At 37.8% G+C, this 72089-nt stretch overlaps 2 protein-coding genes and 2 long non-coding RNA genes across 10 annotated transcripts; 2 read left to right on the plus strand and 2 right to left on the minus strand.

The window, feature by feature from the left end:
• Window positions 1-22457: 22457 nt before the first annotated feature.
• On the minus strand, window positions 22458-28298 carry LOC137745906 (uncharacterized). 6 transcript variants are annotated; one of them, XR_015957540.1, is made up of 7 exons: window positions 27490-28298; window positions 27260-27364; window positions 26992-27031; window positions 24558-26871; window positions 23874-24419; window positions 23518-23582; window positions 22458-22821 (listed from the first exon to the last, which is right to left on the minus strand). It is a non-coding gene; the product is annotated as an uncharacterized LOC137745906 (long non-coding RNA). The 6 variants fall into 6 exon arrangements; XR_015957539.1 differs by having other exon boundaries at window positions 23874-23943; window positions 24233-26871; XR_015957536.1 differs by having other exon boundaries at window positions 23874-26871.
• Window positions 28299-45227: 16929 nt separating this feature from the next.
• Window positions 45228-45791, plus strand: LOC148690017 (uncharacterized). The gene is made up of 2 exons (XM_088687156.1): window positions 45228-45356; window positions 45447-45791. The coding sequence occupies exons 1-2, from the start codon at window positions 45228-45230 to the stop codon at window positions 45789-45791; spliced, it is 474 nt and encodes a 157-aa protein (XP_088543282.1).
• A 6185-nt stretch (window positions 45792-51976) lies between these two features.
• Window positions 51977-54673, minus strand: LOC137731978 (PRA1 family protein D). 2 transcript variants are annotated; one of them, XM_068471249.2, is made up of 2 exons: window positions 53948-54673; window positions 51977-52324 (listed from the first exon to the last, which is right to left on the minus strand). In XM_068471249.2, exon 1 carries the CDS (start codon window positions 54506-54508, stop codon window positions 53972-53974), a length of 537 nt encoding a protein of 178 aa, XP_068327350.2. In that variant the 5' UTR covers window positions 54509-54673; the 3' UTR covers window positions 51977-52324; window positions 53948-53971. The 2 variants fall into 2 exon arrangements, with proteins under 2 accessions (XP_068327350.2, XP_068327351.2); XM_068471250.2 differs by having other exon boundaries at window positions 51977-52295; window positions 53948-54654.
• Window positions 54674-67678: 13005 nt separating this feature from the next.
• LOC137741834 (uncharacterized) lies at window positions 67679-69418 on the plus strand. Its single transcript, XR_011069343.2, has 4 exons — window positions 67679-67708; window positions 68616-68706; window positions 68846-68950; window positions 69213-69418. It is a non-coding gene; the product is annotated as an uncharacterized LOC137741834 (long non-coding RNA).
• The last annotated feature ends 2671 nt before the right edge of the window (window positions 69419-72089 follow it).

Below are 72089 nucleotides of genomic sequence, written 5' to 3' on the forward strand. Positions count from 1 at the left end.
AAGCAATTTAGTAGAAACACATTTATAAATCCATGCCATATCCACCAAGTATACTAGCATGGGGATTTTCAGGGTAATAACTATACCACATATATTAAAGTCACTCACCTAGAATCTGCACTAATGCACCCTCGACCAATGATCAAGCGCGCACGTATAATAGTTGACTAGAACAAATCACAAGTCCCGTCTCAGAATTCTATCAATAAAACACATAACTTTACATAGTACATGTCCTCTAGGACATTCTAGATGGATTCATAACACCATGACCAAAAGTTAACTGCCAGTCAAAGGTCAACGTAGGGTCAACAAACCTACATAACTTGATCCAGAAGATCTGCACATCGAATTTTTTATCCATGACTTCCAAAGGCTCTCATTATGATTCTAGAACAACATACTAAAATTTCGTGCTAATATGACTGTCGAATCTTCGCCAATCGCAAGTTTTAGTGGCGGCAACCTACGAAACTAGGTTCAAACAGTGGAATTTTTCTAAACGGATGTAAAAAAACGGAATCAAGGTTTTGAAATCAGCTGCAATTGCCATTTTAGATTCTTCGGCCTCGGGTTGGTGCCATGCGCTGTCGAGGGACAGCCATGCAACTCCATGAGTGGGCTTGGGTTCGCTGGAAAATTCCGTTAATAGTAACAAAATATTCAAGAATATACCTTAACGGCGTTGGGAATATTCCAAGGCTTAACGAAATATTCCTTCATCCCTTTCCTCAGCTCTGGTTACTGCACCGTGGCCATCTAAACCTGCCAGAATCTGCAGAAATTGGTCGGAATTCCAGAATTTTTTTTTAATTGTCATATCTTCTTCATTTTTCAACCAAAATTGACAATCTTTATATGGAAATGAATCTAGGGAAGAGGAGAACACATTCGTACTTATTTGGAAGCCAAAAGATGGCTAGAGATGGTCTGAATTTTGTCGAGAAAACTCGGCCTAGTTGGATCTCGTGATTTGTCGGTTTTTCCTTGATTTTTCACGAAACCAAAGCCATCACTGGGTTCGTGGGGACGAGATGAACACAATGGTGAGGTTTGTTGGTCGAGTTTGGTTGGAAAATTTTATGGTTAATGATGGTGTGACTCGACAAAGTGAGAAGGCGAGAGAGATGAAAGGAAATGAGAGGGAAACCGGAGGAAAAAAAAGAGGGGAAATGCTTCTAGATTTTCTGGAAGTGAGACCCACACAGGCACACAAAACAAGGCAAGTAAAGTGTGTCCAAATAAATGTAAAATTACTAAAATACCCTTGACGTTCCAAGCTTCATAGAATCTTCGTTATAACTCTAACTTACTTTCTGTTTGCTCCCATGTGCTTGTATCGATATGTACCATACAAAATGCCAAGAATTGAGGCAAAACACAAAAGGATCAAATACGCCCACATAGAACTTCGCGTCACCATCAGGGACATTTTCGTCCTTTTACTTATCAAAAAAAATTTACGCCGCAAATATAAGTCGTTGTAACAATTACGAAATATAGTATTTAAATAGTGAAATTCCTGAGATATGATTTCACATACTAAATAGAAATCTAGTAGTTTAACTAACTTTCATCCTAAAAATGTAGCATCAAGGAAGTTCAGCAGAGTGAAGTTAATGCCACAATTCAGAGATCACTCAAACATACGTAATTGAAATTGAAAGACTTGTCCGCAATTCAATTAATCAAATTTTTGTGTACTTTCGAATAGCCGAGATTTTTATATGTTTTCAATCAAAGTTCTTCTACATCACCTCATCATTCCTTTTTGACGTATTCCCAAGCACCCATTCACTGCAAACGCCAGACCACACAACGTAGGGAATATACCTTTTTTTTTAATTCTATTTTATTATCGTTATTTTATAAGGAAACAAGCTCCAACAAAAAACTTATGGGCAATAGAAGGAGCCCAAAAATATTACATATATATATTCATGTTTTATAATGTAAAATAAATTTATTAATAAAATAAATTGCACGGGTCCTAAGCACTAAGCTCTTTCCCGCTTCCCGACTTCCACCTAACGATTTTTTTTTTTTTGAGAAAGTACGATATTCATTGAATAGAGAAATACGTACATAAACGAGAATAGGATGCTAACAATGGGCCTCAATAAAAATATTACCGGGGCTTTCAACACGATCGAAGGAAAAAAGAGTGTCCCGCACCAATTAAATACGAAGACTATCCTCAATTAACAAATCATTATAACATCAGGAGGTTCTTCGAACTAAGAAAGTGGATGATCCATCGTAAGACTCCACCTTGCAAGACAATGTGCCACTTTATTCGACTCTCTAGGTCCGAAGGAAACCTTCCAATGCTCAAATCCCTGAAGAATCCGTCTTGTGTTTGCAAACAGGTGCCCCAGATGACCATGTAATGCCGAACCTGCATTATGAATAGCAGTAACAACCAATAAAGCACCACCTTCGAACTGGACCTGTTTCGTACTCCATTGCTGCACAAACATGCAGCGGCTTCAGCATGCATAACCGAGCCAATCCCGTACTCCCTGCACGCCAGTGCAACCATGAATCCCCCTGTGGCGTTTCGAACTACAACCTCAAAACCTCCTTATGCACCATTCTCCTCCCAAGCCGCATCGAAATTACACTTTATCCAACCAAAATCTGGGCGTTTCCATTTAAGATCATGAACCGATGCTGCAGGCATTTTAGCTACATTCCATTTCTTGAATTCTGATAGCCATGTTTGAGCTTTAAGTTGGACATCTATTGGAGAAATATCAACTCCATTCCATAACACATCATTGCGAACCTTCCATACACTCCACACTAACACGAGAATCAATTAAAAACTATCCAAAGTTACTTGTTTTGCCATGTTGGTGAACCACACACTGAAACCTTCTTCAATCTTATGAAATGTACGAATACCCAAAGGACTACCAAACCAAATAGCAGCTGAACGTGGGCACTGTAACAAAGCATGCTCAACTGTTTCGGCCTCTTTATTGCAAAAACCACAAATGTCCTCCGGAAGAGCTCGTCGAATCTTCAAATTCACCTTCGAAGGCAAAGCGTTCATACACCCACACCAGACACAAATTTTAACTTTCCCCGGGACCTTGTCACCCCACAAGGCTTTCCATAAAAATTTCATGTCTGCATTTGGTGTGGAACCAACTAGCTCCTCTCCACCCAGACCATGACAAGTACGTTCCACAAAATAAGCTCTCTTCGTTGTGAAATCACCCTTCGACTCTTTAGTCCAGATCATGGAATCCACCGGGCTAAACATACTCAACGGGATACTTAAAATCAGGCTCACTTCCTCCTCCATAAACTAGCTTTGGATAAGACTTGAATTCCACCGTAAACCACCGTTATCCACCATCAAGGATCGCACGGTAAGGGATGGGTGGACTCCAGCCGGTCTTGGACTTAAAACCTTAAAGAAATTCTCCCTTGGTAACTAGCTATCCCCCCCATATTTATGTACTTAACCCGTCACCAACCCTCCACCAAGCACCCCTCTGAATAATCATCCTTGAAGCCGCCACACTTCTCTAACAATGAGAAGAGTTTGAAGAAACATGAGCCTACAGAAATTCGGTGGAGGGGTAATATTTAGCTTTAAAAATGGGAGCTACCAAAGAGTTAGGAAATTGAATTAATCTCCACCCTTGCTTAGCCAGTAACGCCAAATTAAAAGCATATAAATCCTTGAACCCAAGACCACCCACACTCTTTGGTTTACACAATTTTTGCCACTTCATCCAATGATTATGACACTTTCCCGCTTCTCTACCCCACCAAAACTGAGCTACCATTTGATTAAGCTCATCACAAAAAGTTTTGGGTAACAAGAACGTCTGCATCGTATACAAAGGGATTGCTTGAGCTACTGATTTTATCAAAATTTCTTTACCCGCACTACTCAACAATAAGCCCCGCCATCCATTCAACTTCTTCCAAAGCCGGTCCTTAATATAGGTAAAGGTCGCTTTCTTAGACCGACCTACCAATACTGGGAGACCAAGGTACCTTTCATGATAATCCACCCTTTCCATTCCAAGGCAATCAGTAAGCAACTGCGCATCAAACACTGTAAGGTTGTTACTAAAAGCCACACTGCTTTTTGTAAGATTCACAGCCTGTCCAGACGCCTGTTCATAAGAGCATAACAACTCCTTTACCTGTATGCATTCCTGGAGAGAACTCTTAACAAATATAAAACTGTCATCCGCAAAAAGAAGATGATGAACACTAGGGGCCTCCTTACAAACCTCAATACCTTGAATACGACCTTTAGCTTCCCATGAATCAAACAATGCCGACAATCCCTCTGCACATAAAACGAACAAAAATGAAGACAACGGATCACCCTGACGTGTGCCACGTTTTGGTTGAACAAAACCCACCGTCTCCCCATTAAGCTTAAAAGAGTACGAAACTGTAGTAATACACATCATGATCCAATGAATCCATTCCTCTGCAAATCCTAGCCTCTGTAACATTTGCTCCAAAAAACTCCACTCAATACGATTATAGGCTTTGTTGATAGCCAATTTCAAAGCCATCACCCCGTTCCACCCATTATTCTTCCTATGCATATAATGAGCAATCTCTGAAGCTACCAAACAATTATCATAAATTAAACTACCAGGTATAAAGGCACTTTGCGAAGGCGAAACAACTTCCAGCAAGATGATTTTCATTATGTTAGTGAGGACCTTTGAACAAATCTTGTAAATCACATTGCATAGGCTCATCGGACGGAGATGAGACATTGAAGTGTGATCACTTTTCTTCGGGATCAACATAACATGCGTATAATTAATTTTCCGGAGCATATTCCCGGATGATAAAAGATACCTAACCCCATCACAAACATCATTGTTGACTACCTCCCAATGCCTTTGATAAAACCCAGGTGACATCCCATCAGGGCTTGGCGCCTTAGATGGATGCATTTGGAAAAGGGCCTCCTTAATTTCATCGTTAGAAATCGGCCTAAGAAGTTCTTGATTCATTTCTGCCGACATCTTAGGCTTAACTACAGCCAAAATATCCGATGCATTCGTTTCCCCTGAAGAATCAAATAACTTTGTAAAGTAGTCAACAATAATCCTCTCCATGCCATTCTTATCGTCATGCCAAACCCCCTCCTCATCGAACAACCCATGTAACTCATTTCTCCTTCGTCTGCGATTTGCCTTCTAATGGAAATACCTAGTATTTTGGTCCTCAAGCTGTAACCAATTTTCCTTTGACTGCTGACACCAAAAAGCTTATTCCTGTGCTAAGAGAAAATGTAACCTGGTATATAGTTCATGTCGTTGAGCGGTGGTTGTCTCTGTGAATGGCTGCCCAAATGAAGAGTTCAACTTATCTTCCATTTCGGTAATCTCTCCAGGAATAGTACGCTTTGTAGTATTCGCCCAGTTAGTTAACTGAATCCTTGTTGCTTTAATTTTTTTCGTTACACGGAACATAAGTGAACCTTAGAACTCCATCTACAACCCCAGCTTAACCGCATCCCCACAACCATCCTTTACCGCCCATCTGTCTTCATATCGAAACGTTTTTTTAAACCTGACTCTTTTCAGATGGGTGACTTTGTAGCAAGAAAACAAATCCACCCAACTTTGCGTTGCTAACACCCTATCCAACCGAACTTTAATACCTCCGCACTTGGTAGTAACCTAAGTGAATTTATGCCCTACAAACCCCAAATCATTAAGTTGGCAACTAGACAGTGCGTGTCGAAAGCCCTCCATTTGGCGTTCACTCCGCAAATCACCCCCTTATTGCTCCTCCGCACGCAAAACCTCATTAAAATCCCCCATGCAACACCACGGCAAGCTAGAATTATCCATCAGTCTCTGAAGTAGACTTTATGATTTGTGTGTGTCTATCTCAGCCAAATACCCATAAAAGAAAGTAAATCTCCAATGATAGTCGTCTCCAACCCCTCCCACCTCAAAAATCAATATGGTTAGAAGAGTAAGACCGTAACGAAAGATTCGTATTGGACTTCCACATGGCACACAAACCTCCTGATCTTCCTAAACTCGGAACTGTAAACATAACATTGAACTTTAACTGTGATTTTAACCTTTCCATATACTCCTTGGAGCTTTTAGTTTCGCACAAAAAAATCTCCATGAGATCTTGAAAGAGAACGAGTCTCTTAAGTGCCCGAATTGTCCGGAGGTTCCCAAGCCCCTGGCAATTCCAGCCGATGCAACTCATAAGGCTCGGTGGGGCTGAACTCCGTCAACCTCTGCCGCTGTAGCATTAAAAAATCCCAAAACAGCACGTCGCTTCAACCCCGGTAACTCCCCCAACTTCTCTATCCCCCGCGAGGCTCTCTTACCAAGCTCTGGTAGGACAAACACTTTCTGTTGTGGCATCCTATTTCTTTTCCTTCGAACACTACTGCCTCGTAAAAAATAACCATGCTCACCCCGCAACCCAAATGTAAAGGGTGCAAGAGTAAAAGAATCAGAACCCATAGAAGGGGAAAAAAAATCCCTTCACCAGCACTGCCATCGGCACTCACCCTCATTCCATACCCATCACCCGAGAGCATCAGCTCCAAACCCCCAGAAATAACCTCCAAGGCAGATGGCCCTGTCAACACAGTCCCCACCTGCTGTGAAATCTCCGTACCAAACAACAAGAAAGACTTTGATGTATTAATCTCCATATCACCAACTGGGCAGTCAGTAGCTTCCTTAAGAGCAACTCCAGCGTTGGAGCCCTCCCCCTGGCAATACACTATTCAATCCACCTAATGAGCAGTAACTGCCCTTAATAAACAGTAAGTAGCCCTGGCAATAGAATTTGCATCTCCACCGTTACACTTCAATAGCCCTGGTAATAGGCAATAAAATATTAGTATTTTTTTTATTTATAAAATAATACAAAATAATTTTAATTGTAATATCGGATAAGATTTTTAATCGTTCTCGTTGCGCCACATGTCATTATCCGAAGTATTATTAAATAATACAAAATAATACAATTATTGGTGATGGATACATATATAATGAAAATAAGTAACTAGCAAATATATACATATATATATATATATATATATATATATATATATAAGTAACAAATATAATGAAAATAAGTAAGAAGGCTTCAAGTTTAGTAAATAGTGAAAATAAGTAACTAGCAAATATATACATATATATATAAGTAACAAATATAATGAAAATAAGTAAGAAGGCTTCAAGTTTAGTAAATAATGAAAATAAGTAACTAGCAAATATATATATATATATATATATATATGTCATGTTAATCATAACATGGGGCTAGAGTTCCAAGTTTAGTAAATAAATAATACAAACAAACAAATAAATAAATAATACAAACAACATAATTATAATGTAACAAATAAGTAACAATAAATAATAAATTTTGTACGTAACAAATAAATAATACAAACAAATAATTATAATGTAAGTATGTAACAAATAAATAATACAAACAAATAATTATAATGTAAATTTGGGTAAATTTGGGCACCAGTGGTCATTTTGTTGAAAAAAAATGGATTCAAACTTTGAGACAAAGAAAGGAATGTGATTGAAAGTAGTTGAGAAAATATGAAATTGTTGTGTAAGGTAAATGATAATGAGAAGGTATTTATGGAAAAGTAAAAACAATTTTTTTTTACAATTTTTTTCAGATTTTTCAGATATTTTTTTGAATTTTTTTGAATTTTTTACAATTTTTTTTTAAATTTTTATTCAATTAATTAATCTCTGCCGTTGGATATAAAAAAATTTGAATTCCAACACTCCAGATTGTGCCACGTGTCACAACGGTAACTTTTCAGATTTTTAAAACTATTTTTTCATTTATTTTTTAATTTATAAAGAATTTTAATATCCACCGTTGATCTCAGATCGAACGGTGGATATTAAATCTGACTTTTTTTTTTTTTTTTACCGTTGAGATCTAACGGTCCACATTAAGTGACCGTTAAGATCTAACGCACCGTGGGAAGCCACGTGGCTTCCCAACGGTAACTGACACTTGCTTTTTTAAATTTTTTTTGTGTCGGCGACGCGCCCTCACGCGCGGGTGGGGTGCACGCGCCTAACACAAAAAAAATTAAATAATGCGTTGACGCCACCCTGGCGTCAGCCTTGCGTCACCTCCACCTCGGGCTCAAGGCCTGGTAATCCCTCACAGGCCTGGCCCTCGGGCCTCCCCTTGCCTTCGGCCTCCCCCACGCTGGAGCGACGCCACCGGCCCTCGGGCCATTGTTTTGGACCCCTTCCCCCGAGCAAAACCCCACGCTGGGGATGCTCTAATAGGTCCCAGTACATCCTGCGGCATACAAGGAACAAGTGCCCTATCATCCACACAACCCTGGTCATCATGGATGATGTTCAGATCAAGTAGCAAAGGTCAAGTTGGACCCCTCTCCCGGTCATCCCACTCCTCCTCCTGCGATACCGACATCACCCAGCCTCCTAGAGAATCAAGCCCAAACCTTCTCCTTGCAGGTCGAAAATAGTCTTTCTCTAATACGTCATTTTGGAACCACCTACCATTAGGTTTAGCTCTATCATCTACCTGTGTACCGGTAAAGCGTTCACAATGATCTTCCACGTGGTCCATCATACCGCATAGGAAACAGGTTAACGGTAATTTCTCGTACCGAGTATTGATATTCAATAACTTGCCTTCCAGTTGTACTGTTAAAAACCTTCGTAATCACATCCATTCGCACCCTAACCCACAAAATACTTCCAAACTGCTCCTCCTTTCTACTTTGATCCGTAACCACATATTCCCCCAACAGGTTTCCTAAGAACTTTCCCATTGGACGTGTCATATAACAAAGAGGAAGACCCTTAAATTGGATCCAAAATTCTTGGAAAAACAGTGGAACCCTAGCAGGGAACGCCAAATTGTCCACCTCGCCAAGAACCAATAGATACTGCTTGTTATATAGCCATGGTCCCCTCGTAAAATCGTAGTACACTCATGTATGGAATTAAACCCAAAAGCAAACCGATTATCTTCCAAATCAGTCACCACCACGTTCACTTTTGGGCGCCATAAGTTTCTCATCTGTCTCTTGAATCTTTCTTTGTTCACTGGTTTAACTGAAAGAACCCTTCCCACTAAAAACACGCGGGACGACTTAAAAGCCAAAGCCTCCCTCCTATGCACCACCACGACTTCCTTCTTTTCCTTTGTAATAGCAAACCTTGCTGCGAACCTGGTCGCCATGTCCTCCATTGACAACAAACCTAGCACAACCCAATCCCAAATTCGAGCGCACGCTTGTAAACAAAGCACAGAGAACCACATAAGACTTCCCCACACCATGAATCAAATAAAACTGTCGAGTCTCAAGTCCCCACCCCCAACACTGCTATGCAGTAAATAGCAAGCCTTTAAACCCTAGCCTTTACGAAAGTTCGCCGCACTGCTGGATTAGAGTTCCGCTGAAACAACCGTCCCAAGCTCGAAAAAACAACCCTTCGACCGCTGCCTAAACGAGATTAGCAGCCAGATTACCACGAAATCCTCGATTTCCAGTAGCCGCCGATCGCCCTCCTAGGGTTCGCGAGAAACCTAGAGAGCCTTGGTATGACTAATTAGATGATACCACCTAAGGATTTTTAGAACATTAGGTCATTAATAAGTATAGAATGCGAGATAATGGAAATGATAACCACTCTTTATCTTTTCCTACACATTCTGATTTAATTCATTACTTGTTTACATAGACTAGGCTCATTTTACATTCAGACTATTCTGTCATACAAGACTAGGCTCTAGCACATGTAGAAGGAATGGTTGTGCTATATTTAGTACCCATGCCTAAATTCACCACACCAAAAATATAGTTTATAAACGAATAGTGTAGGGCTATAATTTTTCATCTCCAGTGGTGCAGAAGCTATATTTTTCATCTCTCTTTAAACTCAAGTTTACTATCTAAATTACCATTATAAACTTAATTTTTTTTCAAAATGTAAATTTATCTTTACACCCATGTCCCTGTAATTTTATTTGAATAAGCATAAAGCACTATGACGTGCTTTCAGTAATGTAATACAACTGTACGCCGTAGTTGATGCAGTACAACACTATGGCGTGTAGAAATTAATATAATTTCTTGAGATGATGTGCCCCATTTCTGGAGCTACGTCAATATATGCATGGCGTTTCCTATGGCTGCTTTTGCTGATTTGTTTGTTCTTTGGTGTTTGTGTGATATGTGAACTTATTGAGAAAATAAGCTAATAATTTATGAAATTTGATAATTTGTCGTCCAGAGCAAGATAGACGCATTTATCAAATATTTTCGATAGTCGTCCAAAGGCTGCTTTGCTGCTTTGCTGCATTTTTGTCCAAATTGTCAAATATTCTCAACTTATCTAACTATCTATTAGAAACCCATCTTCTAAACTTTTAACATTGATGGTCGTGAATTGAAACTTAAAAACTCATCTTCTCAATTCTAAAAGAAATTAAAATCAAATGAAAAAAATTTGCATAAACTAATTCATGCCTTAGTTGAAGGATTCAAAACTTAAAATCATCATCCATCGATAAAAAAAAAAAAATTAAAAAAAATTAAAAAAATAAAAAATTAAAAAAAACTTGTTTTTCTCTATTGAACTCTTAGGGTTTTAGCCAAAATAAATGTAGCATAAACATTGCATGATGTCAAGATTTAATTATTTATTTTTTTTAAATATTAGAATTTAATTTTTCGGTATGGGTTTATGGATAAATTTTAGTTTTATTTTAGTTTTATTTTGTACTTGATAGTAATTATGTAATACAGTAAAAGAAACAATCCATACTTAAAGTGTCACGCCCCAATCCTGACATACATCCCAGATCGACATGCGACGTCACCAAATACTCGTATATCTAACATACCCATATTCGGAATATGGCAAATTACAACTCAAGAATCAAAACTCACAGTAATTTTTTTGTATACTTTATGGCTGCATCTAACCTCCTCGTTAGACTGCCTACGTACCCTCATAAGGGATCAAGCTATTCATAGTTCACCATTGCTATAACTCAACATATAACACAGTCTGTTTAAAGCCAAAATGCATAACATTCCTCAATCAAACATTTGGACTTGACAAGCATGAATTATTCGATTCAAACTACATAACAACCCGTAAGACAGTCAAGGTTTCTATTTCATCCATCATATAAATCATTATGTTTCAACATAAAATTGCTATTCATATCATGTAATATATCAAAGAATCAACAAAGCACAATAGTATCCTCTAGTCACATTGATCACAGATCTAATCATTTTAATAACAATCATATTCAACATCCTTCCACGATCATCTCAAGTAACCCATTCCATGATATCAAGGAGGCACGATATTAACATTTAATTATGTTAATCAGCCAATCAAATCACATCTCAATGCTCATAATTAATAAAGGACTTCTATATAATTCCCTGCCTGGATTTCAAGTAATAACTTGATAATTCTAATTTATATTCACAAGATTTATTGTGGGTAATTCTCATTCACTAGAATCCAGGGTACAAGTCTAACTTATGGAAATGAACAAGAGTAGGGATTCCGGACCACTCAACGGAATCCAAAACTATCAATCAGTTTCTCGCATGTAAAATTAGTGTCATAGATCACAATCTATAAACATCAAATATAGAATCATGCTTTATGAAATCATAATCAAGTCACTGACAACTTCGAAGGAGTCACCCAGACATCCAACGACTTTTCTAATTCAAAGCACAAGATTCTCAAAATCCATCGTTCATATGTACATTAAAAACTAGGGCTAGAGGGACGCAGTTCGGCCGAAGCCTACATCTTTGAAGCTATCTCAATCCAAACTCAATGAAACCCAAGGTGGATACAATCCCGGACCATCACTCAATGAAATTGGGGAGTAGGAGGGATTCCGGACCATCACTCAACGAAATCGCGGAGTAGGAGGGATTCCAGACCATCTCTCAACGGAATCCGAGTGGATATGATTCCAGACCATCACTCAACGGAATCGCGGAGGGCCAACAACCATATATACAACGGCTCAAAGAAATGAGACAAGCACAAGTTACTTAATTTACAAAAGTTCAACCAAGGGAAATAAGGCACAAATACTAAATTTAGAACGAATCAACAAACGGGAGATAAAACCATATCGAAGCAACAAATCCTCATCACCACGGGTTAACGGTCTACCACTAGTCCTCACATTTCATTACAACATGCCAAGTAAACCAATCAAACCATATTTCAATATATACATGTCAAATCTCATTGCATAAACTTAAATCAATGTCTCAGTATTGGAAATAACAATTCAATAGAAACATATTCATAAAACCAAATCATATCCACATAGGATAATAATTATGAAAATAGAATAATCACCAATATCACTTATATTAAAGTCACTCACAGAAATGATAAACCTATATCAAATCAAACCATCTACTATGTAACATTGCAAAACTAGAAATAACCAAATGTTGTGCACGGAGTTTGTCTTCATAAATGGTAAAATGCCACCTATTGGTAATCACAAATCTTGTTCCTTTGTGGAACAATATTTATCATGATATGAGTAATGATCCATCGGAGCTATCACTGAGATGTGAAACCATGCCAACTACACAACATTTTTCTTAAACATAAATGTTTGGACTTCATTAATAGCAACTAGATCATAAAAAAAAAATCCATATTATTTGTAGCACATTCTTGCATGGCAATTATAGGAAAGCAAGACAACCTTGGAAGGAGCATGAGAATAAAACTTGATCCCACTTTTAATCCCACATGACTTGTAGAATAGCTAGCTAACGTACCACTGTTGAAGGCATCTGGAAAACATAATCAAGACCAATATACATCTTTGAGGGTTGGAATGTAGAAGTATAGTTAAACTAAAGCTGTAAGGGACTTTCAAGCATGCACTAATGTACTATTAGATTACCACATAACACAAGTATTTACAGCTCGGTGCAAAGAATGTAGAGAAGTTATTTGACGAGGTCTTACTCCAAGGAGATAATATCAATAACCACTTCCCAATAGTGTAAAAGAGTTAATTCAATACTACCATATGTGCATCATCATGGTGCAAAGACTGTAGCTCATGTCTCACAAATTCTATAATCTACAGAGACATTGTGATCTGGTGACAACTAAATAGAGAGCACCTCCCTTGTTGCTTCACTAATCTCCCCATGACAGCACAATAATCAACCAAATGTATGTTCTCACAGTAAATTAATAATCCTAATTCTGCAATATATAGTATCTCAAGAAATACGCTTTCCAATCTTTAATTATGGGAATTCTAGTTCTTTAATTCAAAAACTACCTCTCATCCATACTGAAGCATGCCAATTTGAAATAACAAAACTCATTGAAAAAAAATCAAAATAACCGAACCAAAGCAATCCAAATCCAATGACAAGAAACCAAAGTGGAAAACCTTATCCCAATAATTTGAACTCGGAAAGCTAGAAACTATAGATACCATGCTGCTGAAACTGGATCAAGAACTCGTTTGGTTTCTCTTTGAAACCAAAAACCCAAGGCTAAGACTTGATAAATGATGGGGGTATCACTATCATTATCAGTGAACAAAACAAAGCAAATCGAAAATGATAGTGGTTGGAGAAGTTGAGCACGATATTGTTCGCTTTAGGCCCCGACCACATTCTCATGGTTTTGTTTCTGGGAACTCATGAGCAACTTCCCAATGGGTCACACATCCTGGGAATGCTTTCGCCCGAACTCGCTTAACTTCGGAGTTCCGATGGAACCCGAAGCCAGTGAGTTCCCAAAAGGCCTCGTGCTAGGTAGAGATGAGAATATACATATAAGGCTTACAAGATCCACTCCTTTGGGTGATGTGGGATGCTACAGAGTGGACCTGAAAATAAAGTTTTAATAAAAACCTTTTGAAAGCATTATAACCCCTCGCCGTAAAACCTGTATAATTTCCAGAAAATAATACCACGTAGGTACGAAAAATGAATGCACAGGTGCAGTCAAAACAAAAGCATGCCATGCCACACTATCTTAGTAATAATAAATGTAAGCCAGGTGTGAGATTAGTCTAAACTAACATGCCAGTCAGAGTCACCTTAATGTGACCTGTACGACTGGATCTATTGCTCCTCAGTCTATGCTAGCACACGAGTCGGAGTCACCTAGTGTGACCTGTACGACAGGCTGGGTGTAAATATGTCCGCTTTAGTGCTACAATCATGTGAAAGCTAGCGTTATGCGAGAGTGTCGGAGTCGCCTAACACAATCTGTACGACAGGCTAGCACCTAACTTGGATCCAAGGTGAGTGTGCGGTGCGGGAGGTAAACAATCACGCGAAGGCTGTGCCCTGGTCTGGGGCGGGAGCACTAACACCGGGGTGCAGCAATGATGAGCTCTAAATGAATATATGCATGCTCATATAATTCAACCATTTCAATCACATAATAACTCACCTAAACTTACCTGTGCCTACGTAGGATCATTTGACATAACCACAAATCTCATCACAATGCAATATTTAAATATAACACATTTAAATCATGGCATGCTATGCATAATCAATTTAAAACATTTTCTAGAAAATCGTAAGGTGTGTGTGTCTGTGTGTGTATATATATACACACACACACACACACACACACTATAAAAAGGAAAAAGACCCACTCACTTGAGGTCCGGGCTACAACTCCCTAGCACGAATATCGAGGCGTCACTAACAATCAGCGCCTAGAACAATTATCAAATCACGTCTCAGAGTTCTTATCAATAGAACATGTAAATTACATGTCCTATTCAGGAAGATCCGTATGTCTGATTCTCAATCTGTAAGTTTCTAATATCCTCAAATATTACGTACTATAACGTATCAAAGTTTGGTGACGATCCAACAGTTGGATCATTGATTGCTATAATAATCAAGCAGCAGACCTTAATGGAACTAGGTTCAAACGATGGAAATTCGTCAATCGGACTTCACGTACGGAATTGGAGAATCAAATTTATCCTAGGAAGATCAGGGGATGCCTCAGCCCACGTGCCGCCGTACACGGCAGTCGACCGCCTCGACTTGCCAAAAAAATCAACTATTTCTATAAAGTCTCAAACTTCACAGAAATAAAGATCTCAGTGAGTAGAACAAGTTTTATACCTGTGGCCAAGTCCAATTTGGCTGGAAAAAGCCTCAAATCGCCATAAACTCGTCGGGAACCTAGAATTTGGTTGTTTCCTCATTCGTCCTCAAATCGACTCCAACGCTCCAACCAATGATTAGGCATTGTTCCTGAGCTCAAGGGAATTACATTGGTGGTGGCAATTGAGAGGAATTATTTCATAAATGGTGGTTCAAAGCCGAGACCCACCCTGACCCGACGGTAGGTTTTCTCACCACATCGGGGCTAAAATTCGTCGGGTTTGGTTAGAATTAGGTGATGGGGTGTTGTGGTGAGGTTTGGTGGCAATAGAAGGTTGAAGAAGGCCGAATAATTGGACGGAAAACCATCGGAAAACTCCAAGGAAGTCGGGTCATCGCGCGAGTCAAGGAGAACCCAATCAATTCCCTCCATCTCCTTTTCCTTCCTTTCCCTTCTTGGTCTCTCTTCCTATTGGTCACTCACTTCTCTTTCTTCTTCAGATTGGGCAGCGCCCATCCTCATTCCTTTCAATTTCTTCCATCTCCACCGCCCAACTTTTCTTCCCTTTAATCTGGGCCACACACGTGGCTTTCTAGATTTTGCTCCAAAAATCTGGAGCATTCCAGAAAATAATAAATTTACAATTTTTCCCTCACTTCATTTGTTAATAACTCTTTCTTTATAACTCCAAATTACGTTCCATTTGCGCCCACACGTTCGTAGCGATGAGTACTACAAGGATACACCAAGAAAATGAACCTTACATTACATGACATGACAGTCAACAAAAGTCAACGTCTTTGCCTCGAAGGGCATTTTCGTAAATTCACATTTAAAAATTATAAAGACTATAATTTTTTGGAACGGGTCATTACAATCTACTCCTCTTAAGAAAATTTCGTCCCTAAAATTTAAAATAACTTGCTAAATGTAAGATACTCGAAAATAGGGAGAAAAGATGTATATAAATACATACACAAGGAAGAAATCGAGTTAGAGCGGTTGCATAAAAGAGAATGTCATTCCGTCGTGATCGGATTGCAATTATTCCTCTTTCATTCCTCCAAGCTCATACCTTTTTCCTTCCTCGATAATATAGTAGTATAATACCCGTATAAACCGTATGGTTGAAAACACCAATTATTACATAAAACATAAGGAAAAATATATAGATATAATAAAATATCAAAAATAGATATATATATATATATGTATATTTATATAAAAATGTATGATTCAAGTACTTGTATTGATTTTAAAACCAAGAGTGGAAATAATTCACCCAAAATTTGTAATGGCAGAAATACCCCTATAAATAAAATAACATAGTAGAAAAATATTTGCACGAAAAATCAAAACCCAAAATGAAAATGGACCTATCCAAACATTCGTCATGTCAAGAACTTCGAGAATGAGTCCGAACCATAGCTAACTAGTAAGTGTTGCCGTAGATGAGCCGTCTTGCCCACTTGATTAGTGAACTTAACAATTAAGCCATCGATATTACAGTCTACAGCCTGTAATGCCGATAACTCATCCTTGTCTCAATAAGCCAGTGAGAAGTTCCCGAGGATGCCAAAATATTGTTTTGCTCCTCATGTGCGAATATGCCTAGATCGTCTAATTCTTGCCTCGATCGCGATACCATACTATCCTAGAGCGCACTAAACCAACTACTAGAAGTGTTTCAATGTCCACGTTCCCACAACAATAAGACCCTGGAGTGAAGCAGTGGAAATATATGTAGAGACAAACACATATTGCGAAAAGCTTCCTTCATGACTAATCACTAGAGTTACTCTCCAAATCGAAGGGTATAAGATCTGGAAGCTTAAAGTAGAGAAACTACATCTCTGATTATATTCTTCGAATGACAGTTGCAGTTTCGAGCCACATTTGAAAATTAACACCACAATTGCCAAGCTCATAAGCTACGTTCATACTTTCACCAATACCATGCTGAAATACTGCTCAATCCTCAAAGCCGCTTGGAATTTTTTTTTTTGGTAAGTTTGGTAATTTGTAAGAAGATTATACTCTAATGGTTCCTATTAGCATCTATATGAAACTAGCGCACGCATCCGCTGAGTCGACCTATCGTGAATTCCTCACTGATTGAGCTAGAAACCATGTCGAGAAGGCTAAAAGAACACTCAAGAATTTGAGAGTCAAAACAAGTTCATCAAATTTAAAGTTCAAGATATCTAGATTGATTGCCTGTCATCACACTACAAAAACAACTTCTGAAATATTCAATCACCAACGGTAACAATCTATTCAACGAAGTATTTGGCGGGTGATTGAAGAATTAATGATCACAACTAGATTTCAATATCTGAGCAATTCTTCTGAACAATCTACCTATCTTTGGAACAATACTAACTGCAGTAGAGTAGACACGTACCCAAAGTTGACTAAAATGTCTTTCCAGCACAAATGGGTGAATATGGAGTCATAGTCAGAAAAGATGATGATCGAAATGCCAGAAAATCCGATAAATTTAAGAATGGGTAATTTTACCAAGTGGTCTAAAATGTAGTCCCTCTGGACCAATGAAAAATGGGTTGACTTGTCAAATCGATCTATAAACATCAAAACATCATCATAATCTCCACATGTACAAGATACCTCGTACCGGGAGCTTATGGTGATATTTCCCATTTGCATTTGGATAGAAAAAGTGATTATAACCATTCAAACGATTTCTTGATGGGTTAGACGTAACGTCATATCGATACTCGTGAACTTCAACTGGAATGGGATAAGGAAGACTGAAAATGTTTAGGGGTAGAAACAACTCTTACTACGATGCTTAATAATTACATTTTCACAACTGAGATGATCCACGATAGTGCAATCATAGACGTTGATTTAGTTCTTCCAATGCTGTTGTCAGAAACTTAGCTTTTTCCAAAAGTAAGTGAAATTGGGAAGTTCTAAGGTTAATAAAGATTTTGGACATATTTCTCCATAGAGAAGTACCATTCAGTTTTCAAACGAAAATGACAACTGTTGACTCTAGGTCATATATATGATGGTTCATTTTGAACGGTTCTACCGTTAGGAAATTTAAGTGATACTCCATTATATTGCCTCTACACAGTTGAAATATCCGAGGAACACGTCATCATGGATTTCGAAAATGATCAACCTCATCAAAAAGTGTAAAGGGATGGTGAGGTGAGAACAACAGTTCGGTTGTCAGAAACTTTATCCATAATCAACACCCCAAGCTTAACTAACTTTCCTTGGCCAATAAGTGAGGAAAAACACTATAGCCGAAAATCGCTAACCAATTGTTGATAAACTCGACAAGACTAAGGACATCTCAAATCTCACAACACTTTGTGAGAATTTCAACCTTCTTCCTCTAAACTCTTTTTGGAAAAAGGAAAGAATATCGTCTGTGAAGATCATGTCTCCTGAGATAAGTACCAATGTAAACAAAACTAATGTTTGAGAAATTTGGTCTCACTGCCGAAGTAGATGAGAAAGTTGTTGAAAAGACTACTACGAAGTCGTCGTGTTATGGAAGAAAACTCGAGTTACAAAGGGTGGGTCAGTTAGATCATTAGCTCGAAATAGAGGATAACCATTTTTAGTCGTCACCCGAGGAAGTTGCTAAAATCTAGGTATGATCCTAAGGTTCGAAGTTCCCTAACTAAGGGGCTTGGTTGAATAAATTCCTAAACGGTAAACTTTAGTAACTAAGTTCTTCCAAACGATATGAGTTGCTCGAAAAGACACAAGGAAACTAGTGTAGTATGAGAAAGTGGATTGATGATAATATCTCAGATAAGACTTTGGAATATGACGCCTAAACGTACGTCCTTAAAACGTACCATAATACTTCCTCTCACTACGCGACATGCTAATAGGTCTTCACTGCTTTCTCGATACTTAATTCACTCTAACAGTAAGAAATTAACTCGTACTTCGATTTTACGGTCTGCTTGTGGAAGTGATCAAAAATGTGGCTAGTCGAAGAGGTTATGTTTATCTAGATATGTGATAAGGTAAAAACAACTATGAGTTTATTGTCCTAATACAAAACTTGCTCCTAACTTTTCGAGATTTAATTTCTTCAGCTTCAGCAATCATTATTAATCAGTCTATTAGTTGCGCGCTAATTAACGAATTTATGACATTTTGATATTATTCGTTACCCTGAAACTGTGAACCGACATTCTAGTATAAAGGTATCACGCCTATATACCAGCACCTATGTCCGGTATCAGAAATCATGCCGCTTGAATACTAGTTGACAGTTCCTAGATATCGGACAATATCGTTAATTAGTAGCGCCATCATAGGCTGATTACAGACTAGAGCTCGCTGGATGGGTAGTTTTTGGACGACTGATAAGGAACTGGTCCTGTGAGGGGGTTCCATAATTCTAGGGGAAATACTCACTAGTTCGAAGATTTTATACTAATCATAGGTATAACAACTCGTACTTCAATGCGTATTCTCATCAAAATGATGAGTACATCACCAAAAGAAATTTGGAAACTCTTATTGGTTAAGATGTCCTAAAGCTGGAAAGAAGAATTTACTAATAATCTACTTTAAAACTGGCTTAAATGGAAGTTGATCTTTCTCCTGAAGATCTGAAATGATAACTAGAGTGTTCAAGAAGATTATTATTATCTGGGACCAAAAATGACTGTCCCCCTGATGTTTCTTTCGTCGAGTGCTACCACTTAACACCAGGTTGTCGCTCAAGACAATTTTGGAATCTTGACGAAGTAAACTTCGTAGGAATCCTAATAAATGGTATGCTAACAGGTACTGCCAAGGAATCAAAATTAGTTTTGGTTTCCTATCTCAAAAAGGTTGATAATGATAATGTGAAAATAATGATGAGATTGATTTATAGTTTCCTGGTGATACACCGTTATCGATACATTAGCCCTGCTTTAGGGCCAACAACTTGTCTCAAATCTACATCTTTCCTTGGTAGAGAAGTTCTTTGCTTTAAGTCTAAAAGCGTTCGCCAAAGTGACCTTCTAAAATGTCGACAAGTCGACAAAACTGCCCAAAACTTAGGAAAAGCTAACATATTTTTCGTATTTGATGAGGTGGCAATATTCGAACATTAGGCTCAAGAACCGAGAATGCTTACATGACGCGTGTGATGAACGCAATACTGCCCAACTTATGCTCTGATACCAAAACTGACACACCCCGACTCGGAATGTCCACTAGGACTCCAAATCAAGCTGTGTTGGCTGTCACTTATAAGGTGACGAAGCCATAAAGTGTAGTGATGTGGAATATGTGAATAAATTTAAACCTAAAAGTGCCTAAATACAAGAGTGCGCGGTGAGCAGGTATGAACCCATTTCACACGTGATGACAGAGCACAAGTACAGTACAATAAAGTAGGATGAGAATTATACCATCCATGGTAATCGTCTACACCAAGATTTGCCAATAATCCTCGTCAGTACGAAAACTCTGCTACTAGAACCTAGAAGGGCAAAAAACAAGGGTGAGTAGGCCTGAAAATAAAGTTTTAATAAAAACCTTTTGAAAGTATTATAACCCCTCACCGTAAAACCCGTATAGTTTCCAGAAAATAATACTACGTAGGTACGAAAAATGAATGCACAGGTGCAGTAAAAACAAAAGCATGCCATGCCACACTATCTCAGCAATAATAAATGTAAGCCAGGTAAACTAACTTGCCAGTAGGAGTCACCTTAATGTGACCTATATGGCTGGACCTATTGCTCATCAGTCTATGCTAGCACACAAGTCAGAGTCACCAAGTGTGACCTGTACGACAGGCTGGGTGTAAATATGTCTACTCTAGTGCTACGATCACATGAAAGTTAGCGCTATGCGTGGGTCACCTACGAGTCGAAGTTGCCTAATGCGACCTGTATGACACATTCCTCACAGTAAGGAATAGCGATGACCTATGAGTCGGAGTCACCTATTACGATGACCTAGTAAGGAATAACGATGAAAGTCCCTCGCAGAAAAGTTTACGCAACGAAATTGGTACTTGCAACGAGGAAAAACTTCCTCATAAAATAATTATTTTGTTGTTGTGAGATGTGTGGTGATGCTTTAATTGAGTTGAGTGGCGTATCCTGAATTCTAATTTCGAAAGATTCAATTATAAAAACATCCAAGCCTTTTTAGATGGAATTCATGCGAAAAAATTTTCAATTTTTCTAAGTGAGGCATTTTGTGGAGGATTTCGTGTGCCTGCAGTCATCTGTCAAGCCATGTTGCGTGCATGTAATCATCTGCAGTTAACTTCTAAAGGAGCATGTCGACATATGCTGACAACTTTCGAGCAACCTTATCGACAGATCAAAACCGATATCTTTCAACAACAAATTTACCTCATTTCGATTCATAAATAATTACCACAAGAATGCAAAAAATCAACTAAGTAAGACCAGTATTGGGTTTTTTCAGACCTAGAAATAGTTGTTATTTCATTATTTTTCAATTCTAGACGGCCAATATTGAGTTTTTTAAGATCCAAGAATCGTGAGTTTTTTTCATTACTTTTCAATTCTAGAAATCATATGTCCTCTAAATTGTTCTTTTGCTCTTTTTATGTACTTGATTAAGTTCAAGAAATAGTGTTTGTTTGTGGATTTGAAAACAAACCACAACCACAAATAAAGTACCACCAGTAAGCACAAAATCAACAAAGTATACCTACTACTGGCTTTCTTTAGATCTAGAAATAGTTTTTTCGTTCAAAGTATTATGCCCTAAGTGTGTTTTTGTGCACTTTGATAACTATTGAGTATGTTTTTGTGTACTATTCGATGACTATTTGGCTTTGTTCATATCCATAAATACTGTGTTTTCCATTATTTTTTCATTTGTAGAAATAGTGTGTTTTAAAAATTGTACTTTGCTCTTTGTACTCTATTCATTTATATAAATAATGTGTGCGTGTGTGTGTGTGTTTTTTTTTTCTTTTTTCTTTTTTTGAATATTATTGGTTTTTGTTCAGTTTTGTAAACTTTGTGTTTTGTGCAATTTTAGAAATAGTTTGTGTTTTGTTCAATTTCTAGAATAGGGTAATTTTGGTTCAATTTTAGAAATAACTAGAAAATGTGCCCGCGCGTTGCTGCGGGACTTGAATGCATCACCTTAAACTACATGAATAAGATACATTTTATCTGAATAAATTCAACACAATCATAAATGAAGAAAGGGATAGATGAGTGAATGAGGTCAGTACGATATGCAGCTTCGTTTTTATATACATTCAATTGAGCTGACATGAAAAGACATTGTACAATGAACAGGGCGAAACTGAACGTTTTGGTTCCCTAATAAACAGAAGTAACATACAGTTCACACAAATCTTGCCCCTGTAGTCAATGTGGCAAAATATATATCCTATAGGTTAGGCAACATAAAAACTGTTTCGTTCTTATTCTAGCATCAAAGTTTTCAAGCACAAACGTGCAAAGCTAAAAACATGCAGGACGCCTGTTTCAGTAAGAAACAGAAGTAACATCCAGTCCACACATATTTTGCCTTGCAGCTAAGATGGTGTTTCGTTCTTGTTCAAGCAGCTAAGTTTTGAAGCAAAAATGTTGAAAGCCAAAAACATGTAGAACGCCCTGCAGCAGTCGTTCTTGTTCAAGCAGCTAAGTCTTCCGCACTATAGCAAAGAATATAAATCATAGTTTAAAAGAATAACTCACGATGGTCCTGTTTAGAATCACAATTTACTCCCTCCCAATTTCCACCTAATTCCGAACAAACAATGTTGATAAATCTTTATCATCACCTTTAACAAAACAGATCACAGCGAAAAGAAGAAAAAAAGTTCCTATACAAACAAATTCTTCTGGATGTCCAACTTAACCCATCTATGGGAAGGCAAGCAATCGGACGTGCATTTAGACCAATGAAAATAAATTATACAATTAAAAACATCAACCGATCCTCCTGAAGAGAACACACACACATGCCAACATATTATTCACCAGATTCTAAGCTTTCATTTTCGTTCTATCCCTTTCGTTATCTAAACTTATAATTATCAAAACAGCAAAAGAATCATAGAGCAACCTTCAATCATTTATCAAAACTGAATTAATTAAACTTCTGCTCAGCACTCCGTTAATTTTAATTGCAACTCTCATTCTAAAAATTAAAAATTTTGCATTTGAATAATCAAACTCACTTACACATTACATTCCTTTTAGTGGTTCTTCACACAATACATTTTAGGATTTGATGTTACAATAATATCACTGCAAGCATGAATTGCGATAGATATAGAAACCAAACTTGCACACAAATGTTCGACTGAATTCAAAACCACTTAATTCAACACAAAAAAAAAAATTACCTCACATGCTTGCTCCCCTTCCGCTCTCACATCATTGGCTGCGCTTCTAAACGATTAATGAAGTCCTAAAAACAGAACAACAAAAAACGTTTACCTATCCAACATTTCAACATAATGGTTTTGGCAGGTATAACATTTCAACATAAGCATGATATAGAAAGACAAAAATCCACATGTCGCTTTGTTTTTTCAGAACCAACACCCTCTCCTCTCTCCCCCATATCACACACCCCCATCCCGTGAAGGCACTGACACCAGACCACCTCCCTAGAAACCGGCCCTAAAAACCCATACCCATACCTCCCTTACCCGTTACCTTTCTCAAAGCAAAAAGTGTTATATATGATAGTACTCACCCCAATCTGGTTAATGACATTCACTGCATAACGCTCACCAGTAGGTATAGTCTCGCTCTTTGAGAAAGGCCTGAGGTCAAAATTGGCAACAACAAATTAACAAAGCAAAATGAAAGATTAAATCTAGTCACCACAAATATTTTCTAAAATGGAAGATAGACCAGAGTCAAACAGGAAAGGGATAGCAGACACGGTGAGCTTTGTCTCAGTTTGAAAAGAAAAAAGAAAAGAAAATTGGGTAGTTTCAGGAGCAATAACTATGTTGAGTATAGTGAAGGGGGAAAGCCATACCTTCCTATGAATGAATTTAAAAGAGGGGATTTTTCTGCATTTTTAGGACAAAAAACGAAGCAGCTAACATTTCTTTCTGTTTTTTGCCTTTTATGATCTTCTGATCTTCTTCTAGTAACATGGATAGCTGAAGCAGGATTGCCATTGTATCCAACATATATCAAATTCGCCAAACTTTGGTTTGGATATAACAGTGTCATGAGGGCCCACTGGATCTACAGATTCAGAAAAACTCTGTGAGCCATTCACATATACCTGTCAAAGTGCACAACACCATTAAATGCTAGAGTTGACATCTACCTGTTCATCCACAGAACAGATACAGTGAAGGAGACACAGAAAACAAACCAAGCTTCGAGTCCCGATGTCTAATCTAAATTAGAGAACGCTCACCCAGAAGACAAAGTAATACACATTTCTTAGGAAATTGTTTTGCAATAGAGGCTATATAAGTGATCATTTCAGCAACATGTTGCTGAACCTGCGTTTATCAAGACATAACAAAGTAAAGCAAACAAAAAAAGGCATTGTTAAATCTTCCTAACTAAAAATTCATAAAGTAACACCACCAAAACAAACAAAAAAACGCGTTGTTAAATCTTCCTCACTTTAAAGAAAAAAATTAAGGAATATCCCGACCGTAAAAAGTAACACCACAAAAAAAAAAAAAAACAAAAAACAAAAAAGACTTCGTAAAGACAGCACTCTTGTTAAGATACCCCAACTAAATCAGTTAGCAGCAAGAGAACAACATGGCAATGGGAGTCTACAAAAAGGAAAAAGAACAGAAGATATAAAATAGTAGACAAATGGTCATAGTTATATTAATTGAAATTGTTCAAAAAAAAAAAAAAAACAATGATGAATACATACTTCCTTAGAATAAAAAAATTGATTAATTCATTATAATGGTTTCTTGGAACCCAAGTAGAAAAGGATACAACTTAATAACAATGGAAGCCACAAACCTATGTCATTTCTTATTCGGGATCAAATAGAGCATATTTCTTATTCGGGAACCAAAAATTTAAGATTGCAAGCTCGAGACTTCCATACCTCAAACCGAAGTCGACGTGCTGTCTAGTAGTCCAAACCTTGATCCTTGATAAATTGAACTTCCTTCTTTGATCGAACAATTGAAAAATAGATAAATTAGGCAGCATGTCATATCAATATAACACCCCCTATACGTACACACACATACCAAAACAGCCTACATTCAGATTTGCATCATATCCTTGTTTCTAACTCTCTGGGGAATTTTCACAAACACCTAATAGGCAAGATTTGCTTCCATTTAAAAGAAATCTGATTTAATCAGTGATCTCAATTGCATGTATATCTGAACGGCCATGCTTGTTAGTCAGTCATGTTATAGGATATATTTAACACTTACCAAGCGGTTCCAAAACAACATCCTACATACATTTTATGTTGCCAAACTACGAATCAAGACCGAACTTTCCTACTTTGGTAATGTAATCTCCTAGTCTAGTTACAATTTGGTTCCTGTATTTTGACCTGAAAACAATTTTGGTCCCCTAGAAGTTGCCAATGGCACCCGAATTGTAACTGGAAAACAACTCAGACACAACTATGAAAAATTAAAACTCGAGGCACTAAAGCGTGAGAACAAAGAAACCAAAATAGTTAAATCTACCCTTTTATATCATACATACCATTAAAAATTTGTTTAGAGATAAAAATGGTAGTCATAGTAGAGAATCCAACCTGACCAAAGAAAGTGGATTTCCTCACTTTCTAGTGCTATTATATTTACCGTGCTTAAGACTATTCAAAGATGAAAAAAGTGGAAATTTCATGCAATATGAAAACAAATCCCTGATAGTTAACATTGCTTACCATAGAAGCTAACAATCTTATTTTGTACGAAAAACATGAAGATCACTAAAAGACACCAGAATATAACTTTCATCAATGACATACTTTATGAGAATTTTGGATCCAAAAGTGGCTCCAATAAAATAAATTTAGGCTTGTATATGCAATATATTAACATGAGAAAAAAAACATGCATCCCTAATGAAATAATGAGGAGAATGGCCTTTGACCATTTGTTGTATTTGATACAACTCTTTTCATCCATGCCTTCATGTTTGTATCCTTTGGGACATTGACATGTATAATTTCCAGGTGAATTTATGCATGTTTCAATATCTGGAAAGTAAGGAACCATGGACGAACATCAGTTAAAATCCCAATTTTTAAATTGGTTGAATTGGGAAAGAACTATTTGTACATTCACATGGTGTTGAGAGAAATAACCTTGAAAATAAAGCACTATACATACACAAAATCTGTTCAGTATAAAAAGTAGCAAGAAACAAATGTAATTTTCAGCTTCTAACTCATCCATTTGATCAACATATTGATGGAACAAATGTAACTTTCAGTTTCTAACTCATTCATTTGATCAATATCATCCAAGTCAGAAAAGATAGAACATAAAAATGATCAGGATATATAAATAGGGGCTTCATCTGAGTCAATATCAGCCACCATTCCCTAAAAAATTGATGTTAGGACTCTGCCAAGCATCTATGAAGCCCCTTCAAAGAAAGACACTTGTTAAGGAACAAAACGGTGAAAAATACAAAAGGTAAGTAGCGACAATCATCAACTCAGCTACATATCCAGCACAATAGCCAATGTCTTCCTCTCTTTTAGCAATATGCAAATCCCTAATCTGCAAACAATAATTTGGAATCTTGAGATACCAAATCGACTTCAACAGGGTTTGAAGGTTGCATTTTTCATAAAATTTAAAAACTAAAAGCAACAACAATATTAATAAGTGAGCACTGACCAAAAAATAAAGGAATGGAAAGAGCATGATATTGTCAGTGCTACAAAACGATCATCAAACAATAGATCAAGGTTAAAACATTTATAAAAAAGTTAGAAGATGGTGCAGATATAAACATTACTTAATAAAATTGATAAATGATTTCGAGTGTGACAAAGCAATCAAATTACAGGATCAGCTCTTCCGCCTTCAAACACACTCATCAACACCATATTAAATTTCACATTTTAGGCGAGGGTAAACTACCAGAAACGAAAAGGATTTATACCTTTTATCAAAGATCTACAGCCTTGGTTCCTCCGCCATTGCTTGTCTTCTCCTGTCTGGGTTTTACATTCCTGGCAGTCTCCTCCTTCCCTGGTAGTTTTTTGTCCTGCAAAGAGAAAAAAAATTAGGATTAAATTCTAACGCAAGGTTCCTTGATTCTTCTGCTTCAGAAATTTGTTGTCGCATAGCCAAAAATTAGAGAAAATAAGCTTTGGTTCAGAACTTACTCACTCTCTGCAGACATGGGTTCCTCCTCAATTTTTGTCATCCTCCTCTTTCTGCGATCTCTCTCTGTCTCTCTCCTTGTCTCTGTGCAATCGTTCCCTCCCTCTCCCTCTCTCTCTCTCTTTCTGTGTTCTTCCCTCTGTGTAAGCCCATACTCACCAACTCCCTCAATCAACTCTCTCCATTCTCTGTCCGTGAATCATCAATAATCTGAAAACCCAGTTCGATTTTTCATTGCTCGGATGGAGAAAATTGAGGAATGAAAGAACAAATTAGGGTTAGCACTAAAGTTGAGAGAGATGGACAGTTGGGAGAAAGGAAGAGTCTAAAAGAGAGAGAAAGAGAAAGAATTAGAGAGAGGTTGAGTGTGACAGAGATGAGGGAAAAACACGGGATGGGATTACCAATCCCTGAAATCACTCTCCCTACCCGCAAATCCCTCAAATCACTCATCTGAACGTGCAACAGAGCATGGTCCCATCGACCCCATTCCGGTTCAGAAACAAAGGAAATGAAAGTTCCCCTCTAACCAATGCTCGTTCAATCACCGACAACAACAATTGATTTGAGGATAAAAAAATCAACCCTAACCCCCTTTTTGGCAGCCTCACTCCTTCCTCTCCCTTCCCCTCCCTGCCATCCCACGCCTCTCTCCCTGAAATCTGTCCACAAATCCTCCCACACCAAATTTAGATCAAACCCTAATTTCCAGAATAATGATAAAAATCGACAAAAAATATATACAATTGGCACGTTACCATTGATTCGAGTTCTGGTAAGGAGTGCGGCGGCGAGGTAAGGCGAGGTGTGCGACGGTGAGGCGCTGAATCGACTTTGTCGTTGAAGAGCTCTGGAGCAAAATGGGCTTGTCGAAGAGATCTCTGGAACAAAATCGGGTTTGCTTCCATCCCCCACCCTTTCTACGATGGTCGACATTCGGCTCAATCCTACAGACAAAATTACCCCCTAACTTTTGGGAATTACCTTCCCAACCCAGCCCAGATCCGATGGTTTTGTTGTAAATAGCGTGAAATCGAAGGGCAAACAATTGACTGTAGCCCAATGAACAGTCAATTGCTCCCTAGTTTTAGAATAGATAATGTGTAATTTTCTTGTAGTTCTAGAAATATTTTGTGCTTTTACAGTTCTAGAAATAGTGTGTTCTATAAGTAAAGTGTCAATTCCTATAAATAATGTGTTTTTTTTTCTTTTTGAATATTATTGGTTCCCTTCATTTGTAAACTGTGTGTTTTGTTCAATTCCATAAATAGTTTGTATTTTGTTCACTTTCAGGAATAAGTGGGTTATTTTGGTTAAATTTATAAAATAGTGTTTAATTTTGATGTAGTTCTAGAAATAGTTTGTGTTTTTGTAGTTCTAGGAATAATGTGTAGTTTTGTTGCAGCTCTATAAATAATGTATTCATTGGTAAACAACGTCAAAATACACCAACTCTTATGTGTTCATTGTTGTAGATGAAAGCAACCAAGAAACCAAGGATGAAGACTTATGCTATGAAAACAGCAAAAAGGCCAGTAAAAGAGAAGAATGAGGTAGCTGCAACTACATACTTATGTGCAGTACAAGTGCAATATGATCGGTTTTGCATATGCCATGCACTTGTACAAGCCTACACTTCAAAGTCAGCAAGACATATGCGATGAGCTAGCAAAGACACCATTTTGGGGCTTATCAAGTTGTACATGGATTATATCATGATCACATTTGAAATAAAAAAGAAATCAGACATGGACTTGATCAAGATAGTGCAATGCTACGACACAAATTTAAAAAATTCAAATTTGGAGAGCATTAATAATATGTAGTCGTTATTGATGATTTTTCTAAGTATTCATGGTTGTGTCCATTAAAATTAAAATCGGATGTATTTTCTACATTTGTAGCTTTTAAGAAATTGGTTGAAAATTTGTTTAACACCACTATCAAAACCTTTCAAACCGACGGAGGAGGTGAGTATATGAACAATAAATTCAAATTTTTCTTGACTTTTCATGGAATTAACTATCGTTTTACATGCTCACATCATCTCGAACAAAATGGAGTTTCAAAACCAAAACATTGTCACATGGTTGAAACTGGGCTTACTCTTCTTGCTCACCCTCTTCATTTTGGGATAAAGCTTTTCATACAACTAAATATTTGATTAATTGTTTGCCAACAAAGGTATTAAATAACAAGTCACCTAATCAAAGGCTTTTTCACAAACCTCCTCAATATGATTTTCTAAAGGTTTTTGGTTGTCTTGGTTGTCCTGTTTTTCCTATCTTTGACCATACAATAGTAATAAGTTGCAATTTAAATCCAATGTTGTGTTTTTCTTGGCTATTCATTAAATCAACAAGGTTATAGGTGTTTAGACATGTCTACAAGAAGAATGTTTTTGTCCCGTCACATTTTGTTTGATGAACAATGTTTCCCATACAAAGAGTCCATTTCTACAAAGTCCTTATCACTTCCCACATCTTCACTGATTAGATATAGGACCATCCTCATCTTTTCGCTTACCGTCTCCTAATCCACCACCTACCAATCCTATCCAACCATCACATTTTGCCACACCTCCAACCCAATTATCCAACCTAAATCTTATATTATCACTGTTACCATCCCCTACCACTTCCTCAAATATCTCTCCATTAGTCATGCCTATCCCTCACCCTACCCATAGCACTGCCAATCTAGGAATTTCCATACCCACGAACGCAAGTACGATCAATTTTTCCTCCTCCACTCAGACAACAATACAACCGATTCACTCCATGATCACACGTGCTAAAGAAGGAATCCACAAACCCAATCCCAAATATGTTTTTCTTTCCACTGTAACAAAAGATGTGGTTGAGCCTACTTATTTTACACAGGCTAATAAATATCCATAGTGGAGACAGGCTATGGTAAAAGAGTTCAATGCTCTTCAACTTATTAGCACATGGTCATTGGTGCAATTTCATTCATCTATGAACGTCCTGCCTAATAAATGGGTGTATAAGATTAAGTGGCATTCTTATGGTTCCATACAGAGGTTCAAAGCTCATCTTGTGGTTAATGGTTTTCACCAGCAAAAAGGTATCGACTACAATGATACGTTCAGTCCCATTGTCACTCATGCTACAATCAGACTTATTATTTCCATTGATCTTCATTATTATTGGCCCATCGGCCAACTTGACGTTTAGAATGCCTTTATACATAGTTCTTTAGCAAAAGAGGTTTATATAAGACAGCCCTCAGGTTTTGTTGATCCTCAATTCCCTTCACATGTTTGTCGCTTACATAAATCTCTCTATGGTTTGAAACAGGCACCTTATGCCTTGTTTCAATGCTTCTCTCAACATCTTTAAGAATTGGGGTTTCAGGCGTCTATGGTAGATTCATCACTCTTTACTTTCTTCAATTGTTCAACCGTTATTTATTTGTTGATTTACGTTGATGATATTCTTGTTATACAAAACAATTCCGGTCATATTTCTCAATTAATTCACCAACTTGGCCAAATGTTTTCTATGAATGATCTTGGTGAAGGAATAATTTGTGAAAACAAGTTCATTTGAGCAATATGTATGCATGCAATTAACAATTAAAGGCGGAATCATGCTTGTATGCACTCAAAAACAAAACTTTACCCATGAACTTCAAGGCCTAGTAGTTGTGGTGAACCAAGACTCAACTTAAATCTTAAAGAAAAGAGTTGAGAAACTTTTATACCTTTGAAGCACCTATTTGCTTAGCAAAGGATGTTCACCCATGTGAGGGCCTTCTTTCCTTAGTCTCCTTGCTCCTTGGCTCCATGGATGTGGATGGAGGAACTTTGCTTCTTGGCTCCATGACTTCTTGGATATGGATGAATGAATGGATTCTCCAAGTTCCCAAGAAAAGGAACCTCTAAGTTTCCATACCAAGGAGAACAATGAGGAAGAGATGAGTAACCTAGGAAGAGATGGATGCTAGTCCATTCTTCTTAGGATGGCCGGCCTCCTAAGAGAAGAGAGAGCTTTTTGTATTTTTTCTTCTTTTCTCTCTAGAAAACCTTTATGAGGGAATGAGTTATAATTTCCTTTCTATAGCCACTTACATTGAGTGGCATAATTGAAACTAAAACCAATTCTCCCTCACACTTTCTATGGCCGGCCATGTGGGTTCCTTGGGCTTTCATGCCCTTTGTGTTTTCAAGTTGTCATACAACTTGAGTTATATTAGACTTGACATTCGAAGCCTATTGGGCCTTGAGACCCAAAACTAACCAGACCCAAAACTAACTTGAGGTCTAAAACGAACTTATTAGTTTGATTAATTAATCCTAGCCATAAATAATTAAACCATTTAATTATCCTTACTCATCTCCATTGTTTTTTTAATCTCTACCTTACACGGTGTACGATCCATTAAGTTTCTTTTAGCGAAGTAGTAGACAATTAGAACTTTTCAAATCAATTGTGAATTGAAACTTACTTTTCAATTCTCCCTTTAGTGCTTATACACCTTTAGGGCTTCCACAAACCATGAGTGACACCTAGCAATATGTCATGGCTACCCAAGTTAATCAGAAGAGGTGGAGAACCTATTCAGTTTAGGATTACAATGAAATACGGTCTTTCTCTAATACAATAGTCTTGACCACATTGTTTGATTTGATAGTTTATTCATGTCTACTATCCAATTCCTAAATCTTATTCATACTCTGGCCAAAGATTCTTAATCATATCATAGAGTATTCTCCCTCAAACAGTTTGAAGGTTAAAGATCCCTTGTTGTGCATTCACTTGCCTCCATGGCTAAGTGGCTTAACCCCAACTATGCCTTGGACACCCTTTGACGGAGTGACTTTGACATAGTCAAAGATTAAGGACCTAACCATAAGACATTTATGATGCCTCAGGTCAAATGAATACTTTGCATTATCCCAACCATGAGTTTTCATGTGACATGAGTATGAGAACTCCTTGTTGATCGTGTTCAGTGGACTCATTCTCTATTGAGCACCTACATGTTTGTCTTCATGTTAGTCACACCAAGGACTCAAGACCAGTCACTTTCTCTAAGAGAAGACATAGCACGTATTGATCTTAACGAACTGTCAATGCCCAATTGGCAATCCTATGATTAGGAACGTTTATGATATGTATACGAAAGAGAATGGTCTCATGAATCTAACTTCTTTAGATCACATTTTCCCAATTACATATTCCTTGGAAGCATATAACATTTATATGAGATGACTTTGAGCAATAATCTTTGCCCTTTATATTAAACTAGATTAGTTTAACATGTGAAATGTCTGTAAAGTATCATCATATGATTGGCTTTAGGGCACATTTCCAACACTTGGCCCCTTACATTATTTTTTGGGAACGGAAATTAAGAGGACACCTAATGCCATGTACCTTTCTCAGTCAAAGTATGTCCTCAACCTACTTAAGAAGACTCAAATGACTGATGCCAAATCATTCACCACTCCCGCTACAACTGGAAGGAAATTGAGTTAATATGAAGGTGAACCATTGTCTGATGGTACTGATTTTTGAAGTATGGTTTGAGCCTTATAATATCTTCTCTTTATGTGACCTGACATTGCTTTCGCAGTGAATCTGATCTGCCAATAGATGCATTCAACAACCATTGCACATGGGCTGCTGTAAAGTGCATTCTATGATATTTGAAGGCTACTCATGATTATGGAATTGTGTACAAACCTAGCCCTCTCACTCTCACTACATTTACCGATGCAGATAATGCAAGAGATCCTAATGATCGTCGTTCAAATAGGGGATATTGCATTTTTCTTAGTGATAATTTAGTGTCTTAGAGTTCCAAGAAACAATGGGGGTGTCTTGTTCAAGCCTAGAGGCCGAGTACAGACAAATGGCATACACAGCTGCCACCTTATCTTGGTTTCATCACATTTTTCAGAATCTTCATCTTTCTCATGGTGTGATAATATAAGTGCACTTTTAGTGGCCCTTAACCCAGTCTATCAAGCTCAGATGCACCATGTCGAGGTTAACTACCACTATTGTCACGCCCCGCCCCTGAAATATATGTTTTCGAGAGTTAATTATAGTAGGCCCAACTTACAATCATAGTTAATTTATTTCCATTAATCACATTTCTCTAAGTCAATAATTCAAATTCTTACAATCTATCCATATTTTCTTAAATGTCGAAACATATCTTTAAATTAACATTTGAATTCACTATCATTAGTCATCATTCTCCAAATAATTTCCTTCATCCCGCATAATCCATAACCATTAATCATTTACAAAACACATACAATTTCACTTCCAATTTAGAACAATTTCCTTCTCTTAGATCAAAATTCCATCTAAATATTAATTCTCGATTATTTAAGGCTACATCTAACCTTTGTTAGACTGCCTACGTACCCTTGAGTGGGATCAAGCCTTTCGTAGTTCACATTTCTAAAATTCAAACCAAATCCGAATATGTTCAATTAATCCAATATATACACCACAATTGTGTTAATATTCAAACCATAGCAAATAGACTCAAAAGCATAATTAGAATAACGAAATTCTCATAAAAACATAATGTCAGCTCCCTGGCCGTGCGCCGCGACACGCGTCGCCGTAGGTGGCGGTCGGCCGTCCCGACTCACCGGAAAATTTAACTATTTCTAAAAACTACCAAATTTTACAGGGTTGTAGATCTCAATGAATGGAGTAAGTTTCATACCTGTGGCCATGTTCAATTTGGCCGGGAAACACCTCAAATTGGCCACGAACCGCCGAAACCCTTGTTTTTGTGTGTCCTTGATTCGACTCCAAAACAACTCCGATGCCCTAACCAATGCGTGGGCTTTGTTCCAGGCCTCAAGGGGAGTTTACTAGTAGTGGTAATTTGAGGACATCATTTCACAATTTGGTGGGTTTCGAACAATCACCGCCGCACCCACCGATGTGTTTTTCCCAATTTTTAAGGTCAAATCTCATGATTTTTGGGGTGTAATAGGAAAAGGGAAGTTTATGGAGAGTTTCCCAAGTGGTGGTTTGATGGGATTCGCCGGAAAAAGGGTTAAAATCCGTCGGAAATGGCAAGAACACCGACCGGGTCGGCTCGTCCCTTTCACGGGTTAGGGGTCCCCTGCACCCTCATTTCTCTCCTTTTCCCTCATTTCTTTCCTCTCCCATTTGTCACCCTCCTTTCTATTCTTTTTCTTTCAATCTCAGCCATCCATCATTTATTTTCCTTTCATCACAGCCACACACGTGGCACAACTAATTGCTCCAAATTTCTAGAGTCTTCTAAATGGAATTAAAATTTTCAATATATCCCTAACTTTAAACGTTAATAACTTCTTCGTTATAACTTCGTTTCACAAATGGTTTGCGCCTATGCGTTCGTGATATCAAGCTATATTCAAATATAAATTGTGACCTCAAAAGGTCTACGGATTTTAATTAATTAATTTCCAAGCGTCAAACTTCGTAACTAGTTTAATTTAAAAATAAACTCAAGTAAATAATATAATTCCTCCAAAAAAATAACATAAAATCTCAATATGTAAATTATAATAATTTCCGGAACAAAATTTTAAAATTTCCCGATTCTATTCCCATAACCCTTAATCGATTTATTTTCGATTTTCCTCCGCATATTCATATATTTAAAATTTCAAGGTATTACAACTATGTTCAAGAAAAAAGTGGTGCGCAAAGAAATTGTTGTTGGTTATGTGGCTACTACAGACCAAATTGTTGATATGCTCATAAAAGGATTGTCCTTATCTCTATTGAATTATCTTATCTCCAAGCTTCCTGTTTGTCAACGATCGCTTTGCCGGAGCGTGATAAACCTAATAATCCTACATGTCCTCCAGGTCAGCAATGCTTATCAAATGATTAATCCAAGCTCGTACAGTTTGAATTACAAAGTTCCTGTTGCGACATTTTGGCTAACTCAAGAACTCTTCAACAGATAGAGAACAACACAGCTCCACTTCACTTTAGACTCTATCTCCACCGTGCAAACCTGATGTTCAGTTTATGTATTTATATTTTGAATTCCCTTGTAATCTGGGATAATATTTATACTATAACCTCATCTTCTAATCTTTATATAATGAAGTAAACGACTCACTCATAAGTAACTGAGTTGAGCTTATGCAATTAGTATCTATAACCTTAGCTTAAGTTCTTTCACACCACACCTACTTCCATCGCTGCACTTAATGCCATTCCCGCTTTCATCTTCACCCTTTTCACCACTGCCACTTCCACTTTTACCATTTTCACTACTCTCTCCTCCAACATCAAACTCTCTATTTGCCTCATCACGTCTCTCTACCTCCAAGTTCATCCCCTTTGAAACCTCATCCTCAAGTGTATCGCACATTGGTTGCTCCTCCGGTACATTCTACTCCCTATTTGCACTGCCATGTGTCGTTTTCACCACCACTCCATCCTCCACACTAAAGCTCTCTGCAATCTCCCCAACTCCTTATTCCATCAAGGAGAAGTAGGAGACGAGCCACAAGAGTCGGGCTTGCCAGATTTCTTGCCAACACCATTAGAGGTCATGAAGCCAAGGGGCTAGATATGATAAAACTTGGCATGCCCAATCCAGGTAAGGGCCCCAGTGCTAGAAACTTGCCTATTGATGGAAGGAAACCTCTACCCTATTGACCGCCACCATGGGTTTATAATGGGGGAGAAGCTAGCTGGAGGCAGCCCGATCCAGCAAATGAAGCTTTCTCGGGCATGGATCATGGCTTGAAGTGGGGGAGTTCTTCTTCCCTACAAAACAATTTAGCTAATCAACAACTCAGTAATGAACTAGCAAAGTTAAGGAGAATGGTGGTGCAAAATGTTCAACCTTAAGCCCGCTTGATGTTCAAAATCGCCTACCAGAAACCTTTCCCTGCATATATGGATGAACAATCCCTTCAATCCTAATTTGAAATTGCCTGCCTTCCCAACTTTTAGTGGGGAATATTGTAATATGTCTTCTAGAGATCATATTTTCAAATCCTTAAACTATTTTGTGGCTTTTGAAGATAATCCTAACTACAAGTTAAGGTTGTTTGGGAATTCTCTGGTAGGGCTGGCTTCCCAATGGTATTCTTTGATGCCTTCTAATTCCATTGCTAATTGGGGGCAGATGGAGATGGCTTTTCATGAGCAATTATATAGAGTGGAACCAGAGATGACCATCAATGACTTAGTGGAGGTAAAACAGTATGAACATGAATCTACAAAGGACTTCATAATGAGATTCAGGAGAACTAGGATGAGAAGCCAGTTTCTTATCAATCATGCTCAACTGATAGTTATTGCACAAAAGGCTTTAAGATTGCTCTTGAAAAAGAAGTTCTATGATGTACAATTTAATGAATTCCAAGAGCAGGTGATGCAGCAACCAAGTATGAGAAGTTGTTGACAAAAGAACAACAAGTGAAACACTCCTCTAAGACTTCCCCGTTCTACAAAAATAAAGCACCAATACATCAGTTAAAGTTTGAAAACTTGGAAACAAGAGATAATGAAGATAACTTTAGAGAATGAGTATATTTGTGCACGGTAGAGATGACTACTCTTTTCAGGCCTTTGACAGTGAAGGGGCTGGTTCAAGTAATTTAGGATCAAAAGATTGTGATGAATGATGGAGGGTTTGTTCCTATGAAGCCTCCAAAATATCAGGCATATTCATTTAATTTAACCAAGGCTGCAGACATCTATGAAGAACTAGTAAGAGCCCGAGTCATCTTTCTCGATAATACCAAAAAGATGCCTAAACCTGAGGAACTAAAGGGAAAGAAGTACTGCAAGATTCACTATACTTTCAATCATTCCATCACCAATTGTGTGCAGTTTAGAGATTGGATTCAAGACTTGATTGTTAAGGGGAAATTGTTACTAGAAAAGCCTCAGGCTAACATGATGATTGACACAAATTCTTTCCCCAAAGCCCTAATTAGTATGATAAACCTCAATTGGGTAGAGAAAGGAAAAGGGAGAGTTACTATGAAAGGAGAAAAAAAAGGTGCACATAGACCTATTGAAGCAAGTAGAAGGTTTCCTGATAAACTTCAGGCAAGGTAATTAGAGGAGTAGTGTTGTGTAGTAAGTGCCAATATGAATGTGAGTTAGAGGTACCAGTGCTAGGTGCCATCATTGACCAAGAGTTAGCTAAAAGAAAGGAGAATGAAGAACAAGAAGCCCACATGGCTAACCTCCAGAAATCTGAGTTCAAGAAAGAAACCTCCAAGAATATATTTCGTAGATTGGGAAGAGATTTAGAACCTAAGAATTTGTCTTAAGTGTTTAGAAACTTTGAATCTTCTGAAAAGGTAGGTGATAAGGATGGAAGGTTGCCACGATGAAGAAATGTTAAAGTACCCCACTCAACCTGTCACAGTAACACAAGGTCAAGAATGACAGAATGGAATATAAGACCGATGCCACTAGTCACAAAGGTAAAATCAGCCCGACTCAGACTAAAATGGTATGTAGTAGGAAATGATAGAAGGCCGGTTAGAAAAATGAGGGCATCAATGATAAGAAGGGTGCAGAGACAACACAAAACACATATGAATTCATTACGTATCCCTATTTGGTCAAAAGGTTCAAGGAATGTCAAGATTGAAAAGTTTGTCCAGGGCAGTGAGAGGTAGCCAAGCTAGAGGAACAGAGGGGAGATAGAGAAGGCTAACAACAAGGCAGATAGAGGAGCAGACCATGTTCATCGGACACCTCACTCGGGGAAATACAGGGTATTAAGAAGAATCCAATAGAGTATGGTTATGGTGCCTACACCAGGGTAGAACCCAGAGCCTATCTGTTTTGGAACCATATCTCTTAAAAGAAGAGTAGCTCCACCACCACAAGAGGGTATTCCTTTTAGAACTCCCAAACAACTACTTGATTTCAACACAATGGAAGAAGATGAAGCACCAGAGTTAATGTTAAATGAAGAAGGCCAAGCTTGGATGGATTAGTTCCTGTGCCAGATTGCGGATAAAAAGGAGGGAGCACCTAGACCTAGCAACTTTCATGTTAACATGACTTATATGTTGTCCTCCATGTTCTGTGGTGAACCCGATCAACCAATCGTCATGCAAGAACATTATTTATCACAAGAACCAATGACGACCCTTGTAAACCTTGAAGAAAATAGCAGAGAATAGCTGAAAGTGTTCACCTTGCCCAACCCCTTGCAAAAGATGCCCGAAATAATCTATATTGATGGAATGGTGTTCGGAAAACCAAGTTTCTCATTAGTAAACCATTTGAAACCCATTTATATAATAGCTCACTTGGAAGGGGTTCATTTCAAAAGGGTGTTGATAGATGGAGGAGCAGCAGTTAATGTGTTACTGTTGACCCTAAAAATTACAAAGCCTAAACGGCGCCCAGGCCGAATAACTAATAAACTAACTAAGTCCTTCGGTTAAATGCGGGGCGTGCCAACTCGTCGACCGAGGAGTAAAATTTGTTGATGTTACGTTGAGCGCGTTGCTGACTTCTCTATCTTGCGACTGCAGCCGAGGAAGGAACAAATCTCGGCCTTTGGATTCTCGGGCCTGAAGACAAGGCTGCTAGTTCTGCGAAGTTCAATATCAAATTCGGCTCTCAGGATGCCGAATCTAGTAACCTGGTAATACCTCACTTTGCCGAGAAGGCTAATGAGATGACCTCTGCTAATAAGGATTCGAAAATCCTTCTCGACCGAGACTTGGATAGATAACCAGTCGGTCTCGACGCAGTGCTGTTTATCCAAACTGAAGGTGTTTCAGGAACGGCTGATTCTACGGCAACAGTGCTGTTTATCCAAACTGAAGATGTTCGCCGGTTGCCTTCACAGTGCTGTTTATCCAAACTAAAGATGTGTCGGCGGAAAAAAGAAAAATAAAAAAAACTTCAAGATGTTTGAGAGGTTTTGCGCAGGGCAATTGTATGTTGAATTGAAGGTCCCTCGATGATGCACGTTGTCTTTTATTTATAGTACTGATATACTGGCTTTGGCGGCTGACACTTGTTGGATACCTGTTACAGAATCCAATTGTTTTCAAACTCATAAAGAAATTTACGTTACGCAGGCCAAAGCCCATGCTTTAGTCATACCATCTCACGCAAACTGAACCCACGTGTTCATTTGCAGCAACCTGATATAGTGTGATTTTATCTCCAAGTCTTGCAAGTGTTGTCATCTGACTAAAACTTTTAGCATCCTTGGTTGGCTTTCCAAACAAGATAAAAGCCCATCTTGACTTATCCCATCGTAATTAAAAACCTAGCCTAGCTAGGCTTTCTTTTCTTGTCATAATTCTATCACTCATCCATACATCTTGATCCCATTTAATGAATTTCAAACCATTTAAAATTCATTTCTGACTACTTGTCAATCAACCTAACCTACTTAGGCTTTCTATTCACCATTATCCAAAATTTGCAAATCCATGCTATGTTATGTGATAAGATCCCAAGCCGAGTTGCTCTAACCCACATGGTACACTGCTAACAAATCCAAATTAAATCAGACTGTTCTACTTGCTTCTACATTGGGACTATGATTTTTATCCCATTTATTTTGTATAAGAAAATTTGAGATAACTTATTAAAAGATAATTATTATGATTAAAAACCATAACATTATCTCAAAACAAAATTATCTTAACTTTCTGATCCGACGGTCTAGAATCATGCTTTCTCAACGGCCTCAATTGCATGGGCCGATGGTGTAATTTTGGGTCCAAACAGTTACCCTTTAAGCAGATAAAAAGGCTTGCCAGAAGTGAAGAAGACCTCATCCTAACAAACCTCACAATAACTAGTTTTTCTGGGGCTTTTACTAAAACACATGGTATACTGCCTTTAGAGATAGGTCTGGGGTCCAAGAAGATCATGTTGGCATTCTTTGTGGTAGATAGCAGTTCCACTTATAGGGCTTTATTATGAAGTGACTGGATACACCAAATCTTGTCTATACTATCTACGTTGCATTAACAAATTACTGTTTACCATGAACCAACTACTGTCGGGCAAGGGTTCTGGGACATAATGGAGGCCGAGTCATGGCCATTTCTCCCCATATCCAAAATCGCGGAGGCTAACTTCTATAATCCCGATGTCGAGATTCTGCAATGTTTAAAAGCTAATTAGAACGGCTACCTTACAAAGGTGACGGCCCAAAAACTCTTGGAACAAGGATTGCTGCTTGTCAAGAAGGAATGGAATAGGCCTCATGTCATCCCAGCTTACCACCACCAATGATGAAAAACCAAAAGAGGAAGGACCAAGGTGGTAGTAGTCAAGTCTTTAATCAAAAGATTGCTAGAGTACGGAAATAAAAGAAGAGAAATTAAGCAAAACTCAGTCAAAGAAATGGCAGAGTGGGAAGAAGGAGATTTCAGCACTAAAGATAATCAAGAAGGAAAGTTTTTTGGAAAAAATGTAGAAGCTGCTGTACACATGGCAAAATGTATATATGACTTAGATTGGCCCGATGACATGCCCGAAGTCCCAAAGTCGATGGATGATAAGCTCATATTTATATATATTTTACATCAAATTCACTTATCTTTTCTTAGTTAGTTCCTTATATTTTTGAGCTATTTACTTTGTTTTTGTGTTTTGTAGGATTTGTCAAGCAAAGAAAAGAAAAATAGCACAAGTGGGATTTTAAGTAATAAATTCGTCAAAACTGCCTGTGCAGGTCAGCTGACTTTGGAAGCAAGTTGCAGACAGCTCAGAATGAATTAAAGAATGAGTCTTACATGCTTGGAAAGCTACGGATGTCTATTTTCTGGAGCATTTCACGGATTGTTAATATAATTTTTCAAGAAAAAGTTGTGGCCGTTTTAATACTAAAAGGTTCCCAAGAGGCTGAGCAGTTTGTAACTGACAAGAAAGCATTGAAAGCAATAAATCCAATAAATCTAGCAGCCAAAACTGATGCACTCAAGAACAAACGAGCTGACACCTATTCAAATTTCAGAGGAAATGGAAGTAAAGATGAGGATTAAGAGGGAGTAATTAGCATAAAGGCTACCCAAGGAGTTAGAATTGTTTTACCATTTCCTCTCACTTATTGTCATCACTAAATGGCTATTAGTGAGTGAGTTAAGGAGAAGAAAATGATGCAGCAAGAATTGGTTTAAAAGTAGCGTTGGGGAAGGAAGGAAAGAGGAAGCCTCAGTCGATTTCTTTCGGTTCTATTTTCTCAAACTCATGCCTATCTTTTGTTTTAACTTAAGGATTGTGTAATTAAATTTTTAGTAGTTAGGGGTTGTTTGAAGCCTCGAATATGATTGCAAGTTTGTTATGAAATTTCGTTTGAATTACTTTTATGAATGGATGAAAATTGGTTCACTACTTGTCTCATTGATGAATTATTTATGTGTTTTCTACGGATGCATACTTAGTAAGTATATCTAGGATTCTAATGCTATGAACATGTGTGTGCCTGCCCTTGTTGAATGAGGACCTACATATGTTCTAGAGTAGTACTTGTTAATTGCGATTAACATGTGAACCAATTTCTAGGATAAGTAAGACAACGTCAGTACTTACGATGCCTTGTGATGACTCAAACTCTTTTCGTTCTTAATGATTTCTACTTGTTAAATCTATGAACATGCCATTCTAGATTGCATGCTAGGGACTATGTTAAGTTGAAAATGCCATTCTCTTAACATACCACATAAGAAAGAGTAATAGGTTGAGTTCTAACATTGAGCCAACTTGAGCATCTTCATCCAAAAATAGAAGGAATTTGAATGAAACGTAACATGTTTGTATGATTATTTGGTGGTGGATAACAATTCCCATAACTCGTTTTTCTTAATTTGGGAACAACTTAAAAATCTGTTTCTGTTATGTTTTTGTTCAATTTAATTTAAATAGCAAATTAACTCCAAAAATCCCAAAATTTGTGTGAGTGTAGCTTTGTGTATCTAGTGTCTGCATATAAAATTTCATGGACTTTAGATAAGTATAAGTCGGTCTATTAATTATTTTTTAGTGGCTGGCCAGTAGGGACAGTAGCCCAGTTTTTGTGACATTTTAAGTAGTTAGATAAAACAATCTTCTGCGGGAAAGACCCTTATTTTCATATGCTACAATTGACAAATCTTAGTGTTAATAAGGAAAATCAATAGGACATTTGTGTGCTACTTTGTGGTGTGCTTTTAATCCTATCAATGGAGTTTTTATCTATAGAGCTCAATAAGCCAGCACCATAAGTCCAAGACCCCTTCGAAACCATTAATTTAGGGACTGTGGAGGATCCAAGGCCAATACAACTTAGTGGCTTACTAGAACCTGCTGATCGGGCGAAAATAATTGATTTTTTGCATGAGTTCAAGGATTGCTTTGCATGGCATTATACAGAAATGCCAAGGTTAGATTCTACATCGGTAGAACACATAATGCCTATAAAGGATGGGTACAAGCCGGTGAAGTAAGCTCCACGAAGGATGTCAAAGGATATAGAAGAAAAAGTTAAAGAAGAAATTGAGAAGCTAGTAAAGGCACATTTTATTAGACCTGCAAAGTACGTAGAATGGTTGGCCAACATTGTACCTATATTAAAAGTATTAACTAATGCCATTCGATGATATTGTGGTGAAGTCTAAAACTGAGGAGCAACACTTAGAAGATCTTAAACATGCTTTAGTGAGGATGAGAACCCACAAATTAAGGATGAATCCTAAAAAGTATGCTTTTGGGGTCAGATCGGGCAACTTTTCGGGGTTCTTAGTTCATTAAAGAGGTGTGGAGGTAGACAAGAATAAAGTCAAAGCCATAATAGGGTCACCTGCACCTACCAACAAAGTACAATTGCAAAGATTACTGGGAAAGATTAATTTCTTGAGAAGGTTCATTGCTAACCTGGTGGGCAAGATCCAACCCCTGTCTCATTTGCTAAGGTTAAATAATCAAGACAAGTTTGAGTGGGGCCCTCAGCATCAAGAAGCCTTTGATAAGGTGAAGGCTTACTTGGCATCTCCTCTAGTACTCATGCCTCCCCAAAGGGGAAAGCCTTTATAGCTCTACATCTCGGCATCTGAGAAGCCCATATGGAGTTTATTGGCTCAAAATAATGAAGGGGGAAAGAACAAAGTGTATTATCTTAGTAGAATCCTTACTAAGGTAAAAACAAGATACACCCTTGTTGAAAAGCTATGTTTAACTTTGTATTTCATCGTTAGCAAGTTGAGACATTACATGTTGCTTTGCCACACTCACATAATTGCTAAGACTGATGTGATCAAATACATGTTGTCTAAACCCATGCTGACTGGAAGAATTGGAGATTCTGACATTATCAGAATTCAGTTTCCAATATGTGCGTCAAAGGGCTGTGAAGGGGCAAGCAATTGCAGACTTTTTGACAGAACACCAAGAACCTGAAAAGGAGATGATCAATATTCTTGATACTTTGGAAGTTGCAAGTATCTAGTTTCCACTGAGAGAAGGCATTTCGGGCAAAGAAGCTTGGGCCCAGCAAGAAATAAAAAAGGTATCTAGTATCTAGATCACTCTATGGAAGCTATATTTTGATGGATCGTGCACACATCGGGCTGCAGGGGCAGGAATAATCATCATCAATCCATGAGGTGCTCATTATTGCTATTCATTTCTCTTGGATTATGACGATGTCACCAACAATATAGCAGAATACGAAGCATTAATCATTGGCTTAGAGATTATGATGCAATTAAAGGTGGAAGAATTAGAGGTTTTGGAGATTCAAAGTTAGTGATTAATGAGTTAAATGGAGAATACAAGTGCAGGCATATCACAATGGTAGGGTATTACATGATTGCCACTCAATTATTGGCATATTGGGGAAATGAAGTCACGGTTAATTATATTCCTAGGAAATTGAATTTAGCTGCAAATGAGATGGCACAACTAACCTCTAGAACACAAGATTAGGGAGAAACATCAAAGATAAACATGAAGATACAGACAATGAGCCTTCCTTTGATCTTTGAGAGGGAATTTAGTTTGGATATAATAACAGGAGAACTCGAGGTTGAAGATTGGAGGTTTCCCATTCTTTAATACTTTAGAAATCCTTCTCTCCCTACTTGCAGGAAGACCGAACAACATGCAACTAAGTTTGTTCCGTGGGAAGAAATTTTGTTGAGGAAAACCCCAGATGGGCTTCTACTGAAATGCTTGGGTCTAGAAGAGTCAATAAGAGTAATGGCTGAGGTACATGAGGGAATTTGTGGAGCTCATCAAGCAAGAACAAAGAAGAGATGGTTACTAAAAAGATATGGTTACTTCTTGCCCAATATGGAAAAAGACTGCAAAGCTTATGGTAAAGGGTGTGAAGAATGCCAGAGGCATGGTCATTTGCAACATACTCCATTAGTGCCCTTGAATCCAATTGTAAAGCCATGGCCTTTTAGAGGATGGGCTATGGACTTCATCGAGCAAATATATCTAGTCTCTGGTAAAAGAGATACCTTTATAATTGTGGCAACTAATTATTTTACTATAGGGGTAGAAAGCTCAGTTGTAAAGACTTTTAATTTAGTTGTTGTCAAAAGGTTTATTGAGACCAAGATCCTACATAGGTATGAGGTGCCCGAAGTCCTTGTTACAGATAGAAGACCATCCTTTGTTTCAAAAGAGGTAGATGAGGTTGCAGAAAAATTCAAGATAAATATGATTTAGTCTAGCCTCTATTACCCCAAGTCTAATGGTCAAGCAGAAGCCAGCAACAAGATTCTTGTTAACATCATCAAGAGAATGGTGGCCGATAGCCCAGAGAAATGGCATGAAAAGTTGGGCGATACTCTTTGGGCTTACAGAACTTCAAAAAGGACAGGAACTAGAATTACTCCTTATGCATTAGCATTTAGGTTCGGGCAAGATGCAGTACTTCCTATGGAAATCAATGTTAGCTCTTTGAGAATACATAACCAATTTGGTCTACACAGTAATGAGTTTGTACAAACCATATGTTAGGGGGTTGAAGATTTAGATGTTTACATTGAAACTCTAAACAAGATCCAAGAAGGGAAAAGAGCTGTTGCCCGAGCATATAACAAGAGAGTAAAATTGAAATCTTTTGAAGAAGAAGAGCTACTGTGGAAGACAATCCTACCATTGGGGGCTCAACTTAGAGGATTTGGGAAGTGGAGTCCTACTTGGGAAGGCCCCTTTATGATTCTCAAAGTATTAGATAAAAGGGCATATTACTTGGCAGATATAGAAAAAGGTCCACAAAAACATCCAATCAATGCTAAGTTCTTAAAAAAGTATCACCCAACTCTTTGGGATGCTAGAGACTGTTACATTGATGAAGTTTGACAACTAGAGTAGTTTCCCGAAGATTCCTTGTATGTGTGTGTGTGTGTGTGTGTGTGTGTGTAAACAGGGGGCTACTTCTAGGCAAAATGACAAGTAATTGTAAAAAGGCAAATAGAGTAGCAGGACAATGAAAGATCTTTTTATTTAATAATTGTGAACATACAGAAGCTAAAGTTTGTTTCACAAATTTACATCTTTTGCCAGAGCAGCTATTCTGGAATAATAAGTCTGCATTATGGTGAAGATGCGACTTTGGCTCTTCTAGAGTTATGTTGCTCTTGGCTAGCTGAGCTTCTAATTCTTCCATCTTCTGGTTCACTTTCTTCACCTTCTTTAGTTTCTTGTAAAGCCTGCTAGAGAAGATCATTTGCTTGCCCTTTAAAGTAGAGAGTTGTTCCTTCAATTAGTGGAAGTCTGTTCACACTTCTCTTTGTAGCACCTCACCCGATTAGACTGCCTCTCAACCCTAAGATGTTGATCCTTCAAAGCCCTAAAATTCTCAAAGAAGCAAATGAATGACTCATACTGCACCTTGGTCATTTGCTTGGACTGGAACAACTCAAATAGAGCTTTCTCAGCATCTTAAATTGCCTTAAGACTGAAGGAGGCAAACAAGTCCCTCTACATCCATGCTCTGAAAATCCTACATTGATCTTGAAGGTGTTAGGAATCAGAAAGACGCCTTAGGGATATCATCTTAGTCCTAATTTGCCTGAACTCTCTAACTAGCTCTGGCAAAGAAGTTGTGGCTGGGAGAAAAACCAACGGTGGGGGTATGACACTAGCACCACCAAAACCAGCAGTAGCAGCAATGGCAATTTTTGTAGTGGCAACAGTGGAAGAGGAAAAGGATCTGGTAGCATCCACATTCCTAGGCCTAGGAATTGGGACCTTTGAAGCTCCAATGGCCCAAAGAAGTGGAAAGGAACCACTTTGCTCACAGCAGGCTGAGAAGTCTTGCCCGAACCATCACTAGAAGCCTGTCAAATTACAAAAAGAACAAATTGGAAGGATAATCTTAAACCAAATAAAAAATAAAAAAAAGATAAGTTGGTAAGTTGAATATACCTTAGATGGACCCTGAACCTTGGAAAAAAGGGTTTTTGTTGTAGTTGCTTTAGGAGAATATGGCTAGCTTAATAAAGATGGAACATGAGAGCTCCTGGGGCTAGTCACATCTGAGACAACTGGTATCTCAGGGACTGTTGGTTCCTTAGCAGCCGGTGTGGGAAACTTAGTAGCTTCTGGAAGAGGTAAAGGCTAACAGAGGTAGAATTCAAAACATAAGTTCAAAATCAAAAGACAGAAAACATAAGATGGCTAAATGAAAGAAAACTTAAAGAGGTGATATTATCTTTTACATAATGAAACAACTATCAAGTTGTAGGGTTGAATCGAGAGGTGGGAGTCACGGCTATGGCTGGAGGAATTTGGAAAAAAGATGGAGTAAATGTTTGCTGAATTACAGGTGCTGGAGTGTTTTTCCTTGTCTAAAATAGCAAAAGTCAGTTTAGAAGTTGGATCTTAAAGATTCAAAAAGTAACATTTTTGAGGAAAAAAAGATACCTCTAAAGGCTTGGCCCGAAAAAGGAGAAGCTTGCACAGGTTGGGCTAGAGGTGAAGAAGGTTTTTCCTAGAAATTCCCTCTGCCTTGGAAACCTGCTTTGGGAAAACCAATTGGAGTTAGCATAGGAGAGTTAAAAATGGAAGAGAAAATGGATATTGAGTGTTCAAAATAAATGACTACCTTCAATTCCTCCAAAATCTTAGACAGAACTTCCTTATCACTTTGTTGCTCATCCTCACTGGCCTTCACCCCCTTGGGAGGAGAGTCAAGCTTCTTACTAGCAACAAGTCCTAATCATAAAGAAAAATGCAATAAGTTTGATATTTATGAGAATGGAGCAGAGTGGAGAAATTTAAGGATATAGTGCTCACTAGTAAACTTTTGTTTTTCCTGCCCGCTTCAGCTGGAATGGCAAGGAGAGATTGAAAAGTTTGAGAGGTCTGGGACCTAGTTCTTTTTCTAGTTGGGGTTGTTCTAGGAGTAGGGACATCATGCCTATCTTTGGTCCTCCTATCCTCGGGCTCTGAATCATAAGATTCTACAACCATGGGCTTTGCCCAACAAGATATTCTAGTTTCTGCCTTTGGTCCTGCCTCTGTCTCGGATTCACTAAACATCTCAAAGATATTTTTAGCTTCTCCAAGAGTTTGGCTTGGGCCAACTCCCTGCCTAATAGCTTCAGCAGCAGCTTCTTACAGAACTAGGGTGTCAACTGCTTCTTCTTCCTCGTGCCCGACGACTGCTTCAGCAGGATTGCCTTGGGCTGTATAATTGAGAAAACAAAGTTAACATTTGATAAAATCAAGCAATTAAAGGAAAGAGTTAGGAAGATAAGTCACTTATCAACAAAAGTTGATTTTTCTCATTAATGGCTTTCTTCTATCTCTCTAATTCTTCTTTTTTGGGAAGAGACTTGAAAAAGACTTGCTCGAAGATCCTGTCATGGGCTTTCCTGATATCCCTTTCATATTTTTTGGACCACTTGGCTTCCCACCAAGTGGTAAACAGAGCAATACACTCAAAGTTAAGGGTAGTGGGCTTGTGTGCAATTTTGGTCATCATTTCCAGGCTACGCTTGCTTGCTCGAAATGTGACATCGAAGGGGGAGTAGAGGCGATAAGAGGTGCCACAGTGCACTGAGTCAAAGAAAATGATAGGGATGGCCTGCCTAAATCCTAACTGTCTGCCATAGAAATTGGGATGGTAAACCTTCAGCCTATATTTGGAGGCAGCTCGGTCACTTCTCACTCCCCAAGCTAGGTCTCTTTGCTGGATGCAATTGATGAACTTCTCCTTGCAAGATCTTCTAGCATTCGCCTCGAATGAGTCTTGAAAAAGATTGTCAGAGAACCAATGATACATCCTAAGCATAGAAGCACCTCATGCAAGATCAATTATGGTTCTGCAGATCTTGCAGAAATAGAGGCAGGAGAAGGTTGAGTGGCTGGTAGCTGCAGCCTCTGCTAGAATTCTGGCAGGAGCTACCCTTTCGGGGAATTCCAGGTTTGAAGCCAGAAACTCTAGAAAGTACCATTAGAGCCAAATTTGGATCATCCAGGTTACTCCATTAAGATTTGTCTCAAAAGGCTACCCATTAGTCATTTCATAGAGCAAGTGATATAGGTGAGCAAGGATGAAAGGCCTTGTAGCAACATCATCAAAGAAGTGCAGAGCTTCCACCAAGGGGATCCACTCTAGCTTTAGCCCCTTAGACTTGTTAGGGAACACATGTTTGTTCAACCAATAAATGAGGAAATACATGTGTTCCTGAGCTTGATCCGCTGAAGAAGATAGCGGCAAAAGCTCTTCTTAGCGAAAGGAATGAAGCCCGCAAATGAGGTCTCATAGCTTTTGAAAGTGGTGGAATCATATTCCAAGCTCACTATAGCCTTTGCAGTCTCAGAGTTTTCAACAGCTGGTTGGGAAGAGAATGACCAATCGTGGGTGATGTCCACACATCTACCCGATGGCCTTAGCACGAACACCTGAGCCATGTCCAAAACAGTTGGAGTTATGGGCTCTATCCTAAAGTCAAAGGTGATGGTTCCATTGTTCTAGAAGAGAAGAGTTGTTGACAAAAATTTGTGCTTGATAAGAATGGTAATCTTGGACAAAAATTTGGCAACCGGGATGCCCTCCTCAGCTTCATAAAAGTTAGGAGTGAAGCATTTCTTGGCAAGCATGTTACTTTCCACGGAAATAGGGACTCTGGAGATCCAGGCAGGTCCTAGTAAGTAGCCCTATCTTCATGGAAGAAAATATGGAGATTGAGGCTAGCCCGAAGGCGATGAAGACCGTTAAGCCAACGGCGAAGACTGACAATCCCTTTTTCAGACTTGTATGCAAAGCGCGATTTAGGGGCCATTGTTGAATTCAAAGAAGGATGAAGAAAGTGGCTAGAGTTTGAGTCAGGGAAAAATTGAAAATTCAAGAGAATTTGGTGGTTTTGAATGTTAAGCTTGTTGAAGGTAATGGCCGAAAAGAGTAAAGTGGAAGCTACATAACAAGTAAGTAGTTAACGTTGGAAGTCATGGGTTAGTGCAAAGGTTTACTTAAAACAAGTAAGTTAATTGGTGCTAATACCCAGTCTTGGCAAGCGTTCAAATTTAATCATTATCAATGTCTTGATTAGCAGACTTAATAATGATTAAAGGGGGCACTATTTGGGTGGATATTTAATATTGGGCTCAAATCAAGTGAAGGCCCTGGCGTGCGTAAAACAAAAAAGGATTGGGCTGGGACAGGTGGCAGCCTAGGGTGAATTTAAAACCATTTTCTAGCAACTAATAGGCAACAAACCCATGTGAAGTGACAAGCTGCAGAGGGCAGCTCACCCTCAGCAAAAAGTACTTTTCCATGGCATGGGTAAGTAACTAACAAAAGCAGATGATGACTCACCATGCTCTGGAAGCCATCACCAAAAATGAAGGCTTAAACGCTCGGGTTAAGGAGTCTATAAAAGCAGTAAAGGATGCGAGCGGAATCTCTCTCTCAACCAATCAAAAACAACACTTAATTCTACACTCAACAGTGAAAACTAGTTTGTTCACCCCTTGTCCTTTTCAAGTCCCAAGTCCACCATAGAAAACTCTCTTTTGTCCAGTTTTAGAAGCTCTGCTATTACTCCCTTGTTGTACTATCGAATCCCTTTGGTAAACCTTGTTTATATTTCACTTTTCAAGGTCTCAATCACTGTAAAATACAAGGAGAAGTGTCCGCAAGAAGAACCTTGCCCACCAAGGTTGTAATCTTGCCCCGGATCTCCCTTATTTATACTTACATTAAGTAGATCTGTAGTTTTTGTATCTTACTTCGAACCTTATGTCATTTCCAATTATTTTTGCTCCAGTTTTAGTTATAACTAATCTTGTCAAACTAATTACTGTCGGTTTCAACTAATAACTAAGAAAATAACTTGAATGACCTTGAACTCCTTTATAAATGAACATATGATACTATAAATAAAAGTCCTTTGTCAAAAGGCATCGAAAAGAACATAGTACACACTTAACCCATCTATGGACAATCCCGTTAAGACAAGAAGTACAAATAACTTGTGGTGCAAGTAAACAACTAACTAAGCAACCAAGAAAACAATATGTTAAATAAAGGTAACAGTGGCATGCTCGAATCTCTATTAGTCCTGATTGTGAGCCTAAAGGCCTAACAAAGGCCCCACAAAGGCACCTCTCAAACTAACTCCAAATTCATGTTGCAGAGAACCAAACATCAAACTCTGCCCAATGAGAAAGACCATGGGAGTTATGCGAGGGACAAATCTAGCTTGAACAACCCCTAAGGTTCTGTCTTGGGTGGCTCTCTTTGTACTCGTCGATCTTGACCTCAATGGAAATGTACTAGCCGATTTTGATTTTGTCGTTGTGGCTAAGATCCAACGACGTGCTTGGAGGGACCTTGGTGCCATTCAAAACAGTGCCATTGGAGAAGCCAAGGTCTCAAAGCACCCATTTGCCCAATTTGGATTCGATGGAGAGGTGCTTGGAGGAAATGTTGGAGTCTTTGATCAGGAGGTTGTTGCAGCGATCATCGTGGTTGATTCAGACCTTGGATTTAAGTCAAAAGTTTCGGGTGTTGCCCTTCCAATTATGAAATCCCGGGTCATGGAGCATTTTCGGCTTGAGAGCTAAAGGCTCCATTGTCTCTCTGAGTTTGAGAGAAGAAAGGAGGGGAAATGTATAAACTATTTGAAATGCTTTTCGTTTTCAAAGTGAATATATCAAAATGTCATAGTGGCGACGAACCAATTCTATGTAAATCCTACTCCTAATTGAGGGGAAACAAGCACATATAGCCTTAGTAGGAGGGTAGGAGTGCAAGACTTTGTCAGTAGTTAGGCACCTATACCTATGCAGTTCCACTCGTGTGAGAATTGCCCTAGTCAAGTACAGCTACCAACTATCTTCTCATGTTGGGAGATAGGTAGGAGACTCACTATAGTCTCTAGAGTTGAGTCAGTCGACTATCTTACAGATAATCTGAAAATACAGAATATGGTAATTTTACCTAATTCACTCCTTTTGGTTTATTTCTAAGTATAAAGCAGATTTTCTGAACTTGTTTCCTACAGAGAACACTTGCAAGTTGCAACACGTATGAATAGGAAAAGGAATCATCGCTGCATACATATACCATTACTACAAAAAATTGCACTTAACTTTCAGTTTGCAAGGTTCCAATGTACTCCACGATGGCACAAACCGACAATGCGACCCACGATTTACCATGAGACAACAATGATCTATACAAGTCTATCTGTTAAAAGCACTATAAACGTGATTTGAATCAGGAAGAAGTGCTGAACATCAACTAGGGTGGTGGATACACAATTTCCGACTTCAGAAGGAAGAACGACATCACAACTCGATCTGTTGGTTAGAGGTTGACCCCCATTGGAGGCTTGTCTGGAACACAGGTACCTGATCGAACAATGATGAAATGCTACCAACTGCAATGCATACATGGAAATTACATAAAAACGAGGAAAATAATGCATTAGCTCCATCTCCATCTCCATCTCCAATTCATGGTACAAGACATAAAATGTTGAAACAACTGCTGTTAAATATAACATGTCAATAAATCATATGCACAAAATAGACTCGGGTAAGTATTTGAAAAAATTAATGCAAGTTTGGGTATAAATCACTCAGCTCATTCAATCCTGACAAAGTCCAGATAGAGAATTTCATATTTATAACCATGTCACTGCCCCATTTACGTGTGATAAAGCATATGGCATAGACAAATTATTCCCAAGTGTAGCGGTACTGCAAATTACTCTGTTTGATAAATGGCTACAACATATGAAAAGGTAAGAAACTATGCAGGACAAATTTCATGAGATAGAAACTCTAAGTGGCAAAAGGATTCAAAGAAAAACAAAGTCAATTGTTCAGATTGCATCAGGTTATCAAACATCTGCTAGTTTTAACATCGGAAATCAAGTATTGTAACAAGAATTGGTAGAGACAGGTTGTTGATTTTATGTTCATACTTCATACAAACCTGACAATCGATACAATGAAATGTTGAACTATTTACCCCAAGAAGGAAACGAAAAACAAGTTTGTTTGACAATTATGACAAGAAGGTCAGAGAGTAATGCCACCCATAATAACTTAGACGCACCTGTGTTTGACGTCTATTTTGTTCAATTTGGAACAATTTTAACAGCAAATCTATAATGCAATGCATGGAGAGCAACAAAAAGAATGTCGTGGTTCACAAGAAGCCTTGTTATGCACTTCTTGTTCGAATTTTTAGATCGACAGGCCCGGGTTTTGAAACTGGAACTTCGAGCTTAGTGGGAAAAAAGTATGCAAGATTTCATCGGTAAGATATCAAAATGATCAAACCAAACTGCAGGTCCTAGAAATAACATTTATATGAAAAATATCCGGAGACAAGTTGCTAAGATATCCTGCTATTGCAACCAGAGTGGTCTTGGCAAAGCAAGATTTGAACTAAGGACATGGAAAAGGGCTATAAAGCGTACTTAATATAGGGCCAGCTCTTCCAAAAACTATTGTTGGAAGGAAAGATAAACGTTATTCAATTATTCGTACATAAAATCGTCCAGGTACAGGCATGTATTCAACTTAGGTAAAGAAAGTTCCAAATATTTTGATACAATCAGAAAACTATAAAGTTGCAAGAAAAGGTATATGAGTACTAAGAAGACCATAACATGTTTACATATTCTGTACACCATTCATATGTGCGCGGTATTACGCTACACATTATGCTTAGCAAAAATGCTAATTGGATTACTAACACAACAGCGACAATGCAATTCTCTGCAACTGGGAACGGATGGAGGTAAATCACATTTGATACAGTCAAATCAAGAATTTTATTAAGACACCTCTACAATGAATTTATATTCCGAAAACGGATGAATATCACAAATAACAATGAAGTAATCAAATTGAAGGATATCAACTAAAACCCTAACTTCCCTATTGTAAGCAATTAAAATCCACAATTCCAACCAAAACCCAACAAAATTCCAAAATTTAATTTCAACAAAATCCAGAAGAAGAAAAAAAGGAAATCAATTCCAACCCACCTCATAAAATTTGGAGAGGAACAGTCACATAATGGTGTAATTCCCACTTGGGTCAGCATCATCCGAGAGCAGAGCCCCATACGGCGATTCTTGGTCGTCCATCACAAGGTCCTCCGTCCCCCTAAACACGGTGTGCAACCCAATCAAAACGACCCCAATCACACCCGAAACGATGACGTTGAGCCACACGTGAGTGAGGACCAGAGCCACCACCGTCACCAAGGCAAGAAAAACCATCACGACCCGGTCCGGGACCGCAAACCCGAACACCTCGAGGGGCTGGTCACGCGAGAAGTAGAGTACGAGCCACGCGGCAAAGACGATCAAGAAGACGATGATGGAGAACGGGTGGTAGAGGAGACTAAGGAAGAGCACGATCAGGGCGATCAGGGCGTAGTTGGACCGGAAGTGGGTCAAGTTCTGGACGAGTCGGGTCGTCGCGTCGGAGAGATTGGAGGGGAGTCTGAGTGCGGTGGGTTCCAGGAGCTCACCCCATGGCCGGAGCGTGGCCCTCGCCGATTGGGTGGCTTCCTTGAACTGGGACACCATTCCGGCGGACATTGCGAGATGGGCTTCTCCGAAAGCTTTGAACTTTCGTGGCGGAGATTGATGGAAATTGGGGCGGAGGGAATCAGAGAGAGATGTGGTTTTTGTGTTTCATTTGGTTTCAGTCTCTCTAACGGTGAAATGGCTTTCGGTCCACGGAGTTGACCTCCGCTTGGACTGGACACTGTTAGGCGAAATGGTTTGTGTATGACAAGAGTGAAAGTCGGTTCATATTTTTGGGCCGAACGTATTGGGTTGGGCCTGATTCCTGCATATGGGGTAGGACAAACAACAAAGGTTTCAGGCTTGAACAAGATCTGGGCATATAATAATATAAAAGCATTCAAGGTAGAGAAATACAACATTAGCCAAGATATGATGAAACTGGGGGACCAAGACAAGCAATCAAGGTGGATAAAAAACTTATTTTTTAAAAGTAAAAATGGGGAATTTAGAAGCAAAACAACAGAAGGTAGAGCCAAATATGTACAAACAACCTGCATGTTCTTAAATCATGAAAACCCATGTCAGAAATCTTCAAAGAAAAAATGATAAATAAACACACAAAAAACCCCATGCAACCATAAACCTTGAAAAATCATGCATCAGAAAACAAAACCCACATGCATTACCAAAAACCCAGAACCAGTACCTCCTTTATGGCACGGACCCAAAAGCCGTCCGCCAAATCCCAGTGAGAACGCAATTCGGACCGCCGCACCACAAGCAGATCAGGCGGGTACATGAACCGCACCGTGTACTCATCCAACTCGCGCTTGATCACAACCCGGGCCACCACGCGTCGAGGTGGAAGGCGTCGACTTTGTCGCCGGGCTCGAAACCAATCAGAGTGTGGGAGGAAGTGCCAGAGTGGGAGTGAGACTGTGAGCTGACAACCAACGATATCTTTCGTTTGGATTACTAGCACCGGAGCTGTAGAATCATTAGATCGACCGAGAAGTATTTTAGTTTGGATTAACAACACAACTTTGAGTTCTATTGGTTCCCTATCTAAGTATTTGCCAATGAGAAGTCATTGTTCTCTCACTAAACGAGGTCACTTTGTTAGGTTTCTTGGTGAAGTAAGGTGTTATTCAGGTCACTCAGTATTCGACACATTGAAAGCCAAACTTTTATTGAACTTCGCAGTGATTTAACAACCTTGTCGTGAGGTTCTAGAACTCAAGGACGAGACATGTTCTTTTTTGGCCGTGATCATTTGAGTACAAAGTCATTAGCGCGTTCAACATCACCACATCTACTTTACTCGTTAACTGAGCTTGGTCACAAGTTGGCACGCCCACATTCACTTGAAATACGTAATTAGCTCTTAATTGCTCAACCTACGCAACACGTAGGCTTGGTGGTTTTTGGAGTCAATAGTCAGTTTGTGGCTAAGCTTTTTAGTTGAGCTGTGTGTAATGTCTAATAAAAATCTTGTTAAACACAGAAACTTTAGAATAGATGAGAGAGAAAATAATATTTCTTACATATCCTCATTAATTGGAATCGATTATCTACTATGTTTAAAGTACATTGAAGGAATATTATTTTTGGGACATCGAAACAGTGGTTTTAATGAACCGAGTGGAGTCAAAATGCACAATATCAGGAAATAAGGGCCTGCTTAGTATTCTACTTAAATCCAACTTTTTAAACTCAAAAACAATTTTCAAGTTTTAGGCCTTAAAAACTTGTTTGGTAGGACTATTTTCAAAAAAATAAGCTCAAGACTAACTTAAAAATATAATATATTCTCTAAAAACATAAAAAGTGTTGCAGTCCTATTGGAATAGGAATGTGATTGTGTAAATCCTAGTAGATATGGGAATGTATCTTATATTCCTATTAGGAGTAGATTACCTATTAAATGTTGTAATCTAAAAGGGTAAGGAATTAACCTTCCCTACTACTATATATAAAAGCATAATGGGGTGGAATAACACACGCCCACAATTACACATCTCTCTCTTTCTCTCTATTATTGCCGCACATTTCTCTCTCTCTATGGCCTCCATAATTATATTATGCATACAATACGTTATCAGCACGCTCTTGACGTTGCGCTAACAGGAGAGTTTGATCTTTAATAAGGTGAATATTACGTTTTAATCATTCTTATTATGATTAATTTATTATTTTATTGAATTGATCTACATGCTATTGATTCAATTTAATTTTTCTGTGTTGAACGTGATACAACGCATTGAAGATGCAATTTCAGCTTACAAAGAAGGATCTTCTACAAATTCAAGGGCTTTTATTTGTTTTCTGCCAATCAGGTACGCCTAAAATAAAGTAAGATATTTGAAACAACCATGAAGCATGAAAACATTCCCTTCTTCCGATATATATATTGTATATGTTCATATATTTGTCAATATATATATATATATATATATATATATATTTGTTTCATGCATCTCACAATTAAATTGTTATGTGGAATATGTGAGTCAAAGTATCAAATTAAATTAGAAGCAATTCTAGGGTTTCTTAAACCCTACATATGTCGAAAAAAAATTGGGAATGGTATGGCACCACCCCTTGTGGCACAAACTGGGCAGCAACCATTTGGGCTTTGTTGCACCCACATGGACCTTGATTGCAGCTTTGCTGCAAGCATATCCACACCCCAGGCCTTTGGCCTGGTTAGGTTGTCTCAAACCCGTAGTCCCCAATCATCAAGGAAGCCTGCAACTTTCATTTTTGAACCTCCATCTGCTCTCGGCCCATGCCAGCAAGCTGTCATGCTTGTTGGATTGTCCTGTGAACACTAAGGCTTATAGCCTGCTCCGGTATCAACCTATAAACACGGATTTGGTCCTTGCATGACGCCAGCCCATTGTGGCTGGGCTCCTATGCATTAACAAGCCAGCAAATCTGCTGGGCTTTGTCCCGTGCCATCCCCGAGGCCCAACCTTGAAACGCAGCTACGGCTGGGGTTTCTCCCTTACCCCGTGACCTGAAGTTCACACCCGAGGCCCTTTTTTGGGCCATGCCTTTTACTCAAGGTACCCAACCCGAGCCCAATTATCTTTGGGGCAATTTTTTCGACCCATATGCTATTATTTTAGCATTCTAAATAGTATTAACCCGTATGTTAATATTATTTAGCTTCTACAATCAACCCTGTTTGGTCCCGATCTATTGAATTAATTAAAAGTGACCTGCAATCCACTAATCTAATAATGAATCTAAAATTATTGAACTGAAGATCACTTTTGGGCATTAACGATTCAATAATTTATTTTTATACTTTGAACCGTTGACATACTTTCATAGTAACAAAGCTCTCACAGTTGAGTTTCTGAAGAACCTCAAATCCATTAACTCAGTTGTATATTGCATTTTGTGTTTCTTGCAGGAACCTCTCTTTTATGAACTAAACGTTTATAAACTAAATTGAACATATAGTTTCAAATTTAGTGTCTTTGAAACCCGAAGTTTTTGTAAAACAATATACCCATGAAAACCATGGTTTAGAACCCCGAATGTTCTAACTTTGATGCTTATGGATGATTTATTCCCATAGCACCAATCACAATCGTGTTCTCTCTAATTCAATGGATTGTTGAACTCTAATTCAATGGATTGTTGAACTGTTACAAGTTCTCTCACAATCCAATTTGGAGTTTGTTTTTACAACATATGGTAGAATCAAGGCCTGCCAAGGTGTGGCATCATGCCTGAAGCGTGATCCTTGGCACCTAAGACCTAAAACTTCAAGAATAAGGGATAGTATTCCCAAACCTTAACCCTGCAGAATCTACTTATGTCTTGATGAAATAGATCATTGGTTATGCACTTGTTCTTGCCCCTACCAATGTTGTTATAGAGTACCATTTTAGTAGTCAATATGTGAGACTAATTTTGCTCCACCAAACATCGTTGGAAGAGCAGAATTTTGACATGGATGGCCTTGTTGGCCGAATCCACCCTAGTAACTTTGGTTTACTTTCTGAACATTTTTCCATGTTCTTGGATTCAAGTTTGGTGTATGTTTTACTTATGGATAATCTTATTGATATTGTCCTCGAATATGAGTTAATTGAAACATGTTTCTTAATACATGTGATCAATTCAATTAAACACGTGATTAGGTAGGAATGTGGGAAAGTTAGTTGTTTGGATGAATGCGTACTACGCACACTAATTTTACAACTAAATCACATCTTTAACAACGACTTCAGGTCTATCCAACCTAATTAAGAGCATTGGCACACTCCTCGTTGTATGAATGGTACTGCATCACCATTTAAGGAACCTTAAATTCTTCCTGACGTTGAGTTTTTAAGGATATTCGAGATGACAATAATCATAAATGAAACCACTGAAGAAAATAGAGTGAAATATCTTTGCACCACCTCCAAAAATAAGCCTGAAGCTTTGATTTAGGGCCAATAGGTTGTCTTCCAACTGGGAATACACCACATATGGTTGACCTGGAGCCTGGTGATTGAGCAGTTTACTTGTTTTGGCATGACCATTTGGGACACTTAGGTCGAACAGTGATGCTACGACGTATCTCTTTACCCGAAGTAAGGATCTAGTGCCCACAAGTACACTTTGCCAAGCCTACTCATAAGGGAAATTGATTTTCTATATCATTCCTCACAAAGATACGAAATTACCCTTTTTCATAGTGGATTCAAGGGAATATATATGGACTAATCCAACTAAAATGCGGACCATATAAATACTTATGGTTTTGGTTGATGAATCGACAAACTGGTCACATGTTTGTCCACACACATTACTGCTAAACCTCATGGCCGATTAAGAGTTCACCACCCTACTTATCCCTTGAGGTTCGGGAGACAGGAAAATGCCGGAGAGTTTATATCGACGGTTTTCGATAAAGTATTGCATGTATTTTTGGTTTATAATTGAACATTGAATTCCCATGTTCACCCCAAATAGCCTCGCCTAGTGATCATAAAGCGCAAATTTAAATGATCGCCCGAATTTTGGTAAAAGTACCAAGTTTTCGGTTTCTGCCTAGGGCTATGCAATCCTTGTACGCAGTTATGTTGGTCCACCTTGAAGCCCATTGCCACCTAACCTATATGACATTATAGTTGGTTACTGGGTACGAACCTGACGATTTTTCGTATTTACGCATTTGGGTGTGCATTCCATATGCCAAGTTGCGCCACCGCAACATATCAACATGGGTCCTCAAAGAAGGACATGTATCTTTTGTCGATCATGATTCTCCTTCACACTAGCTCTCCTAGAGCCCTTGCACACGATCTCATTACCGCTCATTTACGGATTGTTACTTTAATAAGACAGTCTTCATGCCGTTAGAGGGAGATAAGAACATCAATGTTCCTAGAGAACGGCGCGAATTTACGTGGACGTTGCCCACTATGTCTCATCTTTATCCCCATACCGCACAAGTGCGATGAATTCTAGTTTTCAGAATGTTGCTCCAGACGTATTTCTCTAATCTAGCTAAAGTGACAAGATCATATACCAACTGCAAACATGCCTGCAAAGATAGACGTACTTAACGGACATCGGGTCAACATCCTTGGAAGATGTGCCGCCTCTATTGGATGGTTTAGATGCCCCTGTTAGACGGTCCGGTACACCGGCGGATAACCAATCAATCTGTCTTAGCCTGGAGCACGACAGATCATTCGGTTCATAGGATTCACTTCCCTAGAAGAAGAAGACACGGCACAACAATGAATCTAAACTCGATCATTGTCTCAAATCATTTCCATCTCATGAGATTAATCTGGATTACTCTCAAGACTTGAAGTTCTTGGTCCAATATACTAGTTTGGATGAGCTAAATAGAATTGAAATGAGATTATCATTGATGATATTTTCACTTATATGGTAGCTACCAACATAAATGAAAAGCGATGATATCGAACCATGTTCCGTTGATTAAGTGGCAACATAGAACTGATTGGACAACTGAAATTACAATCCAGGTCAAATTGCTTACCAAAGTGTGTATTGGACCTGCTATTCTTACACTGCCCAAGGTAACCCTGTTATGTTACAAGTAGGAAAAGAATTGTTATGAGATGAATGAAATAGTACGATATAATCCACGCCTTACAGTGCAAGGTTTCTCTCAAAACATTTTGTGATTGATAACAGCATTATGACATGTGGTTAGTGTTTTCTCCATGGGGATATAGATATGAAGATTTACATGTAAGTTCCTGAAGAAATACATGGACTGGTTCAAGTAGTTCCAAAACCACGGAACACCCTGTTAACTCGTTTTGAGGCGTTCACTTACAATCTGACAGATGTAGTATACCCATCTAAGTGATTATTTGATCAGTCAGGGATATGAATTATGCCCTTGCATGTTAAACTATGAAGTCTTATTCTGAATTGCTAGAGTTACAGTTTATGTCGTTAACACGAATCTCACGAAGACTCCGAAAGAGCTTAAGAAAATTGCCTCGCACCTAAAGATGGAATTTAAGATGAAGGATCTTAGGAAAACTAGTTTATGCCTTGACCTGAAGTTCAAGCGTTGTTCTGATGATACCTTGGTCTACCAGTCGAACTACACCCCGAATGTGTTACTTTTGAGTATACCTTTGATCGTCCATACGTTATATGCAAATGAGACCCTTGAAGAGGTTATGGAATCCGAAATTCCATATCTAAAGTTCAACTTCACTCTTCATTGTACTTATCTCATTGTATTTAGACAGGACATCTCATTTGTTGTTGATCTTGGTAAAAATGCAGCACCGCACCTACACACAACCAGTGAATTGGTATTAAAGACGTGCCCTGAAGGTACTATGAGGGCAAATCCCAACGCATCTTGAGCGGATCCAACCCCTTGATCCTCGAAATGATGCTTGCCTTGTTGTTATGCTGACGTAGATTACTTATTAAACCCGCACAAGGTAAAATCCCCAAATGGTTATGTCTTTACCGTTAGGGATATCGCAATATCTTGAAGGTCCACGATATGACCTTAGTTGCGAAATCTTATAATCGTTCCAAGACTCACCTCACTTCACTACGCCATAAGTGAGACATGGTTAGGAGTTCTTATTGAGCATATTCGAAGTACTTGCTGTGTTTTCATCCATCGTTGAGTCCCGACGACGATCCATGAAGACTATGCCGCATGTATCCACCCGGCCAAGACATGATACATCAACAAAGTCAACACCAAGACATATTGCGTCTACATTTACATCAGCAGAGCATTAGGAGGTTGAAGTCATGCAAGCCGATCCCAGACAACCTTGGCGACCTCTACACGACGTCACTGCCGAAGTCAACCTTTCAGAAACTTGTCCGAGGAATTGGTATACCTAACTATCATATGCAATGCTTGTAGTTCTCATTTGGAAGTTATGTCAAACTCAGGGGGAGAATCCAGAAGTATACTCACTTGATCTTAATGCACTCTTTTTCTCAACGAGTAGGAGCATTTGTCCCACTAGGTTTTTGCTACCTAACTAGGTTTTAACGAGGCACCTATCCTGGGTTGATCATACCCTTGTAAGCTCTTCTACTTGTGTCCAAAAGACGTATAGTTTTGACTTCATGCAACTTCTCACTTTTCTCCTTAGTCTATGGGTTTTTCTCCCACCTTGGGTTTTACCATATCAAAGGTTTTGTGAGTTTTACTTTTTATGCATTCTTCCGTTGATTTGAGACTCGCATTCGTTCATTGTGCCGACGACTTCATCAACTGTACTTGCTTCATCACTAAAGACCTAATGCGCCATTTACTTGAGTATTTACACGCTCAATATGGAGTGTTGCAGTCCTATTGGAATAGGAATGTCATTGTGTAAATCCTAGCAGATATGGGAATGTATCTTATATTCTTATTAGGAGTAGATTACCTATTAAATGTTGTAATCCTAAAGGGTAAGGAATTAACCTTCCCTACTACTATAAATAAAGGCACAATGGGGTGGAATAACACACACTCACAATTACACATCTCTCTTTTTCTCTCTCTATGACCTCTATAATTGTTCAGTAAATTATGCCTACAACAAAAAGTGAGTTTTTAGAGTTTTGAAGCTTAAACTCACTCCTTTCTTTTCTCTCCCTCCTCCCCTCTCACTCCAAATTTATCTCTCTCCCTCTTTTCTTCTTCCTCTCTCCTCTTTTTTTTTTATTTTATTTTTTTTTTTTACCTTTTTCGTCTCTTCTCCAATCCGCTCTCTTCATTCTCTTGGTTCTTTCTCTCACTCTTCTTCCTCTCTATCTCATCCGATTCTCTCTCTTCTTTCTCTTTCTTTCAATCATTTCTTACTTTCTTTTCTCCTCTCTCATCTTTCTCCCTCTCCTGCAACCCCCTCTTTTTAGATCTCTTTGTTTAGTTTAAGTCGTAAGATTTAAAAATTTTAAATCGCAAACCAATCAAGTTTTTTAGTCTTAAAGAAAAAAAATTTCAAGAAATGTTTTGAGAAATGATAAAAAAAATTTCAAATAGGGTACCAAACAGGCTCTAAGATTCTCTCCCCTCTTCTTTCCATTTCCTTTCATTCCCTTTTCTCACACTTTCTATTTTGTCTTTCTCTTTCTATATAAAATTAATATAAAATGTTGACTTTGCTTAACCGTGACCGTTCAAAAAGGTGAGGAGGAAAGGGAAGGAAAAAAAGAAGAAGAGAGAATCCTTCTCCAAATATCAGAGAGTGATCAGACCCACATGGCAAAAGTAGAAGGAGGATTATGGATTTGCGGATATGCATGCAGCTTTTACGTATATGTAATCAAAACATGTGTTCCTTACGCACCACATCAAGCAGCAGATTCCCCCACTTCAGGAAACGTTAGTTTTCCATTGTTTTTGTTTTTTATAATTTAAGAAATACATCATCGTGATTGTATAATGTACATCAATTACATACAATCCAGAAATTGGGACCACATAATGAAAGGAGGATTCCACTTTCGTGTCTATTATTTTGTAAAGACATTTATTATGACGAATTACTAAGACCTATGAAGGTAATTTTTCTTTTTAACGACATTATTCACATTAAAGAGATAAATTAACAACAATATTTAAATACTCAAAAAAAGAATAGGAGTTCTTATTCAAAATAATTAATTATCGATTTATAGAACTTCGTTTTTATAATCAGAACAGTTCATATTATAAATCACTTTGTAAAGATTTCCTCTGTAAAAAAATTAATTAAAACTACGGTTGTTTAGTCATCAAACTGTATAAAAACAAATGAATAGAATCAGTAAAAGCATTATGAACCATGCATGTATTTGCTAGAATAGATTAACTAAACGATCTTAGTTTTAATTCTTTTTTACAGAGATGATCTTTACAATGTGATTTATAATATGAACAGTTCTGATTATAAGTACAGAGCTCTGTGATTCAAACACGAAGAGTTTTGAGTAGGAGTTCTTACTCATTTTTTAGTAGCCAAATATTGTTCGTAAATTAATAGCCTAAGTAATAATGTGGTTCGAAATTGTTTTCGACGAAAATCAAATCTAAAACCTCTAACTTTCAGGTGAAGAGAAATATCATTGAACTGTAATACTAAGTGAGATCAAAACTCATGTTTTAGGATTAAAAACAAAAAAAAATAAAAATTTCACATACACAAAGTGTGTGGCCATATACTAGTATTAGTTAAAAGGTTCTCATTTTTTAACCAAAAAAAAGTCGTCATTTTATTAATATAATACTAGCATCACTACAAGAAAAATGAGCTTTGGGTACAAAATAAAGGGCACAATTGAAAATTTTGTGTCAGTTTGACCACCAAAAAGTTTAAACAATTCCCATTCCATAGAGGGCACCATCTATTGTGCCCAATGTTAAAAAAAGTAGACACAAAACACTAATGGGCACGGAAATCGTGTCGAGTAGGGTCACATGACAACTTTTTTACTTAAAATGGGCACAAAAAATATTTTATGTCTATAAAAATTATTTGTCAAAGGCACTATATGTTCTCTCTCGTTTGTCTTTATCTCCACTAGCACACCAATTATTAAAATTTATAAAATTGTGGTAAATAATTGTATGAAGCTGTTTATTACCGTGCAATATTTTAGCCTCAAAATAAGTTAGCAATAATGTTGTTCAAATTTGTTTTACCCGAAAGCTGAACCTCAGATCTCTCACTTACAAGTAAAGAAGAATACCACTACACCGTAGTACTAAGTGGCATGTTTTAGATTTACAAAGGATCATTTCCAGGTGCAATGAATGTTTGTTAGATTCGTATCTTTTTGAACTGCTTTTTAGATTGTTATCTTTTTGCAGGTTTGTTTTTTATACTTGGTGATATGGTTTTTGGTTTTAAAGTCCTACCTGCAGTGACACATAACCAACAATTGTGCCCTTAGGGTTGGTCTCTGTGCAAAAGTTAGTTGGTCTTCAGATAGACAAATGAGTTAATAATTGTAGATTCCTTTTTATGACACTAATGATAGAAATTGTGTCCACTAAATATTAATAAATAATAATTAATCACTCTACTTCTCATTGGGTCTTCAAATAGAGAATATATTTTAATAATTATAAATTCCTCTTTTCTGACACAAATGTTAGAAATTGTGTCCAGTAAATATTAATAAATAATAAATACTCTATAGCAAAAGAATATGTTGGCACAATTATGGATTTGTGCCTTTATTCTACTATAAAATGTCCACACACTCCCTTACTAATTTGTATATGGAAATTAAGAAGGTTGCTTCATACACTTGTGTTTCTTTTGAATTTGATCAAGTTCTACATCATTGAGAATGGCGGACAGGCGACGTCGTGGAGTTAGAATTGGAACTGAATCTCCAGCATCACATTCGTATATTGCTTCCAACATTACAACAGCAAATTCCACAACGAATCCTCCAGTTCAACGTCCACGACAACCTGTTAATGCTGGGCGCATACCTCGTTCTTTTGATAATCAGTACATTCTTACTACTTTTGCTGATGGTCGCCTTGGCTACGCATTACCCTTCAATAACGGATGCGTACGCGCACCTCAAGGACGTGTATTGCCAGCATGGGCAAACCCAGGTAGGACAGAACAATATCCTGTCAATTTGGTTTCTGCTGAAACAACAACTGAACAGTCTACCAGTTCTGTCGTTATTATTGAAGAACCACGCACTTATCAAGCACAAATTCGTCCTAGAGGTCTGTCTCTCCCACAGTTGAGCTCACGAAATATGCAGAATGTTACCATTGAGATTTTAAGTAGCGATGATGAGGACAATTAATATATTTTGTATTATGTTATATTTCACTGGTGTACTGTGAAAATATAACTATCTTATGCTATGCTGGACTCCTCTTAGGTCCTTTTATCAACTTATGTAGTATTACAATATAATAATATTTTCTTTCTAATTGGCCCATGATATAGATACTCCCAACATTATATATTTTTTGGTTTATAATTATGTTTCCCGGTTCATACAAAAAAGATAAAACAAAAGAAAAGAAAAAACAAAAGAAAAACGAAAAGAAAAAAAGAAAAAAAGAATAAAAGAACAACGCAAGCCTTTTATCATGCTAAACACAATTAACCTTCGATAGAGCTTCAAAATTAAAACAAAATTGGACTATAACTAATAATGGCCTTGTGAAATCCCATCCTCGGAATTTCACTATTAATTACATATCTCGTTATTTAAATTCGTATTTCACGTTTACATTATTTTCATTAGTTAATTTTAATTCCATTGATTTTTGGAATTAAATCGAATAACTATCGGATTTGAATTTTCGTAATCAATCTTTAAAATTCGTTGACCTTTCAAGTTCACAATTGATGTTTTCAAATAGATCTCGAGACAACGAACGCACAGATGAAAACCGTTTGCGAATCCGGATTATAACGGCATAGTTACAAACATTTGAAGTCATTTCACTAAACTATAGATTTAAATGAATATAAACTCCCACCTTGTGGGAAAGAGGCCATTCAGGCCAAAGGGAAGGAACCAATAAGTTAAATGGTGGAGGACCAATCAGAATTTGGGGGGGGGGGGGGTGTTGGAGGTTGAGCAACCAATCAGAAATTAGGAAGAAAAAAAAATACTATGCAAATCAATGCTCGAGTTATGTTTTGCCATATCCCGAAAACGGGATATGATAGACGTACGGATACTTGATGACGTCATGCGTCAATCCGGGACGTATGTCGAGATCAGAAGTGACAAGCTTATAAAATTGGATTTATAATAAGTTTCCCCTTTCTCCAAATTGGACTTCTCCCTCTCTTTTATGGTGCAAGTTTGGGTTTCCCACTACTAAATTCAAAAACTTAGGTTTCCACCACCGCATTACACAATTGTGCCCACTAACTCTTAGAATAATAATTAAAATTCTACCCTAATTCTATCTCGGGTCCCTTCTATCTCTTTCCCTTTAGTTTCCCCTTTCGCCCTGCTTCCCCTCAGATTCTTTCTCTCACCTTTGTCTCTCTCTCTCTCCAACCCCTCTTTCTCTCTTTACCTTCTCCAGACAAATCGTGGAGGCTCTTGAGCCCCATAATCGCCAGAATCCCCTAGCAGAAACCTCATGCACGTGATGGAGGAAGGTTTGGGAAGATCGGGGTCTGGTAGGGAGAGATCAAGGGAGGGGGTGGGTCGGGTTTGGGATGATCGGTGGATGTAGAGCCTGAATCGGAAATCGCGTTGGGATCGGAGTCCGATAGGGAGGGATCATGGGAGGGAGGTGCGTCAGGTTAGGAGGTGTTGGTGAGGGAAGGGCAGGTGCGAGTCGAAGAGGGAGTGAGGAGTCGTGGTCGTCATCAATATTTCATCGCCATTGTGGAAACCTTCGAATTCGGAAAAATGGTTTGTCTTCTTCCCATTTTCTGGAAAAATGGTTTATGGGTTTTCAATGTTATTGCATGTTCCATTCAAATTATGATTTGGGTGTCTCGGATTTTAAATTTTAAATCTTAGCATGGCTTCTGACTCCATATTGTTGGTTGCTCGTGGGTTATGTCCCAGACTCCAAATTTTACGAAGTTGAAGCGATTCTGAGGTGCAGAAACGATTCACTCAGCTGTTTGGTTCTTAATTTTGTTTACGTTGATTGTTTATAGCTCTGCTGCATGTCTGCTGTGCTTTTTTCTTCTATTACTTTTGTGTGTGGAATACATGAGGTTATGGGTTTTACTTTCATCTAATTATTTCTTAATCTTTGCTATGATTATGGGACGAGCTAGGCCCTGGCGAGTTTTGCATGTTTCTTTGGTAAGAACTGTTGAACCTTAAACACAGCATACTGCATATTAATTAGCATTGCATTTTGCATTGGCATAATAAAATTAGGAAAGCAACAAATTGATGTTTCAAATTTTGTTGATTGGATAGTAGGAAGAATAGCTCTCTGTTTCTAAGCATGTGTAGTTATCTAAGCACCATCCCATCTTCTTCTGCAGTTGCCTTTAATCCTTTTTAAACACTCAAATCCATTTGCATATATCGAACACATAGTCACGACTGATTTGGATTGGAGTTCAAACACGATAAACATTGAAGGTTAATGAAATTCTAATCTAGAGTGCCATTGATGTCACTGGACCTAAATTTTGATTGCGGTGTGGCCTGTTGCGACATGTCAAAAGATCAATTAGTAGTTGTTAGTCGTACCACTATACAATTCATTTCTGGAATTTAATGAAAATTGTTTGTGATTATTGCTTGGAATTATAGATAAGATTTTGAAAAGTTAATTCCTTTTATTGCTTCTTCTTGTTCGTCATTGCGGTTGCTCATAAAGGATATAAGGTGATGGGTACAATGTTAGTAATAAAGGGTTAGTTTGTTGACAGACTGCTTGAACTATTGAATAATGTTGCAACTCTCCCCCATATTCCTGATGTTCTTTCCTCTTGTTTTTTCGTCATGCCATACTTCGTTTTTGGGTTAATCTGTAAGTTTTTGCTGAATCTTTGAACCAGTTTTGGCAGTTGGTTGTTGATCCTGCCACTAAAGAACTATTGCATTATACTGAGAATCCAGTGACTTTTGTATGTACACGATGCAATTACTGTCCCAAAATTGTTCATTTAGTTGGTGCTTCATGATCTCAATTCTTTGTTTTATGTACTTTGTTACATGCCACATTATGTAAGGGTTATCTATTTTCTAAATGCAGATGAGTGATTTGATCAATTGTGGTCTATATGTATTTGTTCCCACATATTTTACTGCCATTCAAGAAGTCTCCAGTCATCGAGAAGGCAGAGGTTGGTCTTTTTCTTCACTGGCATTATAGTTGTGGATTGGTTTGCACTTGGGATCAAATTCTGGCTCTAAAAATATTATATCACTTGATTTGTAATTATTGAGAACATATTTGATCTCATGGCCAAATGAATTTTGTAGATTATGGATGCAATTATTTCTCATGGTTGCTTCTTGCGAGAATGTAGCGTTCAACACTCCATTGTGGGTGCGCGCTCACGTCTAGAGTCTGGAGTCGAACTTAAGGTGAGCTACCCTTTCTACGCATTGGTAACAACAGGCTACCAGATTCCAATATGTTAATCATATAATATTTCAAGCAGCACTTAGAATGCGCTTGAAAACATAAGCATGCTGGTGTTACGAGCTCTGATCACATTTGGTTATTTTAAATCGATTTTCAGGATACTATGAATTCTCAATGTTGATTGGATGTTTGGGTAGTTAAACATCACTGAAAATATGTGATCCTTTCCCTTTTTCATTTTTCCTTTGGTTTGGATTTCAGGAAGGTGATTGCATAATCCACTGAGCTGGGAAAAAGGGTAAAATCAGTTACGGGTGGCAATTATGTAGGAATGCATGGATACATTGATAGGAAAATCTCATTATTTTGTTGGTCTTTTATCTTTAACACTTGTAAACATGTTCTTTATGAGGAATATTTCTGTAGTTTCATTAGACATTCCATTTCTAATATTGGATTGCTTGCCATCTTTGATTTTATGAAAATTTTAAATTTTTGGTTTTATTTCAAAATTTTGCATTTCTATTTTTTTTTAAATGGAACCTACTGGGCACAATAACAAAAATAGTGCAAACATGGATGGAGAAGGTCATCTGACAAGTTTGTCAGAACATAGACACAAAAAGGCCTTCATTTGTGCCTGTGTCTTTGAGCACCAAACAGTGTATTGTGCCCTTTTAGTAATGGTGACGCCCATAGAGGGCACATATACAAACTTAGTTGCTGCACGGTTGCCATTGGTCTATGGACGCATATGTTGGTGCCCTTTGACCTCAAAGGGCACAAATAATTTATAGTGTGCAGTGCCCATATTTTTTGTAGTGCATATGAGCACACACAAAGTGTGTGAGAAATTTTTTTATTTTGTGTTTTTGAAATAGAAGGAGAGAGGAAGAGAGTGATAGAGAACGTGGGAGTGAGAATTTTTTTAATATATAAATTAGAAATATGTTATGATTACATGTATGTGAGGCTTTGAAAAAAAAAAAGCAAAATTTGGTTATGTGAAATTACATTTCTGCCCCATATTTCTTATTCATGTTCTTTTTTAATTAGAAGATTAAACTGGTAATTTTATAAAATTTTGATTGACAATGAGTATTTTATTAATGAGTATAATTTATGTGAACAAGTGTTAATTATGCTTTGTTTTTTCTATATAAACAAGCGAGAATAGAAAAAATTAAACCTCATACCAGGTCTTATGTTCGTGCGATATTTAATTCAAATTAAAGTGCGATGTTCGAAATAAAAAAGGCTCACGTTCATTATAATTTTTTTATTTTTTATTTATTTATAGTTATCAAATGAAATAAATTAAACAAAAATATGAGTGATGATCGAAATAACCGCTCTTATTTTTGCCAAAAGCACATACAACGTGTAGCACGAGCAACCTCTCTTTTCCTTGAATCGCGGCGAGTGAAAAATGGAGCCAAAGATTCCGTCGCTTCCAGGACGAAGTATCCAACAATAGTGAATATGACATTTGTCTTGTTGCAAATCAAATTGCTTGCGTTGAAAATTTTATCCCATTTTCTGGACCATGCATATGCACGTGCAAATTATTTTGCAGATCGAGGAGATAAATACAAACATGGTTTGATGCTTCCCTGTGTGCAGACAAATATTGTGTGTTCCACGAGGGGTGCAGGTGGCGGATTCCTTTGGATAACATATGACATCTCGAGTCAGGTATTAATTTGACACAATTTTTTTAGAAAATTGTTATTGGTAATCCAAAATTCTCATTTTACACTTCAAACATTTTATATTTAGAAATAAAAATGTATTTGTAAGGAGTGTAGAATGAGATTTTTAGAGTGTCAATAACACTTTCCTTTTTTATTTCATATACACTACTTTTAAATTTTCGACCCTTAACTCGAATAAATTAAAAAAATAAAATAAAATTTAAAGAAGATACATGTAAATGTAAAATAAAAATAGGGGTATGAATATTACTACTTTTTATCTTTATTATTTATCGAAAAGAAAAAAATAAAGAAATTAGAACTTTTACCACATCGGGAAGGAAGTATTTCTCTATATCATTTACCCTTAAAAGTTTCCACAACGGAATTGGTACTTGCAGGCTGAAGCTAGGAAAACTTTCTAGTAAGACAACTGTTTTGTTGTGGTCAGATGTGTGCTGATGCTTCGATTAAGTTTATTTGCGGATCTAGATTTTTAATTCCGGGGGATTCAATTATATAAACATCTAAAATTTATTAGACATAATTCATACTAAAGTATATTCAGTTTTTCTAAGTGAGTATTTCGTTGAATATTTGGTGAGCAAGTAGTCATCTACAGAGTTATGTTATGTGCATATCTACATATGTGTATAGCTTTTGATGAAGCTTGTTGACATATGCTGACAACTTTCAAGTGAGCTTAACGACAAATCTGAATTGACATGTTTGAACAACAAATTTACCTCATTTTGTTTCATATTTAAAATAAAATGATTGAGTATGTGAAATCGTGATTGGGTTACGAGTTAACAATATTTAATAAATCCAGTCATTCTAATCATTCTAACATTGACACATGTTCACCAACATTTAACAATATTTAACAAGTCCAACCATTCTAATATTGACACATGTTCACAAAAGAATGCTAAAATGCACTTACAAGTTATGATGACTAATTTTTAATTAGAGAAATTTTCTATTGTTACGGGAATACGAATAGTACATCATTTATGTTTATATAAGTGGTGAGAAATTTTAATATTCAGATTATTAATTTTTTAACACATGTATTTCACTATTTGTATAATAACACTTAATGTATTACCTCATATTCTGATCATATTGAAAAATCTCTATTGAAATGAAAATGGAAGCGTAGGTACTCTTAATTAATAGGCTAGGTATATATTTTTCTAAATTATTTATATATGCTGTTGTGTGAAATAAAGTAAGTTACCTAACTATTACCGGGGTAGTTCTTTATTATTTATGTGAAGGTTCTAGGGGATTATAGAACTGGCTTTATCCCTATATTTGTGGCGACCAAGTTTGTGGGGAGTGTTATAGCAACCGTGTCTGATGTGGATGCTATTCGTGTACTTTTTTTTTTTTTTTTGGCATATTTCTTATGATTGTTGGTTCAAATGACTTGAGATGA

This window comes from Pyrus communis, chromosome 16 (assembly GCF_041283825.1).
Source record: "Pyrus communis isolate YQ-2024b chromosome 16, ASM4128382v1, whole genome shotgun sequence".
NCBI lineage: Eukaryota > Viridiplantae > Streptophyta > Magnoliopsida > Rosales > Rosaceae > Pyrus > Pyrus communis.

Excerpts from the sequence above, each read along its gene's own strand:
- LOC148690017 (XM_088687156.1), top strand. The coding sequence starts at position 45,228 with ATGGTGGCCGATAGCCCAGAGAAATGGCATGAAAAGTTGGGCGATACT. Across the intron at positions 45,357-45,446 it reads TTAGGTTCGGGCAAGATGCA|GGGGTTGAAGATTTAGATGT; the intron begins GTACTTCCTATG and ends ACCATATGTTAG.
- LOC137731978 (XM_068471249.2), bottom strand. The coding sequence starts at position 54,508 with ATGTCCGCCGGAATGGTGTCCCAGTTCAAGGAAGCCACCCAATCGGCG.